We start from the raw sequence: 72,089 nt of genomic DNA on the forward strand, positions 1-72,089 counted from the left end.
AAGAAAAATCAAATCAAAAGGAGAGAAATCAAATAGGGAGAAAATCCCATTTTCACTCACAAACACATTTAGCCATTTTTGCAAATCTTCACCCAAGGCCACTTTGGCTTGTGCCATTGTTTGTAAAACACTTATATATGAATAAAAAACACAAATTCATCAAAGAAACCCATTTAAAATCAAAGGAAAAAAATCAAATTCAACATACATGTGATGATGGTCATGTGACCCATTTATTAAATGTTACCCACTTTACACCCCTGGTTTTGACTTTTCCCAAACCAACATTGACCAACTCTTGCCATGTCATCCTAGACCATGTCAAGTTGAACCTTTTTGCTGTTGACCACCAGAGCTAACTTTGACCAGTTTGACCAGAATAGAAGAGACAAGAGGAGACTTTGAACTAAAGAGAAGATTCACCCACTTTTTGAAACTTTGCAAAACAACACCAAATTGACCACCACCACCACCATTCCATCTCTCTGAATATATGAATGAGATCCACCAAAGGAATTTCTAAATTGACAAAAACTTTCTTGCGGCCATTTCTACAAACACCTTGCAGGCAGGGAATCAAATGGTGCCCATGCTATGATTTTGGTTGGACCAAGTCCAACCCTAGCCCCTCTCTGCTGACCTGAAGCCTCCTCTCACCCCTCAGCATCAATCCAAGCCACTTGCCAGCCTTGCCTTGGACCACCTTGACAAGAACACAACCATGCCGAGCTCTATGTCACTCACCATGTCCTTCCACTCTCCTCTCACATCCAACTCACCTCACCATGTCAGCCGTCTCCCTCTCACTTCCCTGCACACGATGGACCCAGCCCTCGACCGAGTAGACCCGTGCAACGCTCAGCAAGGGACGTGCCCACGCCAGCCTGGACATGCCAGAGCATGCACAGGCATGACGCGGAGCATGCCAGAGCGCGTCGTCGCCTCGTCGCCTCCAACCTTCCCCTGACCTCAGCATCTGCACGGAGCCTCGCCACGGTACCAGTAAGCTCCCAGACAACCCCATCTCCCAGCTCGAGCACTGTTGCCGTCGTCGCCTTCGACGACTATCCGCCACGGTACAGCACGCGCGCGTCACGCTCCTGCTCGCTACAGACCACCGTTTTCAGTGCCTTCAAGCGCGTCGTGATCCCCGTGACGTAGGGAAGAGAGCAGCATCACCGCCCACTCCTCTCCGCCACTGTGCCGTCATCGCCATGATCGACCAACCCATGCCGCGCTGCCCTCCCTCGCCCGCTATAAAAGAAGGCACCCCCCGGACGATTTCTTCACTCCACCTGCTTCTCCTCTCATCCCTGAACCTCCCTGACTCCTTACCCTCTCCAATTAAGCCCGAGGCCACCAGAATTTCACTGGAGTCCGCCGCTACAGCAGCCAGACGAAGGCGACAACTCCGACCCCCTCAGCACCTCTCCCGACCATCATCGGCCTCGCCGTCGTCGACCAGTTCGTTTGCCCGCCTCGCCGGACTCCCTAGATGCTGGTAAGCCTCCTATCGCGAGCCACCTCGCCGCCGGTAGGGTTAGTTCGTCGGACCTCTTCGTCGAGGACGGGGACGACCCAGAACCGTCTGATTGTCTTTTAATCCGACGACGCCAGTTGCGTACCGTTTCGGGGCGTGTTAAGGCCACTGAAGGGTGGCTCCCACTGTCAGCTGGCCTTTTGCGGTGATGGGCCGGCCCAAGCCTCGCTCTCACTGCGCAGCCCGTCTAGTCTTCCCGCCAGCCCAACAGTTTAAATTCAAAAATCCAGAATAGAGAAAAATTGCAAACTGGTGCCAACTTCAAAATTGCATAGTTTCAAATCTACTTGGCCAAAATTTACAAATTTGATATATTTGGAAATCTTAGAGTTTTCTCTACACAATGCCACTAGATTCAAACCTAGATATTTTATAGAATTAAAGTAGGAAAATAAACAAGACAGGGACTTTTCTGCATTAGAATAATTATTAAAAATCAACCACAAATGCTTTTGAGTTCATTCCAACTCCAATAAAGCACATTTCACTTGTACTAATTGTTTATGCAAAAATATGCCCTGCTTACTTTGAATGATCATGGCCTAGATTAATTAAAGGACTATATGGCTATTTCTAGTCAAAGATATTGTCCAAAACTATTTAAAAATAACATGGGAGTGTTTCTCTCATTTAAATCTTGTCATGAACTTTTCAAATGAGATAGAGCCTCTGGTCATTTAGGTCTCATGTGAATTGTTTGATGATATTAAATCACTACCATGATAGGATTAAATGGTATGAGGTGCTTCACCCCATTTAAATCATTTTCTTAAATGATGAGTATGAAGAGGTTGACTTTGGTCAACCTAGGTCATATATTATTCATGAGAGAAATTAAATCATAATAAGATAATGAGAGGAAATTATTTCTCTAAGGAATTAAAAGTAACACCTTAATTAGTATGAGAGGAAATTATTTTTCTTAAATAAGAAAACACATCCACCAACTTAATAAGTAGTGTGTGATGCTAGCTTAAGTTGTGTGATTCATGTGTGTGCTTAGTCTAGTACTTAAGTGTGGTATGATGATGGTATACCTCATATTCCTATTTTAGACGCTAGTACCAAGGAGTATCCAGAGGAGGAGGAGGTCTACTTCCAAGGAGAAGAAGACCAATTTGACCAATTCCCCAACCAAGGCAAGATAATACTCTTGCAAAGGGCAAAGCTCACCATGAGCAAGGCATCCCCTATTTGTTTTATGTTCATGATCCTATTTCCCAGTTTTACTTTACAAGCTTTATTACTTTTGTTTTATCAAAGTACTTTTTGATTTATGATTCACTTGATTAGTATTGGATTAGTACAAGAGTATCAAGGTTAGCCTAGAAGCAAAGCAAAGTACTTAGCACCCCTCATACTTAGATGCTAGTGCTAAATTAAAAGTGACTACTTTAGTTGGGAACTTGTGAAATGAAATGACTTTGAAAACCTTGGAATGATGAGTCATTCTATTTGAAAGAATTTGAAGGTGAATATGATCTGTGAATGACTTAGTGAACTTTACAAAAACTGATGGTTGGGTTCGGATGCGATACCATTCCAATTTTACAAGTACCCCCACAATACATGAATCTGGGTAAGGCTTAGCTGGAAATTTATGTGTCTTAGTATGGGTTCCCTCTGAACAAGCGTCATAGGGGTTATGCCGAGGCTGCCTCCGTTGAAAGTGAAATGACGTGAATTGAGGTGAATTGTACGGCCAAGCCCTGTGCAGTTCCCGGGATAACAGTTGGCTATCACCGGGAGGCCAAGCTCATGGGGAGAGGTGCCTATACTAGGGTATGTAAATGAAAGGTTAGGATTGGTAGTTCGCGTACTGCGTACGATAAATCAGGGCCAGTTACCCCTGACGAACTATTGCAATTGTTGTGGCACAAGTGTACAACCTCTGCAGAGTGTAAACCTATTCGAATAGCCGCGTCCGTGGTCATGGACAGTTGGGAAGGCCATACTGTTCCGTCATCGGAATTTTTCTAAAAATATGAATGGTGACTTGTGAATTGAACTTGAAAGGTGACATTGACTTTGAATCACAACAGAGTTGTGGGAATGACACTAATGTTCCGACTTGAGTTAGTTAGCACATGAAGAGTTGTTTACAAAAATGTTTGTGAACTAAAATTGGCATTATGCAAAATAAACTAGAGCTTAGCACCCCTTACTAGAATTGTTAGCACTTACATTAGTATTAGTTTGCGAGTACTTTAAAGTACTCACGGCTGTGTCCCTGGCTATTCAAATGGCCAGACTATGAAGCAGAACAGCAGTATGAAGAGGACGACCAGCAGGATGCCTACGACAACTAGGGAATCTTCTGACGTCAGACGTTGGCCTGTGGACTAGAGAGTCCCTTCTATTTACGCTTCCGCTATGAAACTATGAACTTTGTGTCCGTTGATCAATAGATCAACTATTTGTGTAATATTGGATCATGCGATCTCGATTTGTAAGACGACTATGGTATGTAATGAATGATGACATATGATATTCAACTGTTATGTCTCGCAACAACAATATTCCTGGGATTGCGATGTATGGCATAACAGGCATCTGGACTTAAAAATCCGGGTGTTGACAGAGACTTTCCTTACTTTTTGCAGCTCAGGAAAACGAACAGAGTCCTAGACGGACGCTTCGCAGTTAGTCGGTTCGGGTCGCTCCCGGATCGTGAGCTATTTGTAACCGACTCGAAACGTTCGTGCGACGTGGGTGTGGCCCACGTTGCCTAGGGTTTCCCGAGCCTATATAATCTCCTGCCCGGCTACCGCAGAAACATATCTAATATACGAGTTAGGGTTTCCACCTCTCTCTGCTTGCGCCGCCATCGTAGCCTACTCCATTCCGCGCGCCGACGTGCATCGGCGAACGGGAGAGCAGGTCTCCGGAACCGCTCGTCCTTGCGATCCTGTACGGGAGAGGGCGAATTAGGTTTTTGGGAAGCGCTCTGCGCGACTGCTCAAGCTCTTCATCACGGGTCGCCTTCCGTCCAAGTCGGGCGGTGCTGCCTACCATCGTCTTCAACGCCGTCTACTACGACCCGTCGTCCCCGTCATCAACAACATTACTGCTGCAACATCGTCTGCTACACCTTCACCGCCACCTCCACCAGATCGGTACGTGCGACATATCTCGATCTGTTTAGCGATGGATGTTGTACTGTTTGCTCTGCTACTGTTCATGTTGATCACTGCATCTAGTATGTTCGAGTTTCACATGTTAGTAGTTACTGTCGTCATGCTTAATATTCTGGAATTAATCATGGAAATTGTACCTAATTATCCAACAATCCAAAAACCTAATTGTAGGCAATTTCCTGAGTTAACAATGGCTGGTTTTTCTGATGCACTGAGGCCGGATAAGTTTACCGGTGTGCACTTTAATAGGTGGCAGGTTAAGGCCATGCTCTGGTTTACTCATCTGAAAGTGTTCGAAGTTACTGATGGTTTACCTGAAGGAACTATATCTGACCAAGATCAGAACAAGTTCAAGGAAAACAATACTCTCTTCATCGGATGCGTTCTAAGTATTCTTGCTGATCGTCTGTGTGATGTGTACATGCACATAACAGATGGTAAAGAGCTCTGGGATGCACTGAATGCTAAGTTCAGTGCAACCGATGCAGGCAGTGAACTGTACATCATGGAGAGCTTCCATGACATCAGGATGGTTAACAACCGTTCTGTAGTCGAACAAGCTCATGAGATACAGTGCATTGCGAAAGAGCTTGAACTCCTTAAGTGTGCCTTACCTGACAAGTTTGTGGCTGGATGCATCATCGCTAAGTTGCCCCCTTCATGGAGGAACTTTGCCACAACTCTCAAACACAAGAGATAGGAGATATCAGTTGAAAATCTGATAGCATCTCTTGATGTTGAGGAGAAAGCTCGGGCTAAGGATAATACTGAGAAAGGAGAGGGTCAGTCTAGCGCCAACATGGTGTAGAAGAAACCCTACAGCAAGAACAAAGGGAATAACAAGCCCTCCTTCAATAAGCCTATGAAGACTACAACCTTCAAGAAGAAGAAGATGATAAACAAAGCAGATCTAAGCTGCTTTACATGTGGAGAGACTGGCCACTTTTCTAAGGATTGTCCAGAGAGGGCAGACCGCAAGAAAAAGGCGAGGCAAGTCAATACGGTGACCGCTAGCAATGCTGATGGGTACGGTAATCTCTTTACTGTTCTTTCGGTATTTCAATCTCCATGTTGGTGGATTGATACAGGTGCTAATATTCATGTGTGTGCTGACATATCCATGTTCACTTCTTACCAGGTCGCCCAGGATTCTTCCGTCTTGATGGGGAATGGGTCACATGCTTCTGTTCGTGGTGTTGGCACGGTAGATCTGAAGTTCACTTCGGGGAAGATCGTGCAGCTGAGGAACGTGCAGCATGTCCCTACTATGAACAAGAATCTCGTTAGCGGCTCCCTTCTATGCAGAGATGGGTTTAAGGTTGTTTTAGAGTCGAATAAAGTATTTGTTTCCAAGTTTGGACAATTTATTGGTAAAGGCTATGAGTGCGGAGGCTTGTTCCGCTTTTCGCTTTCTGATTTCAGTAATAAGTCTGTGAACCATATTTGTGGCAATGTTAGTGATGATACCAGTGTTCGGCATTCTCGTTTATGTCACATTAATTTTGGTTTAATGTCTCGGCTATCCAGTTTAAGTTTAATTCCGAATTTCACTATTGCCAAAGGTTCTAAGTGCCATAGTTGTGTGCAATCGAAGCAACCTCGGAAGCCTCACAAGGCGGCCGAGGAGAGAAACTTGGCACCTCTAGAACTCATACATTCTGATCTATGCGAGATGAATGGTGTGTTGACAAAAGGTGGAAAGAGATATTTCATGACATTGATTGATGATGCGACTAGATTTTGCTATGTTTATTTGTTGCGAACTAAAGATGAAGCTTTTGACTAACTTAAAATTTATAAGGCCGAAGTTGAAAATCAACTAGAGAGAAAGATCAAGCGTCTCAGGTCGGATCGTGGTGGCGAATATTTTCCTAAAATCTTTGATGAATTCTGTGAGGAACATGGCATTATTCATGAGAGGACGCCTCCTATTCACCCCAATCAAACGGGGTTGCCGAGAGGAAAAACCGCACGCTGACTGACTTGGTGAATTCCATGTTAGCCACTGCTGGTTTATCAAAGGCATGGTGGGGGGAGGCTTTGTTGACTTCATGTCATGTCCTGAATAGAGTTCCTAATAAGAATAAAGATAAAACCCCTTACGAGGAGTGGGCTGGGAGAAAACCATCACTTTCGTATTTGCGCACATGGGGATGTTTGGCGAAAGTCAATATTCCAATTACTAAGAAGCGCAAACTTGGACCAAAGACAGTGGATTGTATCTTTCTAGGTTATGCTCCTCGGAGTGTAGGATATAGATTTTTAGTAGTTCAATCCGAGGTACCTGATATGCATGTTGATACTATTATGGAATCTCGTGATGCAACATTTTTTGAGAATATGTTTCCTATGAAAGATATGCATAGCATTGCTAGAATTTCTACTGAGATAATTCCTGAGTCCAGTACATCTAATGAGTATTTTGAACAATCACATGAGAATGTTACTGAGAAGGATGACAATGAAGCTCCTAAACGGAGCAAGAGACGAAGGATTGAAAAATCCTTTGGTGATGATTTCATTGTGTACCTTGTGGATGATACTCCCACGTCCATTGCAGAGGCATATGCATCCTCAGATGCAGATGACTGGAAAGAAGCTGTCCATAACGAGATGGACTCGATTCTTTCTAATGGAACTTGGGAGCTATCAGAACGACCCCATGGATGCAAGCCTGTGGGCTGCAAATGGGTGTTCAAGAAGAAGCTAAGACCTGATGGTACTATTGAAAAGTACAAGGCGCGGCTTGTAGCGAAAGGCTACACACAGAGAGAAGGCGAAGATTACTTCGACACCTATTCACCTGTCGCTAGACTTACCACCATTCGAGTACTACTATCCATGGCTGCCTCCTATGGTCTTATCGTTCATCAAATGGACGTAAAGACAGCTTTCCTTAATGGAGAGTTGGAAGAGGAAATCTATATGGATCAGCCTGATGGGTTTGTAGTAAAAGGTGAAGAAAGAAAGGTGTGCAAGTTGCTGAAATCTTTATATGGCCTGAAACAAGCACCTAAGCAATGGCATGAGAAGTTTGACAGAACTTTAACTTCTGTAGGCTTTGTTGTCAATGAGGCTGACAAGTGTGTTTACTATCGCCATGGTGGGGGCGAAGGTGTTATACTATGTTTGTATGTGGATGATATTCTGATCTTTGGTACAAACATGAGAGTAATACACGAGGTCAAGTCTTTCTTGTCAAAGAGCTTTGATATGAAAGATCTGGGAGAAACTGATGTGATTCTGAACATCAAGCTGATTAAGAACGAGAGTGGGATTACTCTAACGCAATCCCATTATGTTGATAAGATTTTGAGCCGGTTCGGCTATATTGATAGCAAGTCTTCTCCAACACCTTATGATCCTAGTGTGACACTACGCAAGAACCGGAGGATTGCCATAGATCAATTGAGATATTCTTAGATCGTTGGCTCACTCATGTACTTAGCGAGCGCGACTAGACCCGACATCTCTTTTGCTGTTAGCAAGTTGAGTAGGTTCATGTCAAACCCGGGTACTGATCATTGGCATGCACTTGATAGGGTCATGCGCTACCTATGTGGTACAATGAGTTATGGGATTCACTATTCAGGGCACCCAGCTGTGCTTGAAGGATATAGTGATTCGAATTGGATCTCAGATGTAGCTGATATGTACGCCACAAGTGGGTATGTATTTACCTTTGGAGGTGGCGACACAACCACTGTTGAATCAGAATGGTTGCGTGAGCTCTTGATGGACTTGCCTGTGGTTGAAAAAACTCTTCCGGCAATCCTTTTGAATTGTGACAATCAAACTGTAATTGTCAAAGTGAACAATTCTAAGGATAACGCGAAGTCAGCAAGACACGTCAAGAGACGTTTGAAGTCTGTCAGGAAATTGCGAAACTCCGGAGTAATAACTGTTAGATATATTCAAACAGACAAAAACCTGGCAAATCCCTTTACAAAGGGACTATCACGTAATGTGATAGAAAGTGCATCGAGGGAGATGGGTTTGAGACCCGTTGATGTTACACCATAGTGGTAACTGATACGTCTCCAACGTATCGATAATTTCTTATGTTCCATGCCACATTATTGATGTTATCTACATGTTTTATGCACACTTTATGTCATATTCGTGCATTTTCTGGAACTAACCTATTAACAAGATGCCGAAGTGCCAGTTGCTGTTTTCTGCTGTTTTTAGTTTCAGAAATCCTAGTAACGAAATATTCTCGGAATTGGACGAAATCAACGCCCAGGGTCCTATTTTGCCACGAAGCTTCCAGAAGTCCGAAGGAGAGACGAAGAGGGGCCACGAGGGGGCCACACCCTAGGGCGGCGCGGCCCCCCCTTGGCCGCGCGGCCCTGTGGTGTGGGGCCCTCGTGCCGCCTCTTGACCTGCCCTTCCGCCTACAAATAGCCTCCGTTGCGAAACCCCCAGTACCGAGAGCCACGATACGGAAAACCTTCCAGAGACGCCGCCGCCGCCGATCCCATCTCGGGGGATCCAGGAGATCGCCTCCGGCACCCTGCCGGAGAGGGGAATCATCTCCCGGAGGACTCTACGCCGCCATGGTCGCCTCCGGTGTGATGTGTGAGTAGTCTACCCCTGGACTATGGGTCCATAGCAGTAGCTAGATGGTTGTCTTCTCCCCATTGTGCTATCATTGTCGGATCTTGTGAGCTGCCTAACATGATCAAGATCATCTATATGTAATTCTATATGTTGCGTTTGTTGGGATCCGATGAATAGAGAATACTTGTTATGTTGATTATCAAAGTTATATCTATGTGTTGTTTATGATCTTGCATGCTTTCCGTTACTAGTAAATGCTCTGGCCAAGTAGATGCTTGTAACTCCAAGAGGGAGTATTTATGCTCGATAGTGGGTTCATGCCTGCATTGACACCGGGACAAGGATGAAAGTTCTAAGGTTGTGTTGTGCTGTTGCCACTAGGGATAAAACATTGATGCTATGTCTAAGGATGTAGTTGTTGATTACATTACGCACCATACTTAATGCAATTGTCTGTTGCTTTGCAACTTAATACTGGAGGGGGTTCGGATGATAACCTGAAGGTGGACTTTTTAGGCATAGATGCAGTTGGATGGCGGTCTATGTACTTTGTCGTAATGCCCAATTAAATCTCACTATACTCATCATAATATGTATGTGCATGGTCATGCCCTCTTTATTTGTCAATTGCCCAACTGTAATTTGTTCACCCAACATGCTGTTTATCTTATGGGAGAGACACCTCTAGTGAACTGTGGACCCCGGTCCAATTCTCTTTACTGAAATACAATCTACTGCAATACTTGTTCTACTGTTTTCTGCAAACAATCATCTTCCACACAATAAGGATAATCCTTTGTTACAGCAAGCCGGTGAGATTGACAACCTTACTGTTTCGTTGGGGCAAAGTACTTTGGTTGTGTTGTGCAGGTTCCACGTTGGCGCCGGAATCTCTGGTGTTGCGCCGCACTACATCCCGCCGCCATCAACCTTCAACGTGCTTCTTGACTCCTACTGGTTCGATTAAACCTTGGTTTCTTACTGAGGGAAACTTGCCGCTGTGCGCATCACACCTTCCTCTTGGGGTTCCCAACGGACGTGTTAACCACACGCATCAAGCAAATTTCTGGCGCCGTTGCCGGGGACCTGAAGAAAAGTTGCATCACAGGGATCTCTAACTCCCACGTCAACTTTGCGCCAGCAACAAATTTCTGGCGCCGTTGCCGGGGAGATCAAGACACGCTGCAAGGGGAGTCTCCACTTCTCAATCTCTTTACTTTGTTTTTGTCTTGCTTAGTTTTATTTACTACTTTGTTTGCTGCATTAAATCAAAATACAAAAAAAAATTAGTTGCTAGTTTTACTTTGTTTGCTATCTTGTTTGCTATATCAAAAACACAAAAAAAAAATTAGTTACTTGCATTTACTTTACTTGATTCATCATGTTTCCTTTTAATTTTACCACAAAAGACATACCGGTAGGACGTGGGTCTATAGTTGGGAGAAATAATATAGAAGAATTCTTCAATCATGTTAGTACCATTGAAAATTTTGAAGATAGACACTTGGTAGACCTTGCGCCTACTTATGAAATTGCTGCTGCGCATTTAGTTCGCCTGTTGGAAACTAAATTTGTTAATCTTAATCCTATAATCCAACACATGTTTCTCACACTTGGTGATATGGAAGAAGGGGAAAAGAAAGATTTTGTTTTAGAAACCCTTCTTAGAGAATTTGGTGGTCTAGCAAGAGAAGCTAGAAAGGTCTTTGCTAAATTTAATATGCTTGGTTCGAATACTAATTTTGTTAGTCTCCTTGAAAAGATGGACATGGATAGAATAAGATACACCAATAATATTGATGATGGTGGGGAGATCAAAGCACCAATACCATGTAAGCTCCTAGCTATGAATGATGCACTAGAAAATAATTATGCTTGGCTTGTTCCTGAAAATCTGTTTGATGAGAGTAGCACGCCTAAGACTAATGAAAAGGGAGATGCTAAAACTTATGTATCTAATATACTATGCCTGGTTGAGAAAACTCCGCACCCCGCTGAGAATGCACCACCCTCCGATAATACTTGATACACACTTTCTGCGCCTAGCTGAAAGGCGTTAAAGAAAAGCGCTTATGGGAGACAACCCATGTTTTTACCTATAGTACTTTGTTTTTATTTTGTGTCTTGGAAGTTGTTTACTACTGTAGCAACCTCTCCTTATCTTAGTTTTGTGTTTTGTTGTGCCAAGTAAAGTCTTTGATAGTAAAGTAAGTACTAGATTTGGATTACTGCGCAGTTCCAGATTTCTTTGCTGTCACGAATCTGGGTCTACCTCCCTGTAGGTAGCTCAGAAAATTAAGCCAATTTACGTGCATGATCCTCAGATATGTACGCAACTTTCATTAAATTTGAGCATTTTCATTTGAGCAAGTCTGGTGCCATTTTAAAATTCGTCAATACGAACTGTTCTGTTTTGACAGATTCTGCCTTTTATTTCGCATTGCCTCTTTTGCTATGTTGGATGAATTTCTTTGATCCATTAATGTCCAGTAGCATTATGCAATGTCCAGAAGTGTTAAGAACGATTGTGTCACCTCTGAATATGTTAATTTTTATTGTGCACTAACCCTCTAATGAGTTGTTTCGAGTTTGGTGTGGAGGAAGTTTTCAAGGATCAAGAGAGGAGTATGATGCAACATGATCAAGGAGAGTGAAAGCTCTAAGCTTGGGGATGCCCCGGTGGTTCACCCCTGCATATATCAAGAAGACTCAAGCGTCTAAGCTTGGGGATGCCCAAGGCATCCCCTTCTTCATCGATAACATTATCAGGTTCCTCCCCTGAAACTATATTTTTATTCCATCACATCTTATGTGCTTTGCTTGGAGCGTCGGTTTGTTTTTGTTTTTTGTTTTGTTTGAATAAAATGGATCCTAGCATTCACTTTATGGGAGAGAGACACGCTCCGCTGTAGCATATGGACAAGTATGTCCTTAGTTTCCACTCATAGTATTCATGGCGAAGTTTCTTCTTCGTTAAATTGTTATATGGTTGGAATTGGAAAATGATACATGTAGTAATTGCTATAAATGTCTTGGGTAATGTGATACTTGGCAATTGTTGTGCTCATGATTAAGCTCTTGCATCATATACTTTGCACCCATTAATGAAGAAATACATAGAGCATGCTATAATTTGGTTTGCATATTTGGTTTCTCTAAGGTCTAGATAATTTCTAGTATTGAGTTTGAACAACAAGGAAGACGGTGTAGAGTCTTATAATGTTTTCAATATGTCTTTTATGTGAGTTTTGCTGCACCGGTTCATCCTTGTGTTTGTTTCAAATAAGCCTTGCTAGCCTAAACCTTGTATCGAGAGGGAATACTTCTCATGCATCCAAAATACTTGAGCCAACCACTATGCCATTTGTGTCCACCATACCTACCTACTACATGGTATTTTCCGCCATTCCAAAGTAAATTGCTTGAGTGCTACCTTTAAAATTCCATCATTCACCTTTGCAATATATAGCTCATGGGACAAATAGCTTAAAAACTATTGTGGTATTGAATATGTAATTATGCACTTTATCTCTTATTTAGTTGCTTGTTGTGCGATAACCATGTTCACTGGGGACGCCATCAACTACTCTTTGTTGAATTTCATGTGAGTTGCTATGCATGTCCGTCTTGTCTGAAGTAAGAGAGATCTACCACCTTATGGTTAAGCATGCATATTGTTAGAGAAGAACATTGGGCCGCTAACTAAAGCCATGATCCATGGTGGAAGTTTCAGTTTTGGACATATATCCTCAATCTCAAATGAGAAAATTATTAATTGTTGTTACATGCTTATGCATAAAAGAGGAGTCCATTATCTGTTGTCTATGTTGTCCCGGTATGGATGTCTAAGTTGAAGAATAATCAATAGCGAGAAATCCAATGCGAGCTTTCTCCTTAGACCTTTGTACAGGCGGCATAGAGGTACCCCTTTGTGACACTTGGTTAAAACATGTGCATTGTGATGATCCGGTAGTCCAAGCTAATTAGGACAAGGTGCGGGCACTATTAGTATACTATGCATGAGGCTTGCAACTTATAAGATATAATTTACATGATACATATGCTTTATTACTACCGTTGACAAAATTGTTTCATGTTTTCAAAATCAAAGCTCTAGCACAAATATAGCAATCGATGCTTTTCCTCTATGAGGACCATTCTTTTACTTTCAATGTTGAGTCAGTTCACCTATTTCTCTCCACCTCAAGAAGCAAACACTTGTGTGAACTGTGCATTGATTCCTACATACTTGCTTATTACACTTATTATATTACTCTATGTTGACAATATCCATGAGATATACATGTTACAAGTTGAAAGCAACCGCTGAAACTTAATCTTCTTTTGTGTTGCTTCAATGCCTTTACTTTGAATTATTGCTTTATGAGTTAACTCTTATGCAAGACTTATTGATGCTTGTCTTGAAGTGCTATTCATGAAAAGTCTTTGCTATATGATTCACTTGTTTACTCATGTCATATACATTGTTTTGATCGCTGCATTCACTACATATGCTTTACAAATAGTATGATCAAGATTATGATGGCATGTCACTCCAGAAATTATCTGTGTTATCGTTTTACCTGCTCGGGACGAGCAGAACTAAGCTTGGGGATGCTGATACGTCTCCAACGTATCGATAATTTCTTATGTTCCATGCCACATTATTGATGTTATCTACATGTTTTATGCACACTTTATGTCATATTCGTGCATTTTCTGGAACTAACCTATTAACAAGATGCCGAAGTGCCGCCGTCAAGTTTCTGCTGTTTTTGGTTTCAGAAATCCTAGTAACGAAATATTCTCAGAATTGGACGAAATCAACGCCCAGGGTCCTATTTTGCCACGAAGCTTCCAGAAGTCCGAAGGAGAGACGAAGAGGGGCCACGAGGGGGCCACACCCTAGGGCGGCGCGGCCCCCCCTTGGCCGCGCGGCCCTGTGGTGTGGGGCCCTCGTGCCGCCTCTTGACCTGCCCTTCCGCCTACAAATAGCCTCCGTTGCGAAACCCCCGCACCGAGAGCCACGAAACGGAACACCTTCCAGAGACGCCGCCGCCCCCGATCCCATCTCGGGGATCCAGAGATCGCCTCCGGCACCCTGCCGGAGAGGGGAATCATCTCCCGGAGGACTCTACGCCGCCATGGTCGCCTCCGGTGTGATGTGTGAGTAGTCTACCCCTGGACTATGGGTCCATAGCAGTAGCTAGATGGTTGTCTTCTCCCCATTGTGCTATCATTGTCGGATCTTGTGAGCTGCCTAACATGATCAAGATCATCTATATGTAATTCTATATGTTGCGTTTGTTGGGATCCGATGAATAGAGAATACTTGTTATGTTGATTATCAAAGTTATATCTATGTGTTGTTTATGATCTTGCATGCTTTCCGTTACTAGTAGATGCTCTGGCCAAGTAGATGCTTGTAACTCCAAGAGGGAGTATTTATGCTCGATAGTGGGTTCATGCCTGCATTGACACCTGGGACAGTGACAGAAAGTTCTAAGGTTTTGTTGTGCTGTTGACAATAGGGATAAAACATTGATGCTATGTCTAAGGATGTAGTTGTTGATTACATTACGCACCATACTTAATGCAATTGTCTGTTGCTTTGCAACTTAATACTGGAGGGGGTTCGGATGATAACCTGAAGGTGGACTTTTTAGGCATAGATGCAGTTGGATGGCGGTCTATGTACTTTGTCGTAATGCCCAATTAAATCTCACTATACTCATCATAATATGTATGTGCATGGTCATGCCCTCTTTATTTGTCAATTGCCCAACTGTAATTTGTTCACCCAACATGCTGTTTATCTTATGGGAGAGACACCTCTAGTGAACTGTGGACCCCGGTCCAATTCTCTTTACTGAAATACAATCTACTGCAATACTTGTTCTACTATTTTCTGCAAACAATCATCTTCCACACAATACGGTTAATCCTTTGTTACAGCAAGCCGGTGAGATTGACAACCTCACTGTTTCGTTGGGGCAAAGTACTTTGGTTGTGTTGTGCAGGTTCCACGTTGGCGCCGGAATCTCTGGTGTTGCGCCGCACTACATCCCGCCGCCATCAACCTTCAACGTGCTTCTTGACTCCTACTGGTTCGATTAAACCTTGGTTTCTTGCGAGGAAACTTGCCGCTGTGCGCATCACACCTTCCTCTTGGGGTTCCCAACGGACGTGTTAACCACACGCATCAAGCAAATTTCTGGCGCCGTTGCCGGGGACCTGAAGAAAAGTTGCATCACAGGGATCTCTAACTCCCACGTCAACTTTGCGCCAGCAGTAACCCAACCTTTGTGATCGGAGATCCCGTGAATTAGGACCTGTGAAGAACAAACTAGTGATTTAATTGAGGAGAGTATTATGTAACCCTCTCTATGTGAAGATGCACAACTCTCAATTGCTGTAAGGCAGGTTGGCAACAAGCCTTAATGTGTTTATGTTGGCTATATTAGCAAAGATGCTGTCCTACAGAGCATTCTTGAAATAACACATCTATATGAGTCTGATTGTTAAACGTCGCAATCTATGAGATTTGGGTGATCTCTAGTAAACTCATGAAGAGACTACGAAGTATGACGCATATGCTTCACCCGCGGGGTAGGCTACTGGCAGCCATGTACTGGTCATGACTTTGAGTGAAACCCTGTTCACGCAAAACTTGCAATTCAAGGCTTAGTCCATTGTTCAAGTGTGAATGGATGTAACTTAAGGTTCTAGGCGGAAGTTCAACTTAACAGTCTCCGCTGAAACACTGGTATATAAACAAGCAGTGAGTATTGGTAAATCTCTAAATGGGGATTTGAGATCTGGTGGGGGATTGTTGAAATATTGGGCCCACTTTTAGTGGCCCAAATTAGATTTCAGTTTTTCCTATAAATCTCAAAGCCCACATAGTGGCAGCCTTGTGAGTTTGAGCCCAAGTTGGTGGCATCTCACTAGGGAGTGGCAAGAGGTGGGAAGTTTAGTCCCACATGGAAAGTTGGGAGGAAGTTAGACCACCTTATAAGGTGGGTTGTTCCACCACTAGTAAGTGAGTGAGAATAGGAGTGCTACACGCGCGCGCTCCTCCTCCTCCTCCTCGCTCGCTCGCTCGTCTCGACACGTCACGTCACGACGCGCGCGCCGCGCTCGTGGTGAGTGGATTGAGCCTCGAGCCGAGACTTTCCTTACTTTTTGCAGCTCAGGAAAACGAACAGAGTCCTAGACGGACGCGTCGCAGTTAGTCTGTTCGGGTCGCTCCCGGATCGTGAGCTATCTGTAACCGACTCGAAACGTTCGTGCGACGTGGGTGTGGCCCACGTTGCCTAAGGTTTCCCGAGCCTATATAATCTCCTGCCCGGCTACCGCAGAAACATATCTAATATACGAGTTAGGGTTTCCACCTCTCTCTGCTTGCGCCGCCATCGTAGCCTACTCCATCCCGCGCGCCGACGTGCATCGGCGAACGGGAGAGCAGGTCTCCGGAACCGCTCGTCCTTGCGATCCTGTACGGGAGAGGGCGAATTAGGTTTTTGGGAAGCGCTCTGCGCGACTGCTCAAGCTCTTCATCACGGGTCGCCTTCCGTCCAAGTCGGGCGGTGCTGCCTACCGTCGTCTTCAACGCCGTCTACTACGACCCGTCGTCCCCGTCATCAACAACGTTGTCATCAACAACGTTACTGCTGCAACATCGTCCGCTACACCTTCACCGCCACCTCCACCAGATCGGTACGTGCGACATATCTCGATCTGTTTAGCGATGGATGTTGTACTATTTGCTCTGCTACTGTTCATGTTGATCACTGCATCTAGTATGTTCGAGTTTCACATGTTAGTAGTTACTGTCGTCATGCTTAATATTCTGGAATTAATCATGGAAATTGTACCTAATTATCCAACAGACGTACCACCAGAGCGAGGATAGGGTGCAGAGCTTCCTTATTCTGATGGCAGGTTGTCGATGTGGTTACAGCATCCTAAAGAAGAAGGTGAAACTACAAAGAATGAACAGAACCCACGCCAGCGAGGGACCGTGGTCCACCGCACCTCCAATTCAAAGGTCGCAAGGGCCACCATAGGTGGGACGGACAAGCGACATCATCGGATCAACTCTTGTGCCTGTTAAATACGGTCTGTATAGGTGTTTTTATACATGTATTGTAACATGTTGATGTCTATATATATAAAGCTGATCACGTGGTGGAGATACACCACGAAACCCTAAAACCTATTCTCAAACTTGGTATCAGAGCCGTACCGATCTCGGCCTTCTCTCTTCCTTCGCAAGCCACAACCGCCGCCGCGATGAGCTCCTCCGTGCAAACCTCCATGGCCCTCGGCCCTCTCCTCGCACCGCCCAGTGCCACCACTACCGCCGCTGTCACCACCTCTGTTCTGCTACCGGCAGTGCGTCTCAATCGGAACAACTTCATGCTGTGGCACACCCTCTCGCTCCCAAATCTCTCCGGGGCCGGACTTCACGGCTATCTTGATGGCACTACGGCTGAGCCGACGAAGACCATCGTCGAAGGCACTGGTGATGTTGAAGTCACCGTGACAAATCCCGCCTACGCTGCGTGGTGGACACAGGACCAGCGCGCCCTAGGACTACTCCTCTCGTCCATGGACGAGGACATCGCCTGCCAGATGATCGGCAAGACCACGGCTGCCGCGGTGTGGAAAGCAGTCCACACCATGTTTGGCGCCCAGAACCGTGCCAATATTCGGCATATCCGTCGGCAGATTCAATATCCGAGGAAGAACGACATGACCGCCAGCAAGTACATGAACAAGGTCAAGGTCCTGGCGGACACCATGGCCGCCGCCGGATCACCCCTCACGGACGATGAGGTCATCGACTACATGATCACCGGGTTGGGTTCCGACTTCAACCCCCTCGCGGCCTCCATGATCCGCGACAACCGCGTTGACTCCCTCGCGGACTTCTACTCGCACATGCTCAGTTTTGAGTCACTATGTGCGGGTCAGACCCAGACCGATGGCTGGTCCTCCTCTGCAAACGCCGTGTCACGCCCTGGCTCTTTCCCCACCGCTGGTCAGCCGTCGCAGCAGCGCTCCTACGACAACAACCCTGGGCGCCCCGGCACCGGTCAAGGCGGTGGTGGCGATCGCCGCCAGAACAACGGTGGCAACAACAACTATGGTGGGGGCGGCAATAACAACTGCTCCAACAACAACTACGGTGGGGGCGATCGCCGCCAGTACAACGGAGGTGGCAACAGCCGCAAAAAGCAGCGGCCACAATGCCAGTTGTGCACCTACTGGGGGTATGAGGCGAGCGACTGCCGCAACCGCTTCAACCCTGAGCTTGCGCCTCCACGTCAGCGCTCCGGCAACTCGACATCCACCAGCTCCACCGATTCCCATTGGCACATGGACACGGGGGCTACGGACCACCTGACCAGCCATCTCGAGCGCCTCCACATGGTCGAACGATACGGCGAAAAGGATCACGTGCAAGTAGCCAATGGTGCAGGTTTGTCAATTTCTCACATTGGTCATTCGACTTTAGCCGATTCTACCCTTCAGTTGAAAAATATCCTGCATGTTCCAAACATCCACAAAGATCTTCTTTCTGTATATCGTCTAGTTTCTGATAATTATGTCTTTGTGGAATTTCACCGTGATTTTTTCTGTGTCAAGGACAAGGACAGGAGGAAACTTCTTGTTCTCAGTAGAAGTGAGGGAGGTCTCTACCCAGTTCCCTTTAGTCGAGCTTCGTCGTCATCGTCTCGCCATGATCTCTCTAGCACCAAGACAACATCCTCGCAATGGCATCAGCGTTTAGGTCATCCTACAAATAAAATAGTGCAAACTCTTGTTGGGGCAAATAATTTATCTTGTTCCTCGTAAGACAATACTGTGTTGGTTTGTGATGCTTGCCAGCGTGCAAAGAGTCATCAATTATCTTATACTGCACCTCACCGTGTTACCACTATGCCTCTTGAATTGATCCACTCTGATGTTTGGGGTCCTGCTATTGCCTCCTCCGGAGGTTTCAAATACTATGTTAGTTTCATTGATGACTACTCTCGCTTTTGCTAGATTTATCTCCTCAAAGACAAGTATGATGTTGAGCAGGTCTTCTACACCTTCCAGGCACATGTTGAACGCCTTTTGATCACCAAAATCAAGGCGGTTCAGTCAGACTGGGGGGGGGGGGGGGGCGAGTATCACAAGCTCCACCGGTATTTTCAGCACACGGGCATCTCCCACCATGTGTCCTGCCCCCATACGTCCCAACAAAATGGTGTTGCGGAACGTAAGCATCGCCACCTCGTCGAGACGGGCCTTGCCTTGCCTTGCTCGCTCACGCCCCCGTCCCTCTATGGTATTGGGATGAAGCATTCTTAACGGCGTGTTATCTTATCAATCACATGCCTACTTCCGTCCTTAACAACGATACACCCGTGCAGCGTCTCCTCAAAATAAAACCCGACTATTCATTTTTGCGCATTTTTTGATGTGCTGGTTGGCCCAGTATCCGTAAATACAATTCCCACAAGCTCTCTTTCCGTTCAAAAATGTGTGTTTTTCTGGGATATAGTCATATGCATAAGGGGTACAAGTGTTTGGATAGGTCTACCGGGCGCATTTACATTTCTCGTGATGTCGTGTTCGACGAGTCTGTTTTTCCCTATGCGACCTCCGGTGTCACCATCGATATCTCCACCTTAGCCGAGTCCATCATCACTTTTCCTTCCACCGAACCGGCTACGAGTGCTCATGTGAGAAATTATGACCTGTCTTATTTGTCTACTGACCATGTTGTTCCAAATGCTGTGTCTACTGTGCAGGTGCTCGCGCTAGATTCGTCGCCGTCACCTACAGTCTCGCCCGCTCGCTCGGTCGACGTGCCTACCTGCACGATCGACGTGCATGGGCATGGGGAGGATCCCGAGGTCTCCCATGCAGCCACACCGGATGTGCCTCCTGCGCCTCCGTCGCCTGCCCCACCTGGGCCTTGTTCGGCCCAGCCTGCGTCGCCCTCCACCGGCTCCGCACCGGCCACGTCGCCCTCAGCTGGGTCTTCAACTGATGGTGCCCCGTCGGTTGCTGCTCCTGCCACCGGTCACCTAATGGCGACACGCCTCCGCACCGACTCTCGTCGTGCGAATCAATTCACTGATGGGATCGTGCGGTATGATCCCCATCGGCGTGCCTTTTTTGCTGCTCGCGTCTCGCATCGAGACGCTCTCCGGGAGCCTGCCTGGCATGCTGCCATGTCCGATGAGTTTGTCGCCCTTCGCCAGAATAATACATGGAGTCTTGTGCCCAGGCCACCGGGGGTAAATCTGGTTAGCTGCAAGTGGATATTCAAGACAAAGCATCGCCCTGATGGTTCCATCGACAAGCATAAAGCTCGCTTGGTTGCTCGCGGGTTCTGACAACATCATGGTATTGATTACGGCTATACCTTTAGTCCCGTTGTGAAGTCTGCCACGGTGCGCCTGACTCTCTCTCTCGCTGTGTCCCGCGGATGGACTCTCCGTCAAATTGACGTGAGCAATGCCTTCCTTCATGGATTCTTGACAGAGGAGGTCTATATGCAGCAGCCGCCTGGTTTTGAAGATGCTCAGTACCCCCATCATGTGTGCAAGCTGCAGCGTTTCATTTATGGCCTGAAACAGTCTCTCCGTGCATGGTATGCTCGTCTCAGTACTCGTTTGTTTCAGTTCGGATTCACATCCTCGAAGGCTCATACGTCCTTGTTTATCTTTTCCTGGGATGGTGTTCAGATTTATATGCTGGTTTATGTTGACGATATTGTCATTGCCGGTTCTACACCAGGAGCTGTTGATCGGCTGGTCCGGTCTCTCTCGGACAGTTTCCCCATCAAGGACTTGGGTCCCTTGGATTACTTTCTTGGCCTAGAAGCGTCCTACAATTACGGGGCATGACTGTGCCACAACGCAAGTATGCATTGGACCTTTTGCATCGTGTAAACATGGAGAATTGCAGACCCACTTCCACGCCTCTAGCCGTGTGAGAGTCAAGTACTGAAGCCCTCCAACTACGCTGCGATACCTTTGCTATTAATAAGGTATGTCAATTCCTCTCCCAGCCGACTGAGGTTCATTGGGAGGCGGTTAAACGCATCTTGCGATATGTGAAGGGTACACTTGATACTGGCTTGTGTTTTCGGAAGTCCCGCTCAACTGGCATTAGCATATTTACTGATGCGGATTGGGCTGGGTGTGTGGATGACAGACTATCCACCGGAGGCTTTGCCATCTTTGTAGGACCGAACTTGATATCCTGAAATTCGAAGAAACAGCCTACAATCTCGAGATCCAGTATCGAGGCTGAGTACAAGGCATTGGCGAATGGAGCTGCTGAAGCGATTTGGCTAGAGTCTTTGCTTAGGGAACTCGGAGTAGTCCAGCAGCGCACACCCATATTATGGTGTGGTAACTTAGGGGCAACATATCTGACTGCTAACCCAGTTTTCCATGCTCGAACAAAGCACATAGAGATCGATGTCCGCTTTGTGCGCGAGCGTGTTGCAGCTGGAGCTCTTCAGGTCAAGTTCATATGTTCAAGTGATCAACTAGCTGATGTATTTACTAAACCAGCTACCCAACAAATGTTAGACCGTTTTAGATCCAATCTGAATCTTGTATGTAAAAGTTCAGATTGAGGGGGAGTGTTAAATACGGTCTATATAGGTGTATTTATACATGTATTGTAACATGTTGATGTCTATATATATAAAGTTGATCACGTGGTGGACATACACCACGAAACCCTAAAACCTATTCTCAAACTGTGCCTCCCTTATGGGGCTGTTACAACTTACAACTCCTTTTGTTACTATGGAATATTCTTTTTTGATGCTTGTTGATGTTACCATTTTAAGAGCGTTTGCAAACGACCCGAGAGCTATTTATAGAAGTTTTGGACAGCGCCCCGAGAGTTAGGAGTATATTGAATATATACGACTAGCTGCAATTTGGAGCCGGAGAGAAACACAACTCCGTGTATTTTGTGTTTTTAGGATCGTAATCTTACTTCAATTCATACCAGAGCGTTTGAAATACCAGCTAAACCCTCATTGCAATATATAAACACAGAAGACGAACTAATCGTGCACCTGCGTCTCATCTTCACCGGCGGCGGCATGAGCGGCGGCGACCTCTTTAGCGCGCTGCAGGACGATCTCGTCCAGCACGTGCTCTCCTTCCTGCCGTCTCGCGACGCCGTCAAGTCGGCTACGCTCTCCCGCCGCTGGCGCCACCTGTGGAGATCAACCCCGGCAGTACGCGTCCGCGGCGATGGCGACGCCTTTCGCCTCTTCGTCAACACCCTGCTCATCCACCGCGACGGCGCCTCGCCGCTGCGCTTGTTCGAGATCGACGCCGCAGGGCTGTTGATACGCCCCAGCCGCCCAGGTTATGACTCGGACGAGGACGGTGACTACGACGACTACGACTACTACAACGAGGAGCGCAAGGTCGTCGACCCTTACATCGACATGTGGATCAGACACGCCGTGTCCACGTGCCGTGCCCGCTCGCTCACTGCCTGCTTCAAGGGCGTCGACACGATGTGGTCGCCTCCGCAGCCGCCACCTTTCGCCTCCTCCCCGCACCTCACGACGATGCACCTCCAAGGCGTCAAACTCGCCCACGGCCTCCTCGACTTCTCCTGCTGCCCGGCGCTGCTGCACCTCACCCTCAGGGCCTGCCGCCTCCATGGCGAGGCCTTCGTGGCTCCCTCGCTGGAGCGTCTCAGCATCATCGACTCCGACATCCAGGACGGTTGCGGCGAGGAGGATTCGATGACACCCACGAGGATCTGCGCGCCCAGCCTCCGTTATCTGCAGCTATCCGACGAAAATTCCGACTGGGACCCTAGCCCGACAGCTCCGTCCCTCGAGAGCCTGCCCTTGCTGACCAGCGCGAGTATCCAGCTTTCCGGCGACACCCAGATTTGCTATGAAGATACCACCAGGTCCTTGCTTTTGCACGGCTTGTCGGAGGCCACTAGCCTGGAGCTCATAGCTTCGACTACTCAAGGAAGGGTTTGTACTCAAATGCCTAATCTTAAACTGCCTAATCTTAAACTGTTTTCTTCACCGTTAATTTCATAGAGCACAGGTTCTTACAGCTATTTAGAAACTACACTATGCACCGATTAGTTTGCCGCGAAACATAACTTCCGCAGGTTCGGCAAAACTTTTCAGCTTCCGCAGGCCGGTCTGCCCAAACTTCAGTTAGTAAAATCGGCACTGTAAAATAGTCAGACACAATATTGAATTACTATTTACTTGCGTGGTCTGGTGAATTAGCGTGAGAATATTTAATCTTCTCTGACAAACAATGCATGGATCAGAGTTGCTAATCTTAGTAGAATATAGACCATTTCTTGTTAGATTGTTTTATTTTTCTCTTAAACCTTTCTTCATTCATACACACTCTTCTTATAACATATACATCCAGTTGTCTAAAAATCTATCAAGTGTATAAACTAGATTTAGGGAAAAAAAAGGAAAAAACTAGATGGAAAAAATATGGGGACCATCAAGCTTTTAAATTGGAAACGAGGATACACGATACTTAATCAAATGTATTGATATTTTCATGCAGAGTTAATTATTTTGAGAAACTTTATGTGTTGTTTAAAAGGGTAACAAATAGGACAATATTTTATATGCATGCTAATCACTATGTTAACTCCAAAGTTTGGTTATAATTAATATTTCAGATTTTCTGTATGCCATCACTGGGCTAACAATTAATGAATCCATGTAAAGATTTTCATAGTTGCATGTAATACATACTTCCTAAGTTAGTAGATCTTGAAATTGTTGTTATTAATCTTTCATTTGCTCTCTGTCCAGGAAATCTTACTGAGGGATTTAACATGGTGTCCTGTATTCACCAAGCTCAAGACCTTGATCCTTAATGAGTGGTGTGTGTATGATGATGTAACAGCACTTGCATGCCTTATGCGACACACACCAAGAATAGAGGATCTCATTTTGGTACTCAATTTCAAGGTACTGCGTTCATTTCTTGCTTTAGATTGTTTTGCCTTTATTGTGCTCACCATGCAGTTTTTAAGTTGTACTATCTCTGATTCAAAATACATCAGTTTCTAGAAACTGTGTTGTCAATCCTTTTCTCTTTGACCACTGGCACAAAATTAACATATTCATACGAACAGGCATTGCAAAAGTTACACGTTTCTGACCTCGTCTATTCTCTGACAGAGGTGCATATTAATCCTCATATGGTCTCGAGGATCAAAAAATCAAAACCCTTTGATGCTCTTAGACCTGTCATATACACATGGTGACCCCATGCCATACACGCATGGGGTGGTTTTTCAATTTTACGGGTACATGTGAAGTGCTAACTCTTATTTTTTTTGTTCTGCAGATGCCCCCCATTTCGAAGGTGAAAACAGAAGGAATTTATATTACATCAGAACATCCATTTCTTACCTATGAGCACCTTAAGACTGTGGAGATCAAGAAGTGTCGTCGATGTTATGAAGCAAGGGTTAATGAAATCTTGAAATTGTTCAGTGACTGTGGCATACCTAGCAGTAAAATCCGTATCCGCTACAAGAAATCTCAAGGTCAGCCATCTAAGCAAAGGAAATTTCATTCTGTTTAGTTGTCATGTATAAAGTCCACTCAAAGGGAGTACATCGACACAAAATGAAAAACAATTAACTATCTATCGAAAAAATGTATAAATGATTAAGGGAAAGGCAACCATTCTTACATGTATCTGTTGTACGCGTAACAAACATTCAATTACCGCGTAGCAGAATTCATTGTGTTACTATCTAGTGGTAGCTAACAACTAATATTATGCTGAATAAATGTATTTTTTCTGGGCTTAAAAAATCAATAGATATTGATCATCTGCTTTTACTTTCCCATTATTTTTTCTGTTATTGAAAAATCAATAGATATTGATCATCTTCTTTTACTTTCCCATTAGATATATGTAAGTTATATACGGAACGAAGTGAAAGGAGAAATTAAGTAGAGTAAATTGTGGAGGAATTAGCTCCTGCCTTGGTTATAGAGAATTGGCCCTCTGCACCTATAGTCTCAAATAAAGGGAGTAGTACAAAATATGTTTTTTTATAAAGATAATATTTTAATATTGCTTAGATACAAACTACATCGACCTACTTTCTTTAGGTATTTAGATGCACCTTTAAGTTTTTAACTTGTTACATTACCTGGTCAGTGGATGGGTGCTATACATGGTTAATGGTCCTTTTAATAGTACCTATGAAAGAAAAAAAGAATTAGTAGTTGCTTAAAAATATGCTCCAATGAATTAATGTGCACCGGATTGATTTTTTGTGCTGGTTCCCAGGTAAAAAGTAACACACCAAGCTCTAGCTTCAGATGGGTTCAAGCAGCATGCAGATGAAGGATGAGCACTACCGAAACCTACATGTGGGTGATATATAGAAACATGTTTTTTTTTTGGAGATAACTACAAGATATGGAAGTTTCTTTTGGTTCTCGTTATGTTAGAAGATCATATTTTTATTCTAAGGAGTTTTTTGACGATGTTGTTGATGGTGGTTTCTCAAGGGGCTGCATGAGGCTATGCATGCATTTTCTTGTTTTTGTTGCTCACCCGGATTTTTTTAAAATCAAATCTACTGTAAATTTCCTTAATATCTCATGATATTCAAATCTAAATGTTATAGTAGATCCAATTTTCTTGATAAAATAAATGTCCTTAATATGTAAATGTACCGAACAACAATACATAACAAGGCAAACATTGCTCCACATGTACGTAACCGGCCTTCAACCCCCCCCCCCCCCCCCCCCCCCCTCCCGCGCCCTGCCCCCATACGGAACCCTAAAAACTGAACCGACCTCATGTCCACCACCAGAGCAACGCGCGAAAACAATGCACATGTTCCGACATATGGAATCATATGCGAATGCGACACAACACAAACAATTTATGTCAATAACCCGTGTGCTTCTTTGCTTTTGCATACCATTTATTTCCTATTCATCTTGATCAAACCGGAGATCATCCAGGCCTATGTGTTTCGTGCAATTGGCTCATGAAGTCGACCACCTCCAACTCATCCACCCTATAAGCCGGTCGCAAACATCAATATATCGGTGATCAAGAACGACCACTACACCGGTGTCCAACAAAATCGGCAATGCCGACTTGAAAAGAGAAATTTTTTACCCCTCCAACGACACACCGAGCACTTGGCGGGCGTTGACCTCATCGGGAGCCGTATGGCCCCGTTGACGAGGCGCAAAGGTGGCCACTTCCCGATGGAACCTATCTAATATACAGTGGCAAGAGAGATGATGCATCGCACATCTACGGAGTATTGTTTAGTGTAGATTATACTAGACCATAAAAGCGCGCGTTGCCGCGCTCGGCCATTTTAAAGAAAAAATAAACGTATTCGAGAAAAATATGTACAAAACAATATCTTATGAGCTATGTCATATAACTATATGAGAATACCAATACAATTATGCGATTGCATATATGAGTAAATCTGGACACATAAGTAAAATTTGAATTTTGTTCTATAAGAGAGTTTTTACACAAGTTCAGAAGAATCACATCAGAGCTACAGTCCAGAAATGAAGGTGCACGGATCGCACGTGAAATTGAGTCCTGCCTGCAGCTATTGCTTTCTTATTCAACAAAATGGCACCTCCTTGTACATGCCCACACGTGATGAGTTCAGATTATCTGTCTCATCACAGCCTCACGACAGTTCAGGATCTCGTCATTTCCATTTCTCTGATCAAAGGAGAAACAATAAAATTGACCATCACTACGGGGACGACCAGCTACACCGACGGCCCCGCACCGTCGGCACAACAACGTTCACCGTCGGCACCGTCTCTGCCGACGGTCACCGTCGGCGTCTCCCCGTCGGCACATCAGGCGTCGGGGTCTGCGCGTGCACCGTCGGCACAGAACTTCACCGTCGGCACAGCCGTACGCCGACGGCTGGACGGTGGCCGTCGGCCGCCTCATCGTCGGCACAGCCAACCAGCCGTCACGCCGGCGCCGTCAACGTCCCCAGCTGTGCCGACGGTGTAACCGTCGGCACAATTTTTTTTTTTCCCAGAATGGCGGCAAAACGGTGGCTGTTCAAACTGGAAAACCGCGCGAAACTGGGCCTGGCTGTGCCGACGGTGTCACCGTCGGCACAGACCCTGCCATTTGGCACAGCTACGGGCCTACCGTCGGCACAGCCAGGCCCAGTTTTTTCTGTTTTTTGCCAATTTGGCCTCATTTGCTCAGAAAATCGCACAAAATGCACATATTATAGGATTGAATATGCAGTAACATATATAGCACCATATAGCACAAAGATATCACCGTATAGCACCAAATCTCACAAATATAGCATCAAATCTCACAAATAGCACAAATATAGCATACAAGACCATGGTACATACACCGGATCCACTACAAAGATGGAGCGTGTCATCATGTGCTAGTACAATGTAGAAACTATGGTGGTGCACCACCCGAGTGACGATCTAGCTACAGTGACGAGCTAGCTCCGAGTCGGTGAAGTGAGGCCGCTGTATCTCGACGGTGCTCGGGGAGGTAGAACCACGACGAGAGCCACCGGAACCAGAAAAATGCCGAGGTTCGGCAGAAGCACCAGGAGAATGGCGACCGGGGTGCATCGGCGTACCACAAGGAGTGTCGTTCCCGGATTCTCCCAATCCCTACATGTTGGAGGGAGTTAGCAACTTAGCCATGTCACACCAAGTTAGCAACTTAGCCAAGTTAGCAACTTACCGGGGTCAACTGACGCTGACGCTTGTACATGATATAGAACTCCTCCTTGGACGGGAACACTGGCGTCGGCCCCGGATGAGGTGGCTCTGGGAGTGGTTCCTCTCGCACTCCAGTCATCATGAACCGAGTGAAACTCTGCAAGAAACGGGAGAGATAGCTCAGATTCAAACATGGGGACTTATGATGTTTTGCAACCATAGAGATTGAAACTTACCGCCATCTGGTTGCTCGTCCACTGGACATAGGCATCTTTCACAAGGTCATGCTCCTTAACCTTCTCGAGATACTCCTCGTAAGCTACTGCATAGGCCTCCTCGAGCTGAGTCTACAATTTCAGAAATAATGCGTCTCATCAACATAGCCATTCAGGAACAAGAGTCAAAACAGAGGATGAAAGTGTGGATGACTTACATCAACCTCTACCCGAGAACGGCATGTAGTCCGCGAGGAGGTAGCGTAGCTGCCGGAGGGGAGGGTAGCCTTGATCTGCGTGAAGTTCCTCTGAGGCTTGAAACCCCAAAGAAGGCAGGCAGGACGTCCATGCGGCTGGCCGGACCCGCCAGCATCATCGCCACCTCGTCGACCGACTCGGTCATAGGGTCCTCCACCTCGGGATGGAGCTTGGCGTACTCCTCGCAAAGATCTTTCCTTGTTCTCTTTGGCCTTGCCGTAGTACATCTCAGGCGCGGGCCGAGGCTCGTTCGGACCGGGCGTCACCAGCTTCATGTGCGTCCACGCTTCCATCTCACCAAGTTCCCTCCCGAGCTTCTTCCCCTGCATCACAAAACAAATGTTATGCATATCATCGAAAATCAAAAAAATGCAGCTTGTTCCATTTTTATATGTACCAGACGCTCCCGATAGCGATCGGTGCTGCTGCTCCCCGCAGTGTGTGTTCCCTGAGAACCACGGTTGGCCTTGTTCCGGTCGCTCACGGCCTTGAAATCGGGGTTTTCGCCGACCCAATTCTTGACCAACTCCATGAAGGCGGCCCTCTTATTATTATCAGCCCAATGTGGTACAACCTGCAAAATCAAAACTCATTTGAAGAACAAACAATATAGTTGCAAGTTAGCCGCGGTACATAGAATCGCATTGACAATTACTTACCGACATGAAGTCATCTATCGTCATAGCCGGGGCGAGTCCCTGCACAATCTCAGGCTTTGTGTACCTTACGCCCTGCTCAGCATAGAAGTGGCCGATGCACGTGATCCTCTGGTTGTACCACTGCTGCCGTGTCAACTTCCGACACATGTTACGGAGCACCACGTCCGCCCTATCCTTATGCTCAGTCGCCACCCTATAATTGCGCTGCAATCAAGCATAACAGAAAGTGTGAGAGGCATGAGTTATCACGGTGGGGTTATCAACTACATATGAACGAAACCCAAAGAGTATGCATTACGTACCCAAAACTTCTTGATCACGGCGTCGGCGGCGGAAGCAAAGCCAGGGTAAGGCGCTATCTCATAGTCTTCCCAAGTGTAGGCTAGCTTGGACTCGCCCCCAAGGACCGGAGTGTACATCCCCGGCCAGTACTTCCTAATAGCAGCTCCAATCAGACTCCCTGGCACGCGGACATTCTTCCCCGTGTATGTGAAATTCCTGCACAATTATCAAACATTAGAAAATGCTAAGTGTCATAACGAAAATGAAATCACCTTACTACTTACTCTATCTTTCCTGGGACAAGGAGCCACTTCTCATCCTCCGTAGCAGGTTCCTTACTCTCATCGGGAACCTGCGCTTCCCCACGAATCCGCAACTTCTTCGGAGCCATCTCCGTCGAAGCCTCCTCGTCCCTAGACTCCTCCTCCTCCTCCCTAGTGTCCTCCTCCTCCTCCCTAGTGTCCTCCTCCTCGTCCAGCGACTGTGAAGCCACTGAGCCGTGGCGCAGGGAATGTCAGCTAGAAGGAGCCGTGCATTCCCCCTCGTCCTCCAGCTCGTCCCTCCCCTCGTCCTCCAGCTCGTCCTCCCCCTCGTCCTCCAGCTCGTCCTCCCCTCGTCCTCCCCGTCCTCCGTCTGCGTCTTCGTAACGCCGGGTGGGAATAATGGGTCTTGCACTCCGTCTGGAAGCACCCGGCCCTGGCTTCCGCTGATGCATCTGATCAAGCAAGGAGCTCGATGATGCCTTCCGTCCGCTCATATTGGGCAATTACCTGCATAAGAAAAAGAGAAAATAATTAATAAGCATGTTGAAAATTAATAAGCATAATGACAAATATAGGTACTAAGCATAATGAAAAATGTAGGTATTAAGCATAATGACAAATGTATGTATTAAGCATAATGCTAATGTAGGTACTAAGCATAATGACAAATGTATGTATTAAGCATAATGATAATGTAGGTACTAAGCATAATGACAAATGTATGTATTAAGCATAATGATAATGTAGGTACTAAGCATAAAAGACCCTCACCATTCATCACCACTCTCATCTCTAGGCATTGGGTTCTCAGCCTCACTATCAAAATCAGTATCATATGAGTATTCATGGTCGGCATTGGGTTCCGGTTGAGTCTCGACAATGTTGTCTTTGCTCGCATGGCGCTTGGTGAGCATAGCTATGTCCTTCAGGTCCACCACGGTCTCACCACGCATTTGTACATCGTTGTGGAGATCCTGAAGACCTATGTCTATTTGAAGAGCCCCGAACTGCTCTTCCTCTTGATAGAAAATTCCCTCATATGTTACCGGGTCAATGTTGTTGTAATCGTCCTCGGAGGGGATGGGTAGCTTACCATGTGGCGATACCTGGAACACGACTTCCCAGCCCATGAGTTCCTCATTCTGACATGGGTAGGACAAATAATAAACTTGCTTGGTTTGGTGAGCCACAACATAGACGTCGGATCCGCTGTAGGTGGTTGTAGGCCTAACTTCAACTAAACCAATGGAAGGGGTGCTTCTCATTCCACCGTGTGGGTCAAACCAGTGGCATTTGAACACAAAGAGCTTGAGTTCTATGTTTGCGTTGTTGAACGTCAACTCGTATACCTTTTGTAACCTTCCATAGTAATCAAGATCATCGGCTCCGCGGGTGTAGACCCCAGTATTTATTGTTTTTGCATTAGGCCGGTTCTTCTGGTGAAACTCCGTATGGAAGCGATACCCATTTACATCATACTTCTCATGCGTATGGACTCTACGGTTAAAACCCTGGGAAACGCATCTCAACTCATCTGTCATCTCAACGTTGGGATCAGCTCCCTACAAGTTCAGTTCAGATTATTTTGTGCATTAGTTACGTGTAATAAGACAAGTCACGGATTGCAAAGTAAGAGGAACATTTGAGAAATTACTTTTTCATGGAACCAGTTCACGAAGCTTTTATTTAAGGGCGGGGCACCCTCTTTCAGAAGAGTGTACCACTGCGTGGGAGTGGGACCATTTCTTCCTGACCACATTTCATCATGGAATTGGCTGAAAGGAGAAAATACGTATTAGACCAAAACCAAGTTACTGGTTGCAAAGTAATTGGTTCATCATTTTACCTCATGAAATCGACCACTTCCTCCATGTTCATAAGCACGTAAAGCATTATGCAATCCTTCTCTTCTGGCGAAATGTTCTCCACTTTTGAGGCACCGGCCTTGCCACCGGGATATTTGAAGAGCAAGAGCTTTGGGTCACGGTTGGGCTCATCGGAATTGTACCGAGCGACCGGGTTATGCTTAGTGGGCACATCATTGGCATAGTACATTGTCGTGGCGTCTGCCATCTCATGGAGGAGAGTTGCCTCAGCTATGCATGCTTCAATCTTATTTTTGTTTCCACATTTGTACCGAATATATTTGAACTCCCTCTCAATACAAAACTGCCAACGATACTGCACCGGTCCCCCCAAGAGTGCCTCGTTGGCGAGATGCACGATGAGATGTAACATCGGAGTGAAGAAGCCTGGGGGGAATATCATCTCTAACTTGCATAGCATGTCCGGCACTTGCTGCTGCAGCTTCTCAATCACCTCGGTACATATCTGCTTAGCACAGACCGTGCGGAAAAAATGGCTCACCTCCGCAAGCACTCGCCAGACATGATCGGGGAGATACCCTCGAAGCATCACCGGCATCAGCCGCTCAATCCATATATGATAGTCGTGACTCTTGAGCCCGTTTATTTTTCCTGTAGCAAGATTGACTCCCTTACTCATATTCGAACAATAACCATCAGGGAACATCACGTCATATTTGAGCCACGTAAATGCCTCCTTCTTGTCGGCGCTATCAAGACAGTACTTGGCATGCGGCTTTAACCAACCTTTTCGATTGCCCTCAGGAGGCTGCATGTGTAGAGCCACCCTGTCACATATCTCCTCAATATCGACTCTAGCTGAAACATTATCCCTTGACTTGCCTGGTATGTTGCAGCAGGTGTTAAGGAATGCCTCCCCACAATTCTTTTCGGTGTGCATCATATCGATATCATAGGTATATGTGGAAACAAGTACCATCCCATATGATCCCAAGGTTCTCTCCGGTTCACCTCCGAGGGAGTTCCCCCCTATACATGCAGAATCTGCCTAAGTGTAGGAACCCCATGTCCGAGAAGCCGGGCACACCCGGAGGGGGTAGCATTGGATATAGAACCATCTCAAATCACTTTTGTGCATGCCATGTGGACACACACAAATTTTGGGGCCATTCCCTAGGTCCGATGCTCGATTTCTGACGAAACCCTAGTTCTGTTGACCGCGCCGTCTACCCCTTTGACTGCATCCCATCGGGGGTCCCCCGGTGGGCGTATGCCTACGTTTGAGCTTGGTTAGGTCATAGGTACATGTGGAAACAAGTATCATCCCATATGATCCCAAGGTTCTCTACGGTTCACCTCCGAGGGAGTTCCCCCCTATACATGCAGAATCTCTCCTGCCCTTTTTTTCCCGCCCACCCTTTTCCCGCTGCTTCTCTCCCGCCCTTTTTCCCGCCCACCCTTTCCCGCTCCTTCTCTCCCGCCCTTTTTTCCCGCCCACCCTTTCCCGCTGCTTCTCTCCCGCCCTTTTTTCCCGCCCACCCTTTCCCGCCCATTCTCTCCCGCCATGTTTTCCCGCCGTTTCAGCCCCTCGTCGGCCTATATATAGCCATGGCTTCTCCACTAACAGCACCAGCAACATTTCTCCCTTCATCACTTCTCTCATCCAATAGAACCACAAAATCCTCTGAGCTGAGCTGCCGCTGAGATGGCTCCTCGTCGCCGTAGCAACACGGGCTTCATCGGCGTTCGCCTGCGGGACATTTCGCGGCTGAAATCACCGCCGGTGGTACGCGTGTGTGGCTCGGCACCTTCTACACGAAGGAGGCTGCTGCCCGCGCATACGACGTTGCGGCTTGGAGGTTTGGCCGGCCGCGCCACGAAATGAACTTCCCGGAGGTCAGGTCTCTGACGGAAGCTCAGAGTCTCTCTACTGAGCCACTACTTCGCTCACAGGGTGAAGCGCGGCGGTACAGGGCTGGCCAGCGGCGGATTGATACCACCGAGGCGGACGAGCAGTTCATGGCACAGTGGCGCAGAGACCATCCCGGAGACGTCGAGGCAACGCGCGCATTCTGGAAGGAGAAGCGTACGTGGAGAGAGAGAGGAGGGCGGGAAAGCGGCAGAGGAAGGCCGAGGTTGAAGCAGAGTACGCCAAAGGAGAGGCGTCGACATGGGGGGAGAATGATGAACGGTGGTTGTGGAACCTCACAACCACCGCTTCAGAGGACACCCCCAGCGAGGATGAAGATTTCGACTTCTCTGATTAATATGTGTGTGTCGAGTCCGTGTGTCTAGCGGGTCATGTGTCGACCCAGTGTTCTTTAAAAGCTTTGGTTTGTGTGTGGGTCTAGTTCTTTAAGTGTTTTGGTTCATGTGTGTGGGTGTAGTTTCTTTAAGTGTTTTGCTTCCTCTGTGTGGGTGTAGTTCTTTAACTGTTTCGGTTCGTGTGTGGGTCTAGTTCTGTAAGCGCTTTGGTATGTGTGTGAGTCTAGTTATTTAAATATTTTGTATCGTGTGTGGGTCTTAAGTATTTTGTATCGTGTGTGGGCCATTCACCCCCTCCGAGGTTCGATTTCTGGCGAAGGGGTTCTATACCGCCCTTATACATATATATAGGTTTCTCGCAAAGGGGTTCGCCAAAATAGCAGTGAGAAATAAATAAAAAAAAATGATATGGATTAATAATTATATGGGTAATAATTATCTCTTTGATGCAAAAAAAAACAGGAAAAACCAAAAAATGTGCATAATTGGCTGTGCCGACGGCCGCCGTTGTGCCGTGGGTCACCGTCGGCACAGCACAAGGGGGACCCAGCAGTCAGTTGCTGTGCCGACGGCCGCCGTTGCGCCGTGGGCTACCGTCGGCACAGTGCAGACGGCGCCGTGACAGGTTAACGGCTCGGCCCTCCTGTCAGATCGTGTACCGACGGTTCCAGATGTGCCGACGGTGACCTTCGGGCTCCACCTAGCTGTGCCGACGGCCGCGGTTGCGCCGAGGGTGGCCGTCGGTGTACCGTGCGTTGTGCCGACGGCCGTGCTGTGCCGACGGTCAGCTCCGTCGCCGGTCGACGAGGGCCGCTGTGCCGACGGCCCCGACATTTGGCCGTCGGCACATGGGCTGGCCGTCGGCACATGGAGTTTCTCCCGTAGTGCATGTTCCGTAAGCTAGTGTGTTACTGTAAACATTTTGCAACACTCATCTTCCCTGGACCATTTATATTGATCTGAAAAAACAATGATCAGGAGCAATTATAACACAGTTCGATTATTTTCATGCTCAGTTTTGTTTAGTGTTGCAACATGTTGAAGAAGTGAAAAGGCTTAAGAAAATATATTCAGTGTCCACTGAAATCCATCCAGTAAATTTTACAAATTCATATGTTAAAATATTAAACAAGTATACATCTCAATTCAGAGGAATGAGAAATGGTTATATCAATATTGTGTAGGAAATATATACCTTCACCATACAAATTATCCCTACTTCCATAAGATTTCTTGTACCTGTAGATGTAGAAACCTAGTGCTAAATAATTGGTCAGAAATTTAAATATCTAAAGGTTGGAACAGATTTTTAGCATCGCTGTGATCTTATGTATGAGCAGCAGTTAAATACAAAATATTTTTTTGCGAAATAATTATAAAAATTTGGACAACATGATTCTAAAACCAGTTCAAGATTTTGCAAAAGATTGCCAAGAGAGAAGTTGAGAACTTTCGAAACCCAAACTACATTCAAAATATCTCAACAAGAAGACTGAATTAACCAATCATCATCTGATAAATATGAATATCATGTACAATTAAACATATAATTACTCTTATGGCAAAATTTTAGTACCAACCGCACATGTCAATCGCACAAAACGAATGAAGTTCATTAGTCATCTTGATCAGATAAAAAAAAGCAATCTTGTGGGATCCTGGTATGTAAACTTCATATAATGTTCAACAATGGAGTTAAAGTGCGTACAAATATCACAATATTTATTTTTTGTACATTATCACAATATTACTTGATTGGCATATGATGAAGTCACTGGACAAACAATACACTAAATAAACCACACCGATTGGCAAAATTAGTGATTTAAGTAGCAGACTATATAAATTATATGATTACAACAGTTTCACTACATACCATTCAGCATGGTGATACAGACTTGAACTAACTTGAATTTATGTTTTTTCACATTATAATATTTTATTTCATGCTCATTTGCAGACACCAGATTTTCCATGCGTTTCCCTCTTTAGGGGAAGACCGAATTGAGTGTTTGAGTGAAATTTGCTTTGTGACCCTACAAATTGGATTAATATATTAGGGAAAACAGAGTAATTCTGCAATTCCGTACAAAGGTGCAAAAGGATTTGAAGATAAACTTGGATAAAAATAGAGTAGAGCTGGGATTACAAAGGCTTTAGAAAAAATATGAAAGCTGCACCTTCCATAATGGAGATATGAAATTTTCACTTGTGGATCGGTTGGAAGAAGGTTGGCATCCATCATGCTGAGGTCGCTACTGGAGATGGGAAAGTGGTGAGGGATGTGTTGTGTGGACCTGTGAATGAGCTGTAGCTACAACTTAATACTGGCTGAAAGAATATAAATGTCATGTTTCTAAGGTTTTATATTTCTAAAGTAAAAGCATTGGCTCACAATTAGTAAAAGTGTAGAAAATGATATGCTGCGAACAGAGAATGGGCAACTAAACCTAAAAAGGATATGATGCGAACACAGAATGGGCAACTAAACCTGAAAGGGGCTATCAATACTTACCGAACCAAATGCAGACATGGCAGACTGCTAGCTGAACCAAACCTGATATATTTTGCAAGATTTAAGAAATTTAAATTTTGTGTGAGAAAAAATTGAGAAGCAGATCAGCAATGTCACACCTTCTCCTCCATCAACTCTGGAGTCGGTGGACCATGAGATGACAGCTGGCTGAGCTGGTGAGCTAAACGTGGCCTGGCTGTCAGTGGAAGAGATGCAAAATGTGTTGAGAGTCGCTGGACTTGTCGTGTGTGTGCCAAGGGCCACTTGTAAGCGTGTGTATCTATAAGAGACAAGACATTCACGTTGTAAGGCATGTGGAGAAAAGTAAACGAATTCTGAATGGACTATGCTACACGGTGCCCAGGCACCGGATAGTCTACCGCAATGCTCTCCTTGTCTGAACTAAAAACTTCCCCAAAATGGAATGCGGGACCAGCTCTGATAGCGACACTTTCCAAAAATGGAAAGCGGGACCAGGATTGACAGCGACACGTACCAGAAAGGTACATGACCATTTTCCAGCTGAAGGGAAGACAAGGGCGGAAAAAAAGGGCCACAAATCCAGACCAAATGGTCCAAAGTTCCAGCCTGCCACCAATGTGGTTAAAGGTCAAGCTTGTACTACATGCCAATCCAAATCATAACGATTTTTAGACCAGTAATTAAATGCAATTAAGCAAACGGAAAAGGAAAAGCAGGGCAAACAAAGATCCATCCAATGTGTTGTACAAAAACCTGACGAAGCTAAACTTTACTCCTGTTGTGTAAATCTTCTACCCCTAATTAAGCTCAGGATTAACTATCCCCAAGGTTTGGCATAGCCGTACCACCAGACTGTTACACATATCTAGAAGTGCCTGCATGTAACAAATCTTGGGGCTAATCATAGTATCATCGTGCAGATCCATGTCTTACATGAGGACCACATTTGCTTGCAGGAACTGCACAAAGAAACCAAGATGCATATAAATAAAAACTACATCTATGCATATATCTGCGAGTTAAAAATATACATCCTATTCTGCATAAATTATCCCTAAAAGCATGACCTGAAACTCTGGAAAAATAGAGCAAATACTGGGAGATATTGCAATCTGGTTATAGGAGGAAAAAACAACATCCATAACTAGTATTTCTAACATATTAAGTGGAAAAATTACAACATGGAAAACGGACGGAAAATCAGTCAATTTTTTAACCAACAAAATGGTAATATAGGTATATGGAAAAAAATACATCCTACAAACAAAGTACTATGTATAGGATGTACTAAATGTAGAGGAATTACATCCGGAGCAAGTATTTCTATGCACAAATTTCATCCTAAACATGTACTGCATGATGAGTTATATGTAACAAATACGAGTAACTAATAAGGACATCCCCAATCATTTCGACATGTAACATGTTCATCCTAGGTTGTAAAAAATACATAAAAATGCATCAAACAGAGCCTATCCTTCTTCCATACGTGTTTGCTTCAACTACCACGAACCTACAGCTAAATAAACAGATCTGCCATGCGTGAGTAGGGCGCGTCGAGACCAACAGATGCAAAATGTGTTTTGGAGCTAAGCTATCCTCTAATGAAACAATAATCTATCGCAGATGAACATGTTGAACATGCGCGTACAAAATTCTGAGCATGGCTGATAACGCCAGAGCAAAAACGGAGGCGAAAAACGAACATGAAGTAGGTGGACACTAACCGGAAACAAATCAAAGAGAACAGCAAGGCTGTTTGGATGAAGGACTGCATTGCCGATGATCCTCCTCTGCCCTAGCATCCCAGCATGGCCCTGCCTTGAGACCGCTGCTCGATAATAACCCGAGAAAATACATCCTATGAGTGAAACTTATACTACAAACATATGGGCAGGATATATTTATTACTCAAAAATTGCATACTCCCTCCGATCCCTATTAATTGACTCGGAGTTAGTACAAAGTTTTACTAAATCCAAGTTAATCAAAAGGCATCGGAGAGAGTAGTATATTATACAGTAACACCCCATCCCATAATTATTATTAAAAAACCAGAAGAATTACAATAGAATACATGTATGTAACTAATTGAGACAAATTGCATAGATTACTACATAATAAACCTACTGTATACTCTAAATACAGAGATACTGAAGTCATATATAAACTGGGACCTGTACAAGTACCACCCTGACTACAAAAAAATGACTATCGCCCAGACTACTAGACAAGCACAAACATGAGTGCTCAAAGAGAACAACCTTACTAGAGGAGGCACCACCGTGAACTCGAGATACAATCAGCACCACCGTGAACTGAACAATCAACTTGAGGCGCATAGATGATTGATTTGTACAACAATGAAATAGCATGGCATAAGGTTATATAATTACATGCATAACTTAATGTCTAATAAACATTTTTTTATCAGCATAAGATTACAAGTATCAGTATTACCACAAAGTATTTCAGATGAACTTACGCTTCATGTTCTCTTATGAATGCATCAGCGCACTTTGCAAAACTACATCCATTCGACTAGGACGATAGTACATTTCCCAAGGTCCTAAATGATTAAAATACAGCCAGAAAAAGAGGTGATTACAAGAGTGCCAAGTAGAGAACTAAGTGCAGCATAAACGGATTTAGCATCAGCAACATCCCCTTAAAGCCCCGCATGTAATAAAAGGATGGCAAACAGGATTGAATCATCTAGTTTGTAGTTTCTGAACAAGCTTACATGCTGACACAACATATTTTAGATGAAGATGGTAATTTTTGCATAATCTGTTTATAATCCATGCATGTAAGAACTAAATCTCATGCAACAGTACCATGATCCATCATAGCAGAATCACAAAAAGGTAGGGAAATGACAGAAGTTTGCACAATTTGCAGAACCACTCCATGTAATGTGCCGGAAAAGAAAAAGGTTCACACCAGCTTCTGAACCAAGAACGTCAAACCTGATGCATACATATACTGATATACAAAAGGCAGCATGTACTTTCCCTTTAGTCCATTTTCAGTCGACATGTAAACCGCCATTAGTTGGTTTAGCTTGTAGACATCCCATAGTATGAAACATACAGGGACATGATTTATTTAATTGCCTAATTTACATCCTAAAAATTACACAGTAATCTCACAAATGTACACAACTGATTAATTTTTTTACATCCTACGGGTGCAAATATATGCCCAGTCTTGAGCAAGTTAAGAGAATGTTGCATCCGTTATAATAATATAAATCATGTGATAAAATCCTAGATACCGTGTGTACAAGAAGAAATACAATCAGTAATATTGAGTTAGTTGGATTTCCACATCCACAACACAGCTTAATCATGAAAAAATACATCCAGAAAAATGGATAGAAACCCTTTGTTGGCATGGTTTCTTCACACAAATTTGTACAGATAACATACTAATTTGAACAAAAAATCATCAGAGAAAACCCTACTATGTAATTCCACACCTTAAATTACATCCTGTATAATGTGGTTGGGTTCTGTACATGTAAAAACTGAACCAAATAAGCACTACTGGATATTCTACAAACAAAATACAACTTACGAAGATGAACTGAAGCCCCATGGCCACCAGCGTGCCTAGCTCATACTGAATATACATGGATAACTTATGAAGAAGAACTGAACAAACTTTAGGGAGAATCCAGCGTGAAATCACATCAAAACGAACAGCAATCGCAGAAACAAACAATGGAGGAGGAGGGGGTGCGACCAAACTGAAACACTCACCAGCATGAAAAATCGACAGACGAACAAAGGTGCTTGCCACGCAGTACCAACGACTCCTCCCATACGATCCACCCGCCTTGTATGCGTCAGATCGGAGCTGCGCCGCCGATACTCCTTCACTGCCCCTCTCAAGTCGGACGCCCCACCTTGGACGCGTCGATTCGTGAGGCCGCACTGCCGATGCTCCTTCACCGGACATCTCGCTACAAGTCGCCGACTTCGGAAGCGGCGATTCATGGGGGCGCGTCACCGAACGACCCCCTCTCACCACGGCAACCCCATCGGGGGATTCGATCTGCACGTCCGAGCCTTCAACGCTCCACCCGCTACTGCCGCCACGAACAGCACACCCATCCCGCTGTTTCTGCCAGACCTCTCACCGCCGATGAGTATGATTTTGCCATGGATTCCGAGGAGAGATCGATGTGGGACGAGAGAGGAGAGGGGACAGGGGAGTGGGGAAGATCTGGAGCGACGAACCAGAAAACGGTACTGTAGAGGAAATGGATAAGGGGTAGGTGTTGTTTTTCCTGGACTGTTCTGTGGTTTCGCGTGAGCCGTACGATAAGATCCGACGCTCACGAGAAGGGAGCACCGCGTATGACCAGAGGGTGCCCAGGCACGAATTAGAAATTGGGATTCTGAATTCTCATCTCTTGTTCTCTGTTCTCATCATCCCCTTGCCCCTCTCACCTCGCCCTCCAATTCTCATGTATTCTCTGGATTGGGTGATTGCCCTCTGCACCCACTCTAGGGACATCACAAGCAATAACAATTGTGTAACCAACTAACCATTAGAAGGCAGGAGCCAGGAACGGAAATAAAAAGAACTTCATCATCCTCCACAGAATCCCAACAAGATGAATCCGAGAGAGGTGAATTATAGAGGGATTGGTCACTCAGAGATGGGAGGTGAAAAGCTGTACTTATGTGCCGTCGAATATGCTAGTCCAGTGGTCGCCCCCGCCTCCTCCTTTCTCTTGCACCAGCAAGGCCTCTTCTCCTCCGCATCTCTACGTCGTCGAGATGCTGACGGCACTGCCTCCTCGTCCACACCGCGCGCTGTTTCCTGTCACCATCGCCATCTTGCCCGTCGTCGAGATGCTGACGGCACAGGCTCTTCATGATCCGGCATAAAAAGCATAATACAACAATAATTAGAGCCTGTGTATTCTGAGGAAACATGAAGAGAGAGAAATCAAAGATCGAAGTGTGTATTCTCGAAAAAACGAGATATCAAAAATCTGCAAGCTAGGAACATGGCTGCAAGAAACAGTAAGATGAACGATTGATGAAGATGAGCATAATTAGCATCATAAAGTAGAGGAGAGCAGGCGGACATGCAAGAAACGGCGTTCATTACAACTGGAAAAGTAACTGAAGAACGGGGGCGGCACACCTTCTGTGTCATCAATTGCACAAGCAATGGCTGTGGCGGTGCGATGCTTCCTTGATCTTCCGAGGCATGGTACAATTCTATAGCTGGAAGTTAGGCCATATAACTAAGAAAGCGGCCCAATGACAACCCGGTTCACGAGACGATCTCCAAGTCATTTCCGAGAGTAGCGGCCCAGCTATGTTGGGCCGACAGGATCGTGCAGCCAACACAACGAAAAATGACCAGACGGGAGCAGCGGTTGAAGGATAGATCTAGAGCATCCATGAGCGAGATCGGACGGCTGACAACCTCAAAACGCTGTGGAAGGGTCTAGGTGGTTCTGTAGGATAACGTTGCATAGAAAACAAAAAATTTCCTACCGCGAACACGCAATCCAAGCCAATATGCAATCTAGAAGACGGTAGCAACGAGGGGATTATCGAGTCTCACCCTTGAAGAGATTCCAAAGCCTACAAGATGAGGCTCTTGTTGCTGCGGTAGACGTTCACTTGCCGCTTGCAAAAGCGCGTAGAAGATCTTGATCACGGCGCCACGAACGGGCAGCACCTCCGTACTCGGTCACACGTTTGGTTGTTGATGAAGACGACGTCCACCTCCCCGTTCCAGCGGGCAGCGGAAGTAGTAGCTCCTCTTGAATCCGACAGCACGACGGCGTGGTGTCGATGGCGGTGGAGAATCCCGGCGGAGCTTCGCTAAGCGTGCGGGGAAAAAGGAGTAGTGGGACGGCTAGGGTTTGGGGAGAGGGGGGCGCCGGCCATCTAGGTGGTGCGGCCACCTTGGTGTGTTGGGGTGGCCGGCCCCCTCCCCTTGGCCCCTCATTATATAGGTGGAAGCCCCAAGTGTTGGACTACAAGTCTTCGAATAAGACCCGAACCCAAAACCTTCCATGTGATAGGGAAACCTACCCAAGGTGGGAATCCCACTTGGGGTGGGATTCCCCCCTTCCATGTGGGGGGTTGGCCGGCCCCCTTGGTGGAGACCAAGGTGGACTCCACCCTCCTAGGGTTGGCCGGCCATGGGAGGTGGAGTCCCTCCGGGACTCCGCCTTCCTTGGTGGTTTCTTCCGGACTTTTCTAGAACCTTCTAGAACCTTCCATAGAACCTTCCGGATCATTTTAAATCTTATAAAATGACTTCCTATATATGAATCTTATTCTCCGGACCATTCCGGGACTCCTCGTGATGTCCGGGATCTTATCCGGGACTCCGAACAAATATTCGAACTCCATTCCATATTCAAGTTCTACCATTTCAACATCCAACTTTAAGTGTGTCACCCTACGGTTCGCGAACTATGTGGACATGGTTGAGTACTCACTCCGACCAATAACCAATAGCGGGATCTGGAGATCAATAATGGCTCCCACATATTCAACGATGACTTTAGTGATCGAATGAACCATTCACATACGATAACAATTCCCTTTGTCACGCGATATTTTACTTGTCCGAGGTTTGATCATCGGTATCACTCTATACCTTGTTCAACCTCGTCTCCTGACAAGTACTCTTTACTCGTACCGTGGTATGTGGTCTCTTATGAACTTATTCATATGCTTGCAAGACATTAGACGACATTCCACCGAGAGGGCCCAGAGTATATCTATCCGTCATCGGGATGGACAAATCCCACTGTTGATCCATATGCCTCAACTCATACTTTCCGGATACTTAATCCCACCTTTATAACCACCCATTTACGCAGTGGCGTTTGGTGTAATCAAAGTACCTTTCCGGTATAAGTGATTTACATGATCTCATGGTCATAAGGACTAGGTAACTGATGTCTACGGGAGCTTCTATTCTTGTAGACAGTGTTGGGCCTCCAAGAGCAGAGGTTTGTAGAACAGCAGCAAATTTCCCTTAAGTGGATCACCCAAGGTTTATCGATCTCAGGGAGGAAGAGGTCAAAGATATCCCTCTCAAGCAACCCTGCAACCACAAAGCAAGAAGTCTCTTGTGTCCCCAACACACCTAATACACTTGTCAGATGTATAGGTGCACTAGTTCGGCGAAGAGATAGTGAGATACAAGTAATATGGATGAGTATGAGTGGTAATAGCAATCTGAATAAAATATGGCAGCGAGTAAACATTCAACAAAACAGTAAACAAACGGAGATTCGATGCTTGGAAGCAAGGCCCAGGGATCCTGCTTTCACTAGTGGACACTCTCAACAATGATCACATAATAGGACTACTCTACACCCTCTTGTTGGATGATGAACACCATTGTGTAGGATTACACGAACCCTCAATGCCGGAGTTAACAAGCTCCACAATATGCAATGTTCATATTTAAATAACCTTAGAGTGCAAGATAGATCAACACAACCAAACCAAGTACTAACATAGCATGCACACTTCTACCATCACACTATGAAAGGAGGAATAGATCGCATCAATACCATCATAGTAATAGTTAACTTCATAATCTACAAGAGATCACAATCATAGCATAAACCAAGTACTACACGATGCACACACTGTCCACATTACACCGTGCAGGAGGAATAGACTACTTTAATAACATCACTAGAGTAGCACATAGATGAATAGTGATACAAAACTCATATGGATCTCAATCATGTAAAGCAGCTCATGAGATCATTGTATTGAAGTACATAGGAGAGAGATTAACCACATAGCTACCGGTACAGCCCCGAGCCTCGATGGAGAACTACTCCCTCCTCATGGCAGACAGCAGCGGTGATGAAGATGGCGGTGGTGTCGATGGAGAAGCCTTCCGGGGGCACTTCCCCGTCCCGGCGGCGTGCCGGAACAGAGACTCCTGTCCCCCAGATCTTGGCTTCGCGATGGCGGCGGCTCTGGAAGGTTTCTCGTACCGTGGCTTTTCCGTCTCGAGGTTTTAGGTCGAGGGGGCTTAAATAGGCGAAGAGGTGGCGTCAGGAGGTCAACGAGGCGACGACACCATAAGGCGGCGCGGCCAGGGCCTGGGCCGCGCCGACCTATCATCTGGGGCCCCTGTGGCCCCCCTCTGGCGACTCTCGGGTGTTCTGGAAGCTTCGTGGAAAAATAGGATGCTGGGCGTTGATTTCGTCCGATTCCGAGAATATTTCCTTACTAGGATTTCTGAAACCAAAAACAGCAGAAAACAGGAACTGGCCCTTCGGCATCTCGTCAATAGGTTAGTTCCAGAAAACGCATAAATATGACATAAAATGTGCATATAACATGTAGATATCATCAATAATGTGGCATGGAACATAAGAAATTATCGATACGTCGGAGACGTATCAGCATCCCCAAGCTTAGTTTCTGCTCGTCCCGAGCAGGTAAACGATAACAAAGATAATTTCTGGAGTGACATGCCATCATAAACTTGATCATAATATTGTAAACACATGCAATGAATGCAGCAATCCAAAACAATGGTAATGACATGAGTAAACAACTGAATCATAAAGCAAAGACTCTTCATGAATAGTACTTTCAAGACAAGCATCAATAAGTCTTGCATAAGAGTTAACTCATAAAGCAATAAATTCATAGTAAAGGCATTGAAGCAACACAATGGAAGATTAAGTTTCAGCGGTTGCTTTCAACTTGTAACATGTATATCTCATGGATAGTTGTCAATGCAAAGCAATATAACAAATGCAATATGCAAATATGTAGGAATCAATGCACAGTTCACACAAATGTTTGCTTCTTGAGGTGGAGAGAGATAGGTGAACTGACTCAACAATAAAAGTAAAAGAATGATCCTTCAAAGAGGAAAGCATCGATTGCTATATTTGTGCTAGAGCTTTGATTTTGAAAACAAGAAACAATTTTGTCAACGGTAGTAATAAAGCATATGTATCATGTAAATTATATCTTACAAGTTGCAAGCCTCATGCATAGTATACTAATAGTGCCCGCACCTTGTCCTAATTAGCTTGGATTACCGGGATTATCACAATGCACATGTTTTAACCAAGTGTCACAAAGGGGTACCTCTATGCCGCATGTACAAAGGTCTAAGGAGAAAGCTCGCATTGGATTTCTCGCTATTGATTATTCTCAACTTAGACATCCATACCGGGACAACATAGACAACAGATAATGGACTCCTCTTTTATGCATAAGCATGTAGCAACAATTAATTTTCTCATTTGAGATTGAGGATATATGTCCAAAACTGAAACTTCCACCATGGATCATGGCTTTAGTTAGCGGCCCAATGTTCTTCTCTAACAATATGCATGCTCTAACCATAAGGTGGTAAATCGCCCTTACTTCAGACAAGACGAACATGCATAGCAACTCACATGATATTCAACAAAGAGTAGTTGATGGCGTCCCCAGGAACATGGTTATCGCACAACAAGCAACTTAATAAGAGATAAAGTGCATAAGTACATATTCAATACCACAATAGTTTTTAAGCTATTTGTCCCATGAGCTATATATTGTAAAGGTGAAGAATGGAAATTTAAAGGTAGCACTCAAGCAATTTACTTTGGAATGGCGGAGAAATACCATGTAGTAGGTAGGTATGGTGGACACAAATGGCATAGTGGTTGGCTCAAGGATTTTGGATGCATGAGAAGTATTCCCTCTCGATACAAGGTTTAGGCTAGCAAGGTTTATTTGAAACAAACACAAGGATGAACCGGTGCAGAAAACTCACATAAAAGACATATTACAAGCATTATAAGACTATACATCGTCTTCCTTGTTGTTCAAACACCTCACTAGAAAATATCTAGACTCTAGAGAAACCACTCATGCAAACCAAATTTTAACAAGCTCTATGTATTTCTTCACTAATAGGTGCAAAGTATATGATGCAAGAGCTTAAACATGAGCACAACAATTGCCAAGTATAAAGTTATTCAAGACATCATACCAATTACTACATGTAGTATTTTCCGTTTCCAACCATATAACAATTAACGAAGCAGTTTCAACCTTCGCCATGAACATTAAAAGCTAAGAACACATGTGTTCATACGAACCAGCGGAGCGTGTCTCTCTCCCACACAAGAATTTATTCAAACAAAAACAAAAACAAAAACAAACAGACGCTCCAAGTAAAGTACATAAGATGTGACCGAATAAAAATATAGTTTCAAGAGAAGGAACCTGATAATTTGTCGATGAAGAAGGGGATGCCTTGGGCATCCCCAAGCTTAGACGCTTGAGTCTTCTTGATATATGCAGGGATGAACCACCGGGGCATCCCCAAGCTTAGAGCTTTCACTCTTCTTGATCATATTGTATCATCCTCCTCTCTTGACCCTTGAAAACTTCCTCCACACCAAACTCGAAACAAACTCATTAGAGGGTTAGTGCATAATCAAAAACTCACATGTTCAGAGGTGACACAATCATTCTTAACACTTCTGGACATTGCCCAAAGCTACTGGAAGTCAATGGAATCGAAATATCCATCGAACATAACAAAACAGGCAATGCGAAATAAAAGGCAGAATCTGTCAAAACAGAACAGTTCGTATTGATGAATTTTATTGAAGCACCAGACTTGCTCAAATGAAAATGCTCAAATTGAATGAAAGTTGCGTACATATCTGAGGATCACTCACGTAAATTGGCATAATTTTTTGAGTTACCTACAGAGAATTTTGCCCAGATTCGTGACAGCAAAGAAATATGTTTCTGCGCAGTAATCCAAATCTAGTATGAACCTTACTATCAAAGACTTTACTTGGCACAACAAAACACAAAACTAAGATAAGGAGAGGTTGCTACAGTAGTAAACAACTTCCAAGACACAAAATAAAAACAAAGTACTGTAGCAAAATAACACATGGGTTATCTCCCAAGAAGTTCTTTCTTTTTAGCCATTAAGATGGGCTCAGCGGTTTTAATGATGCACTCGCAAGAAATAGTATTTGAAGCAAAAGAGAGCATCAAGAGGCAAATTCAAAACAACTTTAAGCCTAACATGCTTCCTATGAAAAGGAATCTTGTAAATAAACAAGTTATGTAGGCATAATGCAATAAGCATAGAAAAACTAGACAAGCTCAATTTCAAAATTTTAAGCATATAGAGAGGTGTTTTAGTAACATGAAAATTTCTACAGCCATATTTTCCTCTCTCATAATAACTTTCAGTGGTATCATGAGCAAACTCAACAATGTAACTATCACACAAAGCATTCTTATCATGAGTCTCATGCATAAAATTATTACTCTCCACATAAGCATAATCAATATTATTAGTAATAGTGGGAGCAAATTCAACAAAGTAGCTATCATCAAATATAGGAGGCATATTGTAATCATAATCAAATTTACTCTCCATAGTAGGTGGCAACAAAAGACTACTATCATTATAATCATCATAAATAGGAGGCAAAGTATCATCAAAGAAAATTTCCTCCTCAATGCTTGGGGGACTAAAAATATCATGCTCATCAAAACCAGCTTCCCCAAGCTTAGAATTTTCCATATCATTAGCAACAATGGTGTTCAAAGTGTTCATACTAATATGTTCCATGGGTTTTTTAATTTTCGGATCAAACCATCCATGTCTTAAATCAGGAAATAGAATAAGAAGCTCATTGTTGTCCATTATGCCTAACTAGTGTAAACAAGAAACAAAAAGATGCAATTGCAGGATCTAAAGGAAATAGCTTCGAGCACACACACAATGGCGCTAGAAAAGTACTGTTACCTGGAACCGGAGTATGAGTGCCTTTTACCTTTCCTCCCCGGCAACGGCGCCAGAAAAGTACTTGATGTCTACGGGAGCTTCTATTTTTGTAGACAGTGTTGGGCCTCCAAGAGCAGAGGTTTGTAGAACAGCAGCAAATTTCCCTTAAGTGGATCACCCAAGGTTTATCGATCTCAGGGAGGAAGAGGTCAAAGATATCCCTCTCAAGCAACCCTGCAACCACAAAGCAAGAAGTCTCTTGTGTCCCCAACACACCTAATACACTTGTCAGATGTATAGGTGCACTAGTTCGGCGAAGAGATAGTGAGATACAAGTAATATGGATGAGTATGAGTGGTAATAGCAATCTGAATAAAATATGGCAGCGAGTAAACATTCAACAAAACAGTAAACAAACGGAGATTCGATGCTTGGAAGCAAGGCCCAGGGATCCTGCTTTCACTAGTGGACACTCTCAACAATGATCACATAATAGGACTACTCTACACCCTCTTGTTGGATGATGAACACCATTGTGTAGGATTACACGAACCCTCAATGCCGGAGTTAACAAGCTCCACAATATGCAATGTTCATATTTAAATAACCTTAGAGTGCAAGATAGATCAACACAACCAAACCAAGTACTAACATAGCATGCACACTTCTACCATCACACTATGAAAGGAGGAATAGATCGCATCAATACCATCATAGTAATAGTTAACTTCATAATCTACAAGAGATCACAATCATAGCATAAACCAAGTACTACACGATGCACACACTGTCCACATTACACCGTGCAGGAGGAATAGGCTACTTTAATAACATCACTAGAGTAGCACATAGATGAATAGTGATACAAAACTCATATGAATCTCAATCATGTAAAGCAGCTCATGAGATCATTGTATTGAAGTACATAGGAGAGAGATTAACCACATAGCTACCGGTACAGCCCCGAGCCTCGATGGAGAACTACTCCCTCCTAATGGGAGACAGCAGCGGTGATGAAGATGGCGGTGGTGTCGATGGAGAAGCCTTCCGGGGGCACTTCCCCATCCCGGCGGCGTGCCGGAACAGAGACTCCTGTCCCCCAGATCTTGGCTTCGCGATGGCGGCGGCTCTGGAAGGTTTCTCGTACCGTGGCTTTTCCGTCTCGAGGTTTTAGGTCGAGGGGGCTTAAATAGGCGAAGAGGCGGCGTCAGGAGGTCAACGAGGCGACGACACCATAAGGCAGCGCGGCCAGGGCCTGGGCCGCGCCGGCCTATCATCTGGGGCCCCTGTGGCCCCCCTCTGGCGACTCTCGGGTGTTCTGAAAGCTTCGTGGAAAAATAGGATGCTGGGTGTTGATTTCGTCCGATTCCGAGAATATTTCCTTACTAGGATTTCTGAAACCAAAAACAGCAGAAAACATGAACTGGCCCTTCGGCATCTCGTCAATAGGTTAGTTCCAGAAAACGCATAAATATGACATAAAATGTGCATATAACATGTAGATATCATCAATAATGTGGCATGGAACATAAGAAATTATCGATACGTCGGAGACGTATCAGTAACTATGTATCGAAAGCTTATAGCAAAAAACTTAATGACGTGATCTTATGCTACGCTTAATTGGGTGTGTCCATTACATCATTCATACAATGACATAACCTTGTTATTAATAACATCCAATGTTCATGATTATGAAACTAATCATCCATTAATCAACAAGCTAGTTAAGAGGCATACTAGGGACTCTTTGTTGTTTACATATCACACATGTACTAATGTTTCGGTTAATACAATTATAGCATGGTATATAAATATTTATCATAAACATAAAGATATATAATAACCACTTTTATTATTGCCTCTTGGGCATATCTCCTTCAGTCTCCCACTTGCACTAGAGTCAATAATCTAGATTACATTGTAATATACCTAACACCCATGGCATTCTGGTGTTGGTCATGCTTTGCCCTAGGGAGAGCTTTAGTCAATGGATCTGCTACATTCAGATCAGTGTGTACTTTGCAAATCTTTACTTCTCCATCTTCGATGTACTCGCGAATCGAGTGGTAACGCAGCTTGATATGCTTCAGCCTTTTGTGTGACCTTGGCTCTTGTGCATTGGCGATGGCACCCATGTTATCACAGTAGATGATTAATGGGTCCAATGCACTAGGAACCACACCGAGCTCTACAATGAACCTCTTCATCCATACCGCTTCTGATGAAGCCTCTGAAGCCGCTATGTACTCTGATTCTGTTGAAGACTTCGCCACCGTGCACTGCTTCAAGCTTGCCCAGCCATCGCAGCACCATTCAATATAAACACGTACCCAGACTGTGACTTAGAGTCATCAGGATCAGTGTTCCAACTTGCATCGGTGTAACCGTTTACAACGAGCTCTTGGTCACCTCCATAACAAAGAAACATATCCTTAGTTCTTTTCAAGTACTTCAGGATATTCTTGACCGCTGTCCAGTGTTCCATTCCTGGATCACTTTGATATCTGCTAGTCAAACTAACAGCATGTGCTATATCCGGTCTCGTACATAGCATGGCATACATGATAGATCCTACTGCCGAGGCATAGGGGATATTACTCATCCTTTCTCTTTCTTCTGCCGTAGCCGGTCCTTGAGTCTTACTCAAGACCTTGCCTGGTAACATAGGTAAAAACCCTTTCTTACTTTCGTCCATTCTAAACTTCTTTAGAATCTTGTCCAGGTATGTACTCTGTGATAGCCCTATTAGGCGTCTTGATCTATCTCTATAAATCTTGATGCCTAATATATACGATGCTTCACCAAGGTCTTTCATTGAAAAACTATTATTCAAATAACCTTTTATACTGCTTAATAGTTCTATATCATTCCCAATCAATAATATGTCATCTACATATAATATCAGGAATGCTACAGAGCTCCCACTCACTTTCTTGTAAATACAGGCATCTCCATGACACTGTATAAACCCGAAGTCTTTGATTACCTTATCAAAGCGTCGGTTCCAACTTCTTGATGCTTGCTTCAGTCCATAGATTGAACGCTGAAGTTTGCATACTTTGTCAGCATTTTTAGGATCGACAAAACCTTTGGGTTGTACCATATACAACTCTTTCTCAATGTCTCCATTAAGGAACGCCGTTTTGACATCCATCTGCCAAATCTCATAATCGAAAAATGCAGCTATTGCTAACAAAATCCTTACAGATTTTAGCTTCGCTACAGGTGAGAAAGTCTCATCGTAGTCAACTCCTTGAATTTGTCGGAAACCCTTTGCGACAAGTCGAGCTTTATAGACAGTAATATTACCATCAGCATGTGTTTTTCTTTTGAAGATCCATTTATTCTCGATAGCCTTGCGGCTATCTGGTAAGTCTACCAAAGTCCATACTTTGTTATCATACATGGATCCCATTTCGGATTTCATGGCTTCTTGCCATTTGTTGGAATCTGGGCTCATCATCGCTTCTTCATACGTCGCAGGGTCCTCATCATTGTTATCCACAATCATGACATTTAGACAAGGATCATACCAATCAGGAGTGGCACGTTCCCTTGTCGATCTGCGAGGTTCAGTAGTTTCCTCGTTCGAAGTTTCATGATCATTATCATTAGCTTCCTCTGTTGCCGGTGTAGGCGGTACAGGTACAACTTCCGGTACTGCGCTACTCTGATCAACGAGTATAGATTCATCAATCTCATCGAGTTCTACTTTTCTTCCAGTCACTTCTTTAGTGATAAATTCTTTCTCAAGAAAGGTTCCGTTCTTAGCAACAAAGATTTTGCCTTCGGATCTGTGATAGAAAGTGTACCCTATAGTTTCCTTAGGGTATCCTATGAAGACGCATTTCTCTGCTTTGGGTTCTAGCTTGTCTGGTTGTAACTTCTTTACATAGGCTTCGCAACCCCAAACTTTAAGGAATGACAGCTTAGGTTTCTTGTTAAACCATAATTCATACGGTGTCGTTTCTACGGATTTTGATGGTGCTCTATTTAAAGTGAATGCAGCTGTCTCTAATGCATAACTCCAAAATGATAACAGCAAATCAGTAAGAGACATCATAGAACGAACCATATCTAAGAGAGTTCGATTACGATGTTCGGACACACCGTTTCGTTGTGGTGTTCCCGGCGGTGTCAATTGTGAAAGGATTCCGCATTTCTTTAAATGCATGCCAAACTCATAACTCAGATATTCACCTCCACGATCAGATCGTAGAAATTTAATCTTCTTGTTACGTTGATTTTCTACTTCACTTTGGAATTCCTTAAACTTCTCGAAAGTTTCAGATTTATGTTTCATGAAATAGATATACCCATATCTACTCAGATCATCTGTGAAGGTTAGAACATAACGATAACCACCGCGCGATGCTACGCTCATTGGTCCGCACACATCGGTATGTATGATTTCCAATAAGTCAGTAGCTCGCTCCATCATACCAGAAAATGGAGTCTTAGTCATTTTTCCCATTAGACATGCTTCGCATCTATCAAGTGACTCAAAGTCAAGTGATTCAAGTAATCCATTGGTATGGAGTTTCTTCATGCGTTTCACTCCAATATGACCAAGACGACAGTGCCACATATAAGTAGAATTATCATTCAATTTAATTTGCTTAGCATCAATGTTATGTATATGCGTATCACTACTATCGAGATCTAACAGAAATAAGCCATTCTTTTCAGGTGCTCGACCATAAAAGATATTATTCATAAAAATAGAACAACCATTATTATCAGACTTGAATGAATAACCGTCTTGCATTAAACAAGATCCAGATATAATGTTCATGCTCAACGCGGGTACAAAATAACAATTATTTAGGCTTAAAACTAATCCCGAAGGTAGATGTAGAGGAAGTGTGCCGACAGCGATCACATCGACTTTGGATCCGTTTCCAACGCGCATCGTCACTTCATCTTTCAGTAGTCTTCGTTTATTCTTTAGTTCCTGTTTCGAGTTACAAATATGAGCAACCGAACCAGTATCAAATACCCAGGTACTAGAACGAGAACCAGTGAGATAAACATCTATAACATGTATATCAGATATACCTTCTTTCTTCTTCTTGACAAGTCTGCTCTTCAGATCAGCCAGATACTTGGAGCAATTACGCTTCCAGTGTCCCTTCTCCTTGCAGTAATAGCACTCAGCATCAGGCTTAGGGCCGTTCTTAGGTTTCATAGGAGGCGTGGCAGCTTTCTTGCCACCCTTCTTGAATTTTCCCTTAGACTTGCCCTGTTTCTTGAAACTGGTGGTCTTGTTGACCATCAACACTTGGTGCTCTTTCTTGATCTCAATCTCAGCAGCTTTTAGCATGCCAAAGAGTTCAGGTAACTCCTTGTTCATGTTCTGCATATTGTAGTTCATCACAAAGTTCTTGTAACTTGGTGGCAGTGATTGAAGGACACGATTAATCCCCAGTCTGTTAGGAATCATTATTCCCAAGTCACTGAGTTTCTTCGCATGCCCGGTCATGGCGAGCATGTGCTCACTAACGGAGCTGCCTTCTTCCATCATACAGCTGAAGAAATGTTTCGATGCTTCATAGCATTCCACGGCCGCATGAGTCTCAAATATAGCTTTCAGCTCATTCATCAACTCATGAGGATCGTGGTGCTCAAAACGTTTTTGAAGATCGGATTCCAGACTGCACAGGATGGCACACTGAACTTGAGAGTACCGAGTTTTCCGAGTCGCGTAAACAACTTTTACTTCATCGGTTTTAGTTTCTGCAGGAGGGTCACCTAGCGGTGCATCAAGCACATATTGCAGATTTCCGCCAGAGAGGAAGATCCTCACATGACGGAACCAGTCGGTGAAGTTGCTACCGTTGCTCTTAAGTTTTTCTTTCTCTAGGAACTGGTTAAAATTGATTGGGGACGCCATCTCTACAACATATATTTGCAAAAGTTTAGACTAAGTTTATGACAAATTGAGTTCAAATTTTAATTCAACGTAATTAAAAATCTAGGTGAACTCCCACTCAAAACAATATCCCTCGCATTGTCTTAGTGATCACACGAACCAAATCCACCGCACCTAAGTCCGATCATCACGAGACAAGGTGTGATTTCAATGGCGAACACTCAAAGTGTTCATCATATCAACCATATGATTCATGCTCTACCTTTCGGTATCACGTGTTCCGAGACCATGTCTGTACATGCTAGGCTCGTCAAGGCCACCTTAGTATCCGCATGTGCAAAACTGTCTTGCACCCGTTGTATGCACTTGTTGATTCTATCACACCCGATCATCACGAGATGCTTCGAAACGACAAGTCTTGGCAACGGTGCTACTAAGGATGAACACTTTATTATCTTGAGATTTTAGTGAGGAATCATCTTATAATGCTACCGTCGCGATCTAAGCAAAATAAGATGCATAAAAGGATTAACATCACATGCAGTTCATATGTGATATGATATGACCCTTTTGTCTTTGCGCCTTTGATCTTCATCTCCAAAGCATGGCCATGATCTCCATCATCTTCGGGCATGATCTCCATCATCGTCGGCGTAGCGTCAAGGTCAATGGCGCCGTCTTCATGATTGTCCTCCATGTAGCAACTATTACAACTACTTTGAAATACTACTCAACATGAAATTTAAAGACAACCATAAGGCTCCTGCCGGTTGCCACAATACAATAATGATCATCTCATACATATTCATCATCACATTATGGCCATATCACATCACCAAACCCTGCAAAAACAAGTTAGACGTCTCTAATTTGGTTTGCATATTTTACGTGGTTTAGGGTTTTCGAGAGAGATCTAATCTACCTACGAACATGAACCACAACGTTGATACTAATGTTTTCAATAGAAGAGTAAATTGAATCTTCACTATAGTAGGAGAGACAGACACCCGCAAAGCCTCTTATGCAATACAAGTTGCATGTCGAACGAGGAACAAGTCTCATGAACGCGATCATGTAAAGTTAGTCCGAGCCGCTTCATCCCACTATGCCACAAAGATGCAAAGTACTCAAACTAAAGATAACAAGAGCATCAACGCCCACAAAACAATTGTGTTCTACTCGTGCAACCATCTATGCATAGACACGGCTCTGATACCACTGTAGGATAACGTTGCATAGAAAACAAAAATTTTCCTACCGCGAACACGCAATCCAAGCCAAGATGCAATCTAGAGGACGGTAGCAACGAGGGGATTATCGAGTCTCACCCTTGAAGAGATTCCAAAGCCTACAAGATGAGGCTCTTGTTGCTGCGGTAGACGTTCACTTGCCGCTTGCAAAAGCGCGTAGAAGATCTTGATCACGGCGCCACGAACAGGCAGCACCTCCGTACTCGGTCACACGTTTGGTTGTTGATGAAGACGACGTCCACCTCCCCGTTCCAGCGGGCAGCGGAAGTAGTAGCTCCTCTTGAATCCGACAGCACGACGGCGTGGTGTCGGTGGCGGTGGAGAATCCCGGCGGAGCTTCGCAAAGCGTGCGGGGAAGATGGAGTAGTGGGGCGGCTAGGGATTGGGGAGAGGGGGGGCGCCGGCCATCTAGGTGGTGCGGTGATGACGCGTAAAGCACACGCTCGTTGGGAACCCCAAGTGGAAGGTGTGATGCGTACAGCAGCAAGTTTCCCTCAGTAAGAAACCAAGGTTTATCGAACCAGTAGGAGTCAAGAAGCACGTTGAAGGTTGATGGCGGCGGGATGTAGTGCGGCGCAACACCAGGGATTCCGGCGCCAACGTGGAACCTGCACAACACAACCAAAGTACTTTGCCCCAACGAAACAGTGAGGTTGTCAATCTCACCGGCTTGCTGTAACAAAGGATTAACCGTATTGTGTGGAAGATGATTGTTTGCAGAAAACAGTAGAACAAGTATTGCGATGAGATTGTATTTCAGTAAAGAGAATTGGACCGGGGTCCACAGTTCACTAGAGGTGTCTCTCCCATAAGACAAACAGCATGTTGGGTGAACAAATTACAGTTGGGCAATTGACAAATAAAGAGAGCATGACCATGCACATACATATCATGATGAGTATAGTGAGATTTAATTGGGCATTACGACAAAGTACATAGACCGCCATCCAACTGCATCTATGCCTAAAAAGTCCACCTTCAGGTTATCATCCGAACCCCCTCCAGTATTAAGTTGCAAAGCAACAGACAATTGCATTAAGTATGGTGCGTAATGTAATCAACAACTACATCCTTAGACATAGCATCAATGTTTTATCCCTAGTGGCAACAAAGACAACACAACCTTAGAACTTTCATCACCTTGTCCAGGTGTCAATGCAGGCATGAACCCACTATCGAGCATAAATACTCCCTCTTGGAGTTACAAGCATCTACTTGGCCAGAGCATCTACTAGTAACGGAAAGCATGCAAGATCATAAACAACACGTAGATATAACTTTGATAATCAACATAACAAGTATTCTCTATTCATCGGATCACAACAAACGCAACATATAGAATTACAGATAGATGATCTTGATCATGTTAGGCAGCTCACAAGATCCGACAATGATAGCACAATGGGGAGAAGACAACCATCTAGCTACTGCTATGGACCCATAGTCCAGGGGTAGACTACTCACTCGTCACACCGGAGGCGACCATGGCGGCGTAGAGTCCTCCGGGAGATGATTCCCCTCTCCGGCAGGGTGCCGGAGGCGATCTCCTGGATCCCCCGAGATGGGATCGGCGTTGGCGGCGTCTCTGGAAGGTTTTCCGTATCGTGGCTCTCGGTACTGGGGGTTTCGTCACGGAGGCTTTAAGTAGGCGGTAGGGTAGGTCAAGAGGCGGCTCGGGGGGCCCAAACCATAGGCCGGCGCGGCCAGGGGTGGGGCCGCGCCGCCCTAGGGTTTGGCCACCCCGTGGCCCCTCTTCATTTCGTCTTCGGACTTCTGGAAGCTTCGTGGAAAAATAGGCCCCTGGGCGTTGATTTCGTCCAATTCCGAGAATATTTCCTTACTAGGATTTCTGAAACCAAAAACAGCAGAAAACAGCAACTGGCACTTCGGCATCTTGTTAATAGGTTAGTTCCAGAAAATGCACGAATATGACATAAAGTGTGCATAAAACATGTAGATAACATCAATAATGTGGCATGGAACATAAGAAATTATCGATACGTCGGAGACGTATCAGCATCCCCAAGCTTAGTTCTGCTCATCCCGAGCAGGTAAAACGATAACATACGTATAATTTCTGGAGTGACATGCCATCATAATCTTGATCATACTATTTGTAAAGCATATGTAGTGAATGCAGCGATCAAAACAATGTATATGACATGAGTAAACAAGTGAATCATAAAGCAAAGACTTTTCATGAATAGCACTTCAAGACAAGCATCAATAAGTCTTACATAAAAGTTAACTCATAAAGCAATAATTCAAAGTAAAAGCATTGAAGCAACACAAAATAAGATTAAGTTTCAGCGGTTGCTTTCAACTTATAACATGTATATCTCATGGATATTGTCAACATAGAGTAATATAATAAGTGCAATAAGCAAGTATGTAGGAATCAATGCACAGTTCACACAAGTGTTTGCTTCTTGAGGTGGAGAGAAATAGGTGAACTGACTCAACATTGAAAGTAAAAGAATTGTCCTCCATAGAGGAAAAGCATCGATTGCTATATTTGTGCTAGAGCTTTGATTTTGAAAACATGAAACAATTTTGTCAACGGTAGTAATAAAGCATATGCATCATGTAAATTATATCTTATAAGTTGCAAGCCTCATGCATAGTGTACTAATAGTGCCCGCACCTTGTCCTAATTAGCTTGGACTACCGGATCATCACAATGCACATGTTTTTACCAAGTGTCACAAAGGGGTACCTCTATGCCGCCTGTACAAAGGTCTAAGGAGAAAGTTCGCATTGGATTTCTCGCTATTGATTATTCTTCAACTTAGACATCCATACCGGGACAACATAGACAACAGATAATGGACTCCTCTTTTATGCATAAGCATGTAACAACAATTAATAATTTTCTCATTTGAGATTGAGGATATATGTCCAAAACTGAAACTTCCACCATGGATCATGGCTTTAGTTAGCGGCCGAATGTTCTTCTCTAACATTATGCATGCTTAACCATAAGGTGGTAGATCTCTCTTACTTCAGACAAGACGGACATGCATAGCAACTCACATGAAATTCAACAATGAATAGTTGATGGCGTCCCCAGTGAACATGGTTATCGCACAACAAGCAACTTAATAAGAGATAAAGTGCATAATTACATATTCAATACCACAATAGTTTTTAAGCTATTTGTCCCATGAGCTATATATTGCAAAGGTGAATGATGGAATTTTAAAGGTAGCACTCAAGCAATTTACTTTGGAATGGCGGAAAATACCATGTAGTAGGTAGGTATGGTGGACACAAATGGCATAGTGGTTGGCTCAAGTATTTTGGATGCATGAGAAGTATTCCCTCTCGATACAAGGTTTAGGCTAGCAAGGCTTATTTGAAACAAACACAAGGATGAACCGGTGCAGCAAAACTCACATAAAAGACATATTGAAAACATTATAAGACTCTACACCGTCTTCCTTGTTGTTCAAACTCAATACTAGAAATTATCTAGACCTTAGAGAAACCAAATATGCAAACCAAATTTTAGCATGCTCTATGTATTTCTTCATTAATGGGTGCAAAGCATATGATGCAAGAGCTTAATCATGAGCACAACAATTGCCAAGTATCACATTACCCAAGACATTAATAGCAATTACTACATGTATCATTTTTCAATTCCAACCATATAACAATTTAACGAAGGAGAAACTTCGCCATGAAAACTATGAGTAGAAACCAAGGACATACTTATCCATAAGCTACAGCGGAGCGTGTCTCTCTCCCATAAAGTGAATGCTAGGATCCATTTTATTCAAACAAAACAAAAACAAAAACAAACCGACGCTCCAAGAAAAAGCACATAAGATGTGATGGAATAAAAATATAGTTTCAGGGGAGGAACCTGATAATGTTGTCAATGAAGAAGGGGATGCCTTGGGCATCCCCAAGCTTAGACGCTTGAGTCTTCTTGATATATGCAGGGGTGAACCACCGGGGCATCCCCAAGCTTAGAGCTTTCACTCTCCTTGATCATGTTGCATCATACTCCTCTCTTGATCCTTGAAAACTTCCTGCACACCAAACTCGAAACAACTCATTAGAGGGTTAGTGCACAATAAAAATTAACATATTCAGAGGTGACACAATCATTCTTAACACTTCTGGACATTGCATAATGCTACTGGATATTAGTGGATCAAAGAAATTCATCCAACATAGCAAAAGAGGCAATGCGAAATAAAAGGCAGAATCTGTCAAAACAGAACAGTTCGTATTGACGAATTTTAAAATGGCACCAGACTTGCTCAAATGAAAATGCCCAAATTGAATGAAAGTTGCGTACATATCTGAGGATCATGCACGTAAATTGGCTTAATTTTCTGAGCTACCTACAGGGAGGTGGACCCAGATTCGTGACAGCAAAGAAATCTGGAACTGCGCAGTAATCCAAATCTAGTACTTACTTTTCTATCAACGGCTTAACTTGGCACAACAAAACACAAAACTAAGATAAGGAGAGGTTGCTACAGTAGTAAACAACTTCCAAGACACAAAATAAAACAAAGTACTGTAGGTAAAAACATGGGTTGTCTCCCATAAGCGCTTTTCTTTAACGCCTTTCAGCTAGGCGCAGAAAGTGTGTATCAAGTATTATCAAGAGACGAAGTGTCAACATCATAATTTGTTCTCATAATATAATCAAAAGGTAACTTCATTCTCTTTCTAGGGAAGTGTTCCATACCTTTCTTGAGAGGAAATTGATATTTTATATTACCTTCCTTCATATCAATAATAGCACCAACAGTTCGAAGAAAAGGTCTTCCCAATATAATGGGACAAGATGCATTGCATTCAATATCCAAGACAACAAAATCAACGGGGACAAGGTTATTGTTAACGGTAATGCGAACATTATCAACTTTCCCCAAAGGTTTCTTTGTAGAATGATCAGCAAGATTAACATCCAAATAACAATTTTTCAGCGGTGGCAAGTCAAGCATATTATAAATTTTCTTAGGCATAACAGAAATACTTGCACCAAGATCACATAAAGCATTACAATCAAAATCTTTAACCTTCATCTTAATGATGGGCTCCCAACCATCCTCTAGCTTTTTAGGAATAGAGGCTTCACGCTCTAGTTTCTCTTCTCTAGCTTTTATGAGAGCATTTATAATATGATGTGTGAAAGCCAAATTTATAGCACTAGCATTAGGACTTTTAGCAAGTTTTTGCAAGAACTTTATAACTTCAGAGATGTGGCAATCATCAAAATTCAAACCATTATAATCTAAAGCAAGGGGATCATCATCCCCAATGTTGAAAAAAATTTCAGCAGCTTTATCACAGGCAGTTTCAGCAGTTTTAGCAGCTTCAGGCAGTTTCTCGCGCTTTGCATTAGAAGTGGAAACATTGCTAACACCAATTCTTTTATTATTATTAGTAGGAGGTGCAGCAACATGTGTAGCATTAGAATTACTAGTGGTGGTAATAGTCCAAACTTTAGCTACATTCTTCTCTTTAGCTAGTTTTTCATTTTCTTCTCTATCCCACCTAGCACGTAGTTCAGCCATTAATCTTATATTCTCATTAATTCTAACTTGAATGGCATTTGCTGTAGTAACAATTTTATTATGATGATTCTCATTAGGCAAAATTTTTGATTTCAAAAGATCAACATCAGCAGCAAGACTATCGACTTTAGAAGCAAGTATATCAATTTTCCCAAGCTTTTCTTCAACAGATTTGTTAAAAGCAGTTTGCGTACTAATAAATTCTTTAAGCATGGCTTCAAGTCCAGGGGGTGAACTCCTATTATTGTTGTAAGAATTCCCATAAGAATTACCATAGCCGTTGCCATTATTATAAGGATATGGCCTATAGTTGTTACTAGAATTGTTCCGGTAAGCATTGTTGTTGAAATTATTATTTTTAATGAAGTTCACATCAACATGTTCTTCTTGTGCAACCAATGAAGCTAACGGAACATTATTAGGATCAATATTAGTCCTATCATTCACAAGCATAGACATAATAGCATCAATCTTATCACTCAAGGAAGAGGTTTCTTCGACAGAATTTACCTTCTTACCTTGTGGAGCTCTTTCCGTGTGCCATTCAGAGTAATTGATCATCATATTATCAAGAAGCTTTGTTGCCTCACCAAGAGTGATGGACATAAAGGTACCTCCAGCAGCTGAATCCAATAAATTCCGTGAAGAAAAATTTAGTCCTGCATAGAAGGTTTGGATGATCATCCAAGTAGTCAGTCCATGGGTTGGGCAATTTTTAACCAGAGATTTCATTCTTTCCCAAGCTTGAGCAACATGTTCAGTATCTAATTGTTTAAAATTCATTATGCTACTCCTCAAAGATATAATTTTAGCAGGGGGATAATATCTACCAATAAAAGCATCCTTGCATTTAGTCCATGAATCAATACTATTCTTAGGCAGAGATAGCAACCAATCTTTAGCTCTTCCTCTTAATGAGAAAGGGAACAATTTTAGTTTAATAATATCACCATCTACATCTTTATATTTTTGCATTTCACATAGTTCAACAAAATTATTAAGATGGGCAGCAGCATCATCAGAACTAACACCAGAAAATTGCTCTCGCATAACAAGATTCAGTAAAGCAGGTTTAATTTCAAAGAATTCTGCTGTAGTAGCAGGTGAAGCAATAGGTGTGCATAAGAAATCATTATTATTTGTGGTTGTGAAGTCACACAACTTAGTATTTTCAGGGTTGGCCATTTTAGCAATAGTAAATAAAACAAGCTAGATAAAGTAAATGCAAGTAACTAATTTTTTTGTGTTTTTGATATAGCAAACAAGATAGCAAGTAAAGTAAAACTAGCAACTAATTTTTTTTGTATTTTGATTTAGTGCAGCAAACAAAGTAGTAAATAAAACTAAGCAAGACAAAAACAAAGTAAAGAGATTGAGAAGTGGAGACTCCCCTTGCAGCGTGTCTTGACATCCCCGGCAACGGCGCCAGAAATTTAGCTTGATGACGCGTAAAGCACACGCTCGTTGGGAACCCCAAGTGGAAGGTGTGATGCGTACAGCAGCAAGTTTCCCTCAGTAAGAAACCAAGGTTTATCGAACCAGTAGGAGTCAAGAAGCACGTTGAAGGTTGATGGCGGCGGGATGTAGTGCGGCGCAACACCAGGGATTCCGGCGCCAACGTGGAACCTGCACAACACAACCAAAGTACTTTGCCCCAACGAAACAGTGAGGTTGTCAATCTCACCGGCTTGCTGTAACAAAGGATTAACCGTATTGTGTGGAAGATGATTGTTTGCAGAAAACAGTAGAACAAGTATTGCAGTAGATTGTATTTCAGTAAAGAGAATTGGACCGGGGTCCACAGTTCACTAGAGGTGTCTCTCCCATAAGACAAACAGCATGTTGGGTGAACAAATTACAGTTGGGCAATTGACAAATAAAGAGAGCATGACCATGCACATACATATCATGATGAGTATAGTGAGATTTAATTGGGCATTACGACAAAGTACATAGACCGCCATCCAACTGCATCTATGCCTAAAAAGTCCACCTTCAGGTTATCATCCGAACCCCCTCCAGTATTAAGTTGCAAAGCAACATACAATTGCATTAAGTATGGTGCGTAATGTAATCAACAACTACATCTTTAGACATAGCATCAATGTTTTATCCCTAGTGGCAACAACACAACACAACCTTAGAACTTTCTGTCACTGTCCCAGGTGTCAATGCAGGCATGAACCCACTATCGAGCATAAATACTCCCTCTTGGAGTTACAAGCATCTACTTGGCCAGAGCATCTACTAGTAACGGAAAGCATGCAAGATCATAAACAACACGTAGATATAACTTTGATAATCAACATAACAAGTATTCTCTATTCATCGGATCCCAACAAACGCAACATATAGAATTACAGATAGATGATCTTGATCATGTTAGGCAGCTCACAAGATCCGACAATGATAGCACAATGGGGAGAAGACAGCCATCTAGCTACTGCTATGGACCCATAGTCCAGGGGTAGACTACTCACTCATCACACCGGAGGCGACCATGGCGGCGTAGAGTCCTCCGGGAGATGATTCCCCTCTCCGGCAGGGTGCCGGAGGTGATCTCCTGGATCACCCGAGATGGGATCGGCGTTGGCGGCGTCTCTGGAAGGTTTTCCGTATCGTGGCTCTCGGTACTGGGGGTTTCGTCACGGAGGCTTTAAGTAGGCGGAAGGGTAGGTCAAGAGGCGGCTCGGGGGGCCCAAACCATAGGCCGGCGCGGCCAGGGGTGGGGCCGCGCCGCCCTAGGGTTTGGCCACCCCGTGGCCCCTCTTCGTTTCGTCTTCGGACTTCTGGAAGCTTCGTGGAAAAATAGGCCCCTGGGCGTTGATTTCGTCCAATTCCGAGAATATTTCCTTACTAGGATTTCTGAAACCAAAAACAGCAGAAACAAAGAATCGGCACTTCGGCATCTTGTTAATAGGTTAGTTCCAGAAAATGCACGAATATGACATAAAGTGTGCATAAAACATGTAGATAACATCAATAATGTGGCATGGAACATAAGAAATTATCGATACGTCGGAGACGTATCATGCGGCCACCTTGGTGTGTTGGGGTGGCCGGCCCCCTCCCCTTGGTCCCTCATTATATAGGTGGAAGCCCCAAGTGTTGTACTACAAGTCTTCGAATAAGACCCGAACCCAAAACCTTCCATGTGATAGGGAAACCTACCCAAGGTGGGAATCCCACTTGGGGTGGGATTCCCCCCCTTCCATGTGGGGGGTTGGCCGGCCCCCTTGGTGGAGACCAAGGTGGACTCCACCCTCCTAGGGTTGGCCGGCCATGGGAGGTGGAGTCCCTCCGGGACTCCGCCTTCCTCGGTGGTTTCTTCCGGACTTTTCTAGAACCTTCTAGAACCTTCCATAGAACCTTCCGGATCATTTTAAATCTTATAAAATGACTTTCTATATATTAATCTTATTCTCCGGACCATTCCGGGACTCCTCGTGATGTCCGGGATCTTATCCGGGGGACTCCGAACAAATATTCGAACTCCATTCCATATTCAAGTTCTACCATTTCAGCATCCAACTTTAAGTGTGTCACCCTACGGTTCGCGAACTATGCGGACATGGTTGAGTACTCACTCCGACCAATAACCAATAGCGGGATCTGGAGATCCATAATGGCTCCCACATATTCAACGATGATTTTAGTGATCGAATGAACCATTCACATACGATACCAATTCCCTTTGTCACGCGATATTTTACTTGTCCGAGGTTTGATCATCGGTATCACTCTATACCTTGTTCAATCTCGTCTCCTGACAAGTACTCTTTACTCGTACCGTGGTATGTGGTCTCTTATGAACTTATTCATATGCTTGCAAGACATTAGACGATATTCCACCGAGAGGGCCCAAAGTATATCTATCCGTCATCGGGATGGACAAATCCCACTGTTGATCCATATGCCTCAACTCATACTTTTCGGATACTTAATCCCACCTTTATAACCACCCATTTACGCAGTGGCGTTTGGTGTAATCAAAGTACCTTTCCGGTATAAGTGATTTACATGATCTCATGGTCATAAGGACTAGGTAACTATGTATCGAAAGCTTATAGCAAAAAACTTAATGACGTGATCTTATACTACGCTTAATTGGGTGTGTCCATTACATCATTCATACAATGACATAACCTTGTTATTAATAACATCCAATGTTCATGATTATGAAACTAATCATCCATTAATCAACAAGCTAGTTAAGAGGCATACTAGGGACTCTTTGTTGTTTACATATCACACATGTACTAATGTTTCGGTTAATACAATTATAGCATGGTATATAAACATTTATCATAAACATAAAGATATATAATAACCACTTTTATTATTGCCTCTTGGGCATATCTCCTTCAGGTTCTGTTATACTGTTAACTAATTTAGAGGCCTAAGGCGGTTGTAAAAAAAAAGTTTTTTCGATAAAGGGAATATATTAATATCAAAAGATACCAATTACACCGAGCCTCTGCAACAACACACCACCCTAATGGCACTACGGATACACACAGCCAAAAAAGAAAAAAAAAACTAAGAAACAAAAGTCCCGCTACAGTATCTCGGGCGTAACAACAGCAATACATCCACCGCCAAGACAACACCTGAAATACAGACTCTCCAAAAACAACGCCTTCAAGGAGGGAACAGTGCTCTAACACCGTCATCGCCCGATCAAAGATCTTAGGTTTTCACCCTGAAGATAGTCCCCGCTCTCAAAACAATGCCTCCAACAAGGTCATTGCCAGGCACAACCAGTTAAGGCCAGACCTTGGGTTTTCACCCTGAAAGGTAGAACTCTGAACTTCACCTGTGTTGTCGCCACCACTTTCATACCGCTGCTGTGAAGCCCGGAACACCAAGCCAGTTCCATCTCACCACCAAGATCCGACCACCATTGCTCTTCCACCAATCTTGACTTTCATGACCTTCTCCACTAGCACCATGGAAAGAAAACAAGCTCCATGATATTAACAGCCAGCAGAGCTTCGAAGCGCTCCCTCTGAAACCAAATGGTCAGATAAAAAAACATGGGTGCGCTCGACCGAAAACACCCAATCCAGCAATCTTCAGGCCTTGATCGCACAATGAATTTCGCCGATAGAACCATCCAGAACACGATAATCCAGCAAGCTCGATGGGAAGAAGCTTCCGAACGATCTTCACTTGGCGCGAGAGAAACCCTAGGGCTGCCACCTTTATTAGGCAGAACGGCCGGCCCCCTCGCCGCCGCCCGCCGGCAACCTGCTCTGCCGCGGACGCCGCACTCTACCAGCGGCCATGAGGCAGCAAAGAGAACGGCGACGACCAAGCAGGGTCGACCCCGACCGGACCGGCCCAGCCATGCAACGAAGAAGACCGGATAAGCACGGGAATCACCCAGTTCAAGATCTGGAGTTTTCCCCAACGCCACCCAATCTGGCCTAGATCTTCACCGCCGGTCAAGGCGCCGCCGGAGGAGTCTCCGCCACCACCCCGACCAGGGGCGCCGCCCTAGTCGCTGCACGCAGATGAGTCACCACCACCGCCCTAGCAGCCATGGCGCAGATCTCCGGCGTCCACCACCCCAGTCCACCTTCGGGGGCTGGGCTCGCCGCCACCGCAGCAAGGGCCGGCGGCAGCGGCGGCTAGCGGAGCAGGCGGAGGGGGCTGTGGGCGGCGGCGGCGTGGTATCGCCCCGGTGTCGCCCTAGGGGAGCGACACGGGAGCGTAACCTTTCTTGACAGCTCAAAAAAAAAAAAAAGTAGAGGTCTATGGAAGGTATGCCTTCCCGACCATTCCAGATGTGCCCATAAAATCGCCGGTTTCCGAGCCGGAGACAAAGACATCCCCGGCCGTGGATTTGTTTTTTTAGGAATGTAATCTTGTTTCACATTTATACCAGTTTTAGAGCGTTTGCCATACCAGGTGACCTAGGCTACCTAGCCATATATAAACACGGAAGACTCTCGATCGATCCGGCCTGCATCTCATCTCCACCGGCGGCGGCATGAGCGGCCGCGATCTCTTCGGCGCGCTGCAGGATGATCTCATCCAGCACGTGCTCTCCTTCCTGCCCTCTCGCGAGGCGGTGAAGTCGGCCACGCTCGCCCGTCGTTGGCGCCACCTGTGGAGATCAACGCCCGCCGTCCGCGTCAACGGCTCCGGCGAAAAATTTCGCCTGTTCGTCAACAGCCTGCTGCTCCACCGTGATGGCGCCTCGCCGCTGCACTCGTTCGAGATCGAAGCCAACCTGTTGGTAGGCGGGGAGGACTTCGACGAGTTTAGCGACTACGAGTTCGACCCGCGCGAGGTCGACCCTCACGTCGACCTCTGGATCAGGCACGCCGTGTGGACTTGCCGTGCCCGCTCCCTCGTCGCCCGCTTCCAAGATAGCCCCGTAATGTGGTGGCCTCAGAACCGGCAGTCATCAGCTTTTCCGCACCGGCAGCAACCATTCGCCTCCCCGCACCTGACGACGATGCACCTCCACCGCGTCCAACTCCACCACGACCATCTCCTCGACTTCTCCCCCTGCCGGGCGCTTCTGAACCTCACCCTAAGCGAGTGCATTCTCGACGGCGACGCCCTGCTATCTCCCTGGCTGGAGCGCCTCTCTATCATCGGCTGCGGCACTGGGATCCACCCGAGCAAACATGGCCCCATGGGGATGAGGATTGCCACGCCCAGACTCCGTCATCTGCAGCTGTCCGATGACTACGACGAGGACTGCTTCTCCAGAGACATGTATGATTATACTGATCTGTCGTCATCTCTCGAGAGCATGCCCTTGTTGACCAGTGCCAGCATCCAGCTTATCGGCACCACCACCTTTGATGATGATCATGCCACTGCCGAGCGCCCTTTGCTTCTGCATGGCTTGGCGGAGGCCACCAGCCTGGAGCTCATAGCCTCCACGGAAGATGGAAGGGTTTGTCAAATACTACTACTACAAGCTTAAATTGTTTTGTTCGGATTACATAATTATTAGTTGCCTCTGGTCGATCTGGTGTCACTTTGTGCAGCTAGCTTCCGCACAATCTCAAAGTTGTTATTAATCTTCCGTTTATTTGTTCTGTGTCCAGGCGATCTTACTGAAGGATTTGACATGGTGTCCTACATTCACCAAGCTCAAGATCTTGATGCTTAACGAGTGGTGTGTGTATGATGATGTAACTGCGCTTGCATGCCTCATGCAGCACACACCAAGACTGGAGAATCTCATTTTGCAACTTCAATTCGAGGTAATACTCGGTTCGTTTTTCCTTATAGATTATTTCGCAGCCATAGCGCTTACGAAATTTTTAGGTTGTATACTACCACCGGTTCAAACTACATGAGTTTATAAAAAATATGTTGTAAAACCTTTTACTCTTTGAAAGCTAATTAATCATTAACAACACCTATTTAGAGTTGTTTTGAAAAATAGTTTCAAAACATGTACTGTTACATACCCATACGACCATGCATCCTGAAAGTTACTTGCTGCAATTTTTTCAACTCGTCTTTTTTGAAACCAGAGAGGACCTGTTAATCCTCATATATGACCTTGTACAAAAAATAAACCCCATCGATGCTCATAGTCCCACATGCCATGCACGCGTTGGGACAAATAGAGTCTATTTTGCAGGGACATATATATATACAGTTTTAACACATGTTTTCTTATTCTGCAGAAATCCCATGTTCTTGAGGTGAAAACAGATAGTCATATTACATCAGAACATTCATGTCATACCTTTGAGCACCTTAAGACTGTGGAGATAAAGAAGTGTCGTCGATCTTATGACATAAGGGTTAAAGAAATTTTGAAATTGCTCGGTGACTGGGGCATACCCAGCAGTAAAATCAGTATCCACTACAAGAAATCTAAAGGTCAGTCATAATGCAGAACAAATTCCTTTGTGTTATTATTTTGTAGTTTTGTGTGAATAAAGTCTACTCTAAATGATACAAAAGGGAAAACAAATGACTGCCTCGATAAAAATGTTCAAATGATAAAGAGAAAGGAGACTATGCTTATACTCCATTCGTTCTCTTTTAATCTACGTCTTAGACTAGCATTTTGTTTCATATTAGTCTACATTTCATCTTTGTAATAAACAACACAGAACACAAAGCAGTCTTACTCTCTGTATTGGATGTCATTGTTTGTAAGGTATCTTGAATTGGTTAAAATAAAATTTATAGAATGTAGAACAGAGTATGTATTCGTTGCACACATATAACAAAATTCAATTACAGTGCGGCATAATTCGTAGAATTAGTATACTTTGGTGGTCTAGCTAACAGATAACATTAGTCATCCAATTGGCTGGCATTTAGTACATTTCAGTTTACTATTACTATTATGCTCAATAAGTGTATATTTTGTTGTAATTTAAGAATCAATATTTCCCATCGAATCATTCATGGCTAGCTAAGTATTACCTCCGTTCCAATGAATAACCCTTATACTTTTCAAAAGTCAAACTATTTAAAGTTTGACAAGTTTTTTTAAGTCATTAATATGTATAATCTAAAATCAACACGGATAGATATATGATGAAATATGTGTTCATACGATATCTATATAATATATCATAGTTTTTTATGGTTTTCTCAAAAAAATTAGTCAAACTTTACTTAGCTTGACTTTCCCAAAATATAGGCCTTACTTATTGGAATGGATGGAGTATATTATTTGGAACACCATTAGCGTGAGTTTGCACTTTGGCGACTAGCGGTAGCATGGTAAATTCCTGGCTAGGAGCAAAATTCGCATATGTGTTCCTTGGGCATTTTACTCTGGCTTTATGATTTTCTCTCTCGCGGGTGACCATGGGCATAACCACTTCCTACCAAAAAGGCAAACACGGGATTCCACCTTAGTTAGATTAGTCCAACCTTATCATCTCCATTTTACCTTTTCGCATCCATTCCAATATGATCAGACTAGAGACAAATCACCCTCCCCTAGCTATCATCCATAGCCTATTACTGCATGCGCCAATGCTGCTGGCCGATGTACTGCCCTCCGCAAACTAAGTCATTTAGAATTGGGAAGGGGTGATGCCAATGAGGCGACATAGGCTTTGATCTTGCTGCACCGCATCAGAGCACTACTAGGGCTTCCGTTTCTAGATATTTCCTCTCCCTTCTCCTATATTTTCATAAAAATGTGATTCATGTGTTTGGAAGTTGGATAATTAGTGCTGGTGTCAGCGTTAGTTTGGCATTCATTCATGTAAACTAGTGTTAATTGTTTCTAAAACACTAGTGAATTAGTTGGAAGGTTTTCCATTCATAAAGTGCGATCCAGATTGATGAAAGTTTTTGAATCTCTCTACACATTATATTTTGAAGCTCAGCAGCAAATGAATTTTATTGGAGATTTCAAATTAAGGAAGTTTCCCTGAAGTTGTTGAATGTTCCTAGTTTTTTTTAGTCCCCTCCTCTCATTTTATGAAAGCTTCTACCTGAAGGTTGCAAGATGATTTGTGTGTTCACCTTGTCTAAAAATCTAAAGATTCTTCTATTTTTATTTTGGTGTCGATGCTGGTGTCAGTGGCATTAATTTGAACCGATTACACAAAAAATATGAACATTAAGAAGCGTGTAACATGTAATTTGAAATGGGATGGTCAAATTAGTTCTAGAGTTTGATCCTTCGACTTGTTATAGGTACTGGATAGTAACTACTCCCTCCGTTTCAAAATAATTGAAGTTCTAGTTTGCTTCTATGCCAAAGTTTCCTAAGTTTTACCAACTATATATTTGGAAATGTGTCAACATCTGCAACATCGAATCTATATATTCGTATAATATATTGTTTGATGAATCCATTTAAACTAAATTGTATTGTAGATGATTTTCAATAAACTTGACCAAACTACAGAGGGAGTATTAGTTATCAACCTACACTATGTGCACCTTTAAAGGCTTTAACTTGGTTGTTTTACATGCTCCAGTGGACGTGGATTTGTAAGTTCATCTTTTAAGTTTCACTTGTGATGGTTTTTAACAACTACCAATGTTTATTATTGTGCACTAGATTGATTTTTGTGCTGGTTTCAGATGAAAAGAAACACGCAAGTTCTAGCACCAGACGTGTTCAAACAACCAAATGCATGTAATGAAGGATGAAATTCGGTATGGATGACAAGTTGTTTCTCCAGGTTGTTAGCAGCAAGAGAAGATGGAAGTCTCTTTTGGTTCTCGTTTAGTTAGTCGAAGATGTTTGGCTTTTAAGGACTTTTGTGAGGACATTGTTTATGATCTTCGTTCACACTATGAGTCCACGCGTGCATTTTCTCGTTTTTCTGCTGCTCAACCGCGCATGCTAAGCATTTTTTCTTTCAAACCCGACGGTAAAGTTACTTCATATCTAGTGATAGTTATGCAACCATGATGGGTAACATGTAGATCTCTCTGACACTAATGATGCCGGCCGTAAACTTCTTAATTAGCACCAGCTAACACGCATGGGAGAAGCAAGAGAAACGTGCATCTTTTGTATTTGTAATATACTGTGGCAAGAAGAAGCACTGGGCCGGAAAGTGCTCCTAGACATCATACGTAATTAACCATTTTGGTGCCCTAGTTCCTTAGATCAGTTCCCACGCCTTTAACTTAATCACTTTCGTCATCTTCCTTCGAAACCACCCTCGTGAGTTGTTCGCTAAAAAATATACCCATGCCCCTCGATCATTTATGAATTAAGGTTGACATGTGCGGTAACCACTTAAAACTTACAAGCAGGACCAACTATAATTAAGCTTATATGTACCGTGCCATAACTTCGCCGAATCAGCACGCCTGCAATGCCCATGCCCCCTAGCCGGTAAAAAGCTGCCTTGCCGCCTACACTGCTGGCTTGGCTAGTATGTCCTACCTTCCTAGTCTCTTGCCTAGTATGTTCTACCATGCGTCTAGTCTAGCGACCCAAATTAATGCCTAACTCGTGCCGCTAACTCTCCCCGACTGTGATTATTTCATGTCCAGGCGCGTACGCGCCCAGAAACTAGCCATTTTCCTCTCCCTCTCCGACACCACCCAAAAAGGACTTCATGTGGTGGCCATTTACCGATTTTTTAGAATCCTCAAAATCAAAAAGGGAAATAGCTAAGGTTTTTTTCAGGCTTTAGATTTTCATGTAAAAAAATAGAAAAATGAATTCAAGATTTTATTGTTATTTGAATTCAAGATTTATCATTACTTATTCATTGTTATTTTGTCAAATTATTTTTTGGAATTCAAAAAATAAAGAAGGGTGTCATCATGGCCCGAGGGTTAACATGATTGATATGGTACTACTATCAACAAAGTATAGCTTCTATGACGGAAGCTCATCTTCAAGGAACGAAGTAGTTAATCGTGCAAGGGCTGTG

At 44.1% G+C, this 72,089-nt stretch overlaps 4 protein-coding genes, 1 long non-coding RNA gene and 1 other non-coding gene across 10 annotated transcripts; 4 read left to right on the forward strand and 2 right to left on the reverse strand.

The window, feature by feature from the left end:
• The first annotated feature begins 18,063 nt into the window (after positions 1–18,063).
• On the forward strand, positions 18,064–18,202 carry LOC127318216 (small nucleolar RNA Z247). Its single transcript, XR_007861771.1, has one exon. It is a non-coding gene; the product is annotated as a small nucleolar RNA Z247 (small nucleolar RNA).
• Positions 18,203–22,372: 4,170 nt separating this feature from the next.
• Positions 22,373–24,875, forward strand: LOC139833818 (F-box protein At4g22280-like). Its single transcript, XM_071824167.1, has 3 exons — positions 22,373–23,275; positions 24,095–24,253; positions 24,636–24,875. The coding sequence occupies exons 1-3, from the start codon at positions 22,373–22,375 to the stop codon at positions 24,873–24,875; spliced, it is 1,302 nt and encodes a 433-aa protein (XP_071680268.1).
• Positions 24,876–27,512: 2,637 nt separating this feature from the next.
• LOC127314430 (uncharacterized) lies at positions 27,513–29,919 on the reverse strand. Its single transcript, XM_071824168.1, has 8 exons — positions 29,717–29,919; positions 29,453–29,648; positions 29,151–29,354; positions 28,889–29,065; positions 28,452–28,814; positions 28,255–28,365; positions 28,041–28,175; positions 27,513–27,967 (listed from the first exon to the last, which is right to left on the reverse strand). Exons 1-8 carry the CDS (start codon positions 29,821–29,823, stop codon positions 27,773–27,775), a joined length of 1,488 nt encoding a protein of 495 aa, XP_071680269.1. The 5' UTR covers positions 29,824–29,919; the 3' UTR covers positions 27,513–27,772.
• Positions 29,920–34,673: 4,754 nt separating this feature from the next.
• Positions 34,674–40,569, reverse strand: LOC127314429 (uncharacterized). 5 transcript variants are annotated; one of them, XM_071824706.1, is made up of 6 exons: positions 38,011–40,569; positions 36,421–37,242; positions 36,302–36,343; positions 35,967–36,094; positions 34,982–35,025; positions 34,674–34,745 (listed from the first exon to the last, which is right to left on the reverse strand). In XM_071824706.1, exons 3-6 carry the CDS (start codon positions 36,317–36,319, stop codon positions 34,687–34,689), a joined length of 249 nt encoding a protein of 82 aa, XP_071680807.1. In that variant the 5' UTR covers positions 36,320–36,343; positions 36,421–37,242; positions 38,011–40,569; the 3' UTR covers positions 34,674–34,686. The 5 variants fall into 5 exon arrangements, 1 of the variants encoding a protein (XP_071680807.1); XR_007859643.2 differs by lacking the exons at positions 34,674–34,745; positions 34,982–35,025 and having other exon boundaries at positions 35,388–36,094; positions 38,011–38,852; positions 39,863–40,565; XR_007859644.2 differs by lacking the exons at positions 34,674–34,745; positions 34,982–35,025 and having other exon boundaries at positions 35,388–36,094; positions 38,011–38,114; positions 38,548–40,563.
• A 26,161-nt stretch (positions 40,570–66,730) lies between these two features.
• LOC139830056 (putative F-box/LRR-repeat protein At3g18150) lies at positions 66,731–67,681 on the forward strand. The gene has a single exon (XM_071824169.1). The coding sequence runs from the start codon at positions 66,731–66,733 to the stop codon at positions 67,679–67,681; it is 951 nt and encodes a 316-aa protein (XP_071680270.1).
• Positions 67,682–67,810: 129 nt separating this feature from the next.
• LOC127315635 (uncharacterized) lies at positions 67,811–71,018 on the forward strand. The gene is made up of 3 exons (XR_011748669.1): positions 67,811–67,964; positions 68,397–68,595; positions 70,777–71,018. It is a non-coding gene; the product is annotated as an uncharacterized lncRNA (long non-coding RNA).
• Positions 71,019–72,089: the final 1,071 nt, after the last annotated feature.

Source organism: Lolium perenne, chromosome 7 (assembly GCF_019359855.2).
Source record: "Lolium perenne isolate Kyuss_39 chromosome 7, Kyuss_2.0, whole genome shotgun sequence".
In the NCBI taxonomy this organism is placed as follows: Eukaryota; Viridiplantae; Streptophyta; class Magnoliopsida; order Poales; family Poaceae; genus Lolium; species Lolium perenne.

Coding starts and splice junctions, on each gene's coding strand:
- LOC127314429 (XM_071824706.1), bottom strand. Junction 35,026..35,966: donor TCATATCTCCATTATGGAAG/GTGCAGCTTTCA, acceptor CTACATCTACAG/GTACAAGAAATCTTATGGAA. Junction 34,746..34,981: donor GGATAATTTGTATGGTGAAG/GTATATATTTCC, acceptor TTGTTTTTTCAG/ATCAATATAAATGGTCCAGG.
- LOC139833818 (XM_071824167.1), top strand. CDS start 22,373: ATGAGCGGCGGCGACCTCTTTAGCGCGCTGCAGGACGATCTCGTCCAG. Junction 23,276..24,094: donor CTTCGACTACTCAAGGAAGG/GTTTGTACTCAA, acceptor CTCTCTGTCCAG/GAAATCTTACTGAGGGATTT. Junction 24,254..24,635: donor TTTTGGTACTCAATTTCAAG/GTACTGCGTTCA, acceptor TTTGTTCTGCAG/ATGCCCCCCATTTCGAAGGT.
- LOC139830056 (XM_071824169.1), top strand. CDS start 66,731: ATGAGCGGCCGCGATCTCTTCGGCGCGCTGCAGGATGATCTCATCCAG.
- LOC127314430 (XM_071824168.1), bottom strand. CDS start 29,823: ATGGCTCCGAAGAAGTTGCGGATTCGTGGGGAAGCGCAGGTTCCCGAT. Junction 29,355..29,452: donor CCGTGATCAAGAAGTTTTGG/GTACGTAATGCA, acceptor GCTTGATTGCAG/CGCAATTATAGGGTGGCGAC. Junction 28,366..28,451: donor GTTCTCGGGTAGAGGTTGAT/GTAAGTCATCCA, acceptor CTGAAATTGTAG/ACTCAGCTCGAGGAGGCCTA.